The following is a 72,089-nucleotide window of genomic DNA, read 5'->3' as shown; positions in this document are numbered from 1 at the left end:
CACCTTCACAGAATGCAGCCATAGTCCTGCTGAAGGTGGCTCTTTTACTTAAAAATGCCCAGGGGGGTGACAGGTTCCCTTTAAATGTCTTGTGGTGTCCTTGCCTCATAAAGTCAAAGCTTTTTGGGGAGCATAAAGAGGACCTACAAAATAATAAGCTGGGGTTATTAATGATATGGATGTTTGGTAAATATGAACAAGATCCCTTAGGAGGCAGATTAATCAAGATTATTGCACACTCACTCTATGCCGGAATTGCTGAAGTGGAAGTTTGTGAATTCATTAAGAGGCGCACACCACTTAATGAATTCGGCTCCTCTTCCTGGGGGTGTGCGCCGAGCCAGAAATGCTACTCCAGTCAGAGTCTAGAATAGCATTTTTGTGTTGCAAAACACTGATCCTTTTGATGTATTTGAAGAGCTCAACCCACTGAGAAGGAGCTGATTTATAGTGGTGTAAAAACACCAACATTTTAAGATGCTCTTCCTTGCACAACAATTTTGTGACGTTTCAAAGCTTTTACGACAGTTTTCTGGAGAAAAGGCTTTGATTAATTGACCCCAGTGTTCTGGAATTATTACATCCAACCTCTACCACACAGAAAACCATTCTACTCTTATTTTATTTTAATGATAACTATAAAACACTTTTTCAACAAGGAGGAGCTTTACTCCGTAAAAGACAGCTGGACAGTATGACATCAAAAGACGCAGAAGGGAAATCTGGAACAAACAACATAGTAACATATGTTACAAGGTATGTATTATTAGGCTACAGAAAAGTGGTTATGTGAGTGAGGTTAGTCTTTATGAAATGTATTTGTCATGCTTGTCATTGTCCCTGGAGGGTATTTCCAAAATGTATAAAGGCATAAAGCTCCGCCAGTCCTGTAAGTTCCTTGAAAGGCTACAATTTTATGGTTTTAGTTCCAGTGTTCACCTAGTAGAATATTTTCTCATAACATTGTGTATATGGTGGGTTGTGTGTTATTCCAGGAAGTCTGTCTCATTCTGAATGTGTCGGTGATGTGTCAATAAATATGCTTTTCACGGTGCGAGAGGTGGATTCTGTCTGTTTTCCACGGCTCTTTTCACTTGGCATAACTAAAACCACATGTGCCTACATCTATATTTAACAGAGCTATATAAAAAGTTTTTTTCTGTGTATAAGAGCAAACCATAAACCAAATCACTAAAATAGGTCCTTGTAAGTCTTTTATATATATATTTTTACTACATGTTCTAAGGGCTAATTCAGTCCGATGTTCTCTAAAGTTATTAACAGACAGAAATCTATGTGTCTAAGATAGCTTTTAGCTAAATACGTATGGTGCCCACACTGAAGGGGTTCAATCATCAGGGTTGCTAAAAGTAGTTTACCATGTGTGCTCTTACAGGACTTTTTTTTAGGACCAGCCATCCTAGCACTTACCCTAAGAACAACCTGAACTATTTGCATATGGATTCAGCAAGGTGCATGAGCGACAAAATTAGATTCCATGTTGACTCTCAGTGTCTGGTGCAGATTTGTGGGAGAAATATGCTTTATTTTTCTGGTTGGATTGTTAACCCCTTTAAGAGTAAACACAAGTAGTGGACAACAACTTCTCCATCCCTATGTTACCCCCTTTTAAAATAACAATTGTACACCTGGTTTCCGTGTAAATCTCTGAAATACGTGATTTAGACACAACCACCGAGAGAAGATTCCCTATAATTAGGCAGATGGAAGCACTGTAGACGCTGTCTGGCCTATGATTCGATGGTGTCCGTCTTTTTAGGCATGCATAAAAGTGCGGTCTGCCACAGTTTTGTGAAGTTTTGAAAACAAGGATGATTTTTAAGTCCTCTTTTTGTGCTATTTCAGTGTTAGGATTTAGTGCTAGGGACCTGTAAATGTGGGGACCTTTGGCCCAGGTTACGGGCTCATGTACCTTGGCCAAAATATCAGCTAATACCTCACATTTTTTATGTGTTTTTTTGCACTTTTTATTCAGGGTGCAGTTGGGCCCATTTGGTCTTGTAAACTGCGGTGTCTGTTCACATGGCATGCATTTTGATAGCGCTGGGCAGCCCGCCTGATCTAAAAGAAGGGTGTCATTACTAGGCTGTTAACCTGGATGCTGTGCATTGCCATAATGTGAAAAGCGTCGCATACAAGTTTTTTATTGTGCATTAATATACCAGACAACCGCCCCCTCCATGTATTGGTAGGCTGTGAGCAGTTGTTTCATTGGTATTCTTGCACCTGTGTTGCCATCTTAATTATATGGGTCCACTGAATCCTGATAGTGCATTTGTCTGGAGGCCTGGACGGGTAAACCTCTCTACTTTTTTGCTGTTTTCTTGTATTCTTGGAGGATTTTTAAGTCCTCTTTATGTGCTATTTCAGTGAACTTTTGAAAACAAGGACTCCAGAGGCCAGACAGAGTCCAGAGTATCTGCTGCCTCATTATAGTGATTATATCCCTCAGGGGTTTCATCTGAATCCCGTCACTCAGAAATTTAGATGGAAACCCCGATGTAAGTGCTCAGCGTAGAGCGCAGAATAAATGTGATCCAAAATGTAAAATGTTCCCAATAAAAGCTTCAACTCCATAAGTCCACAAAAAAAGTGGTCACTCAGGTCCATCATCTGCTAACGGAAATAAAGGGGTTTCCACGTTACTGATAGCACAAATGTGGCACCCTTGCGGTTTCAGTCACCACAGGGTACTGAACTTCATCCAGAGGTGCGGTACTCAGCTCCCAGGTAAGGAAGGGGCATTGCCAGGAGTCAACTACTTACATCCAACATCAGATCTCTCAGGACCCGGGAGAGACTAGGTAGAGGGTGTGGGTGGAGGAAGTTAGAGGGGGAAGAGTCATAGTGTGGTAAGCCGAGGGCTATTAGACTAGAGGGATAGTCTAGCAGGGGGGGCTGAAGCTGATTAGAGCTTGTCCCCAGACTACAGAGAGAGAGAAGTGAAGAAGCAAGAGAGAAGGAAAGGCTCCAGTAGTGGAGCGGAAGAAGAGGTCTCAGGCGCACGGATAGTGAGAGATCCATCCGTGGGGCTCGTATCCACAGGTGTAGTCAGTAGAGGGACCAGGTCGCAGTTAGGGGGCCGGCCCACAACTAGTGGAGAAACTAAGAACTACCGGAAACCGGAGGCTGCAGTATTTGCAGGTGCTGCAGCCACATCCATACATATTCACTGAAAAGGCAGACACGTAGGATCCAGGGGTCTGACCTACGTCGCCCGACAAGATCCGAGTCTGCTGGCTTGGGACACTATATGAAGGCACAGGGCAGGAGAGGCGGTAGGCAGCGTAGTGAGACGGCCAGGAAAGGAACATCTAAGGGAGCCCTGGTAACCTGCACCCCAAGCTACCTGAGAGCTGTCTAGACCACTATCCCTGAGGACACAGCACCCCGGCTGGGAATTTTCCCATCTGAACTGTGAGCAAAACTTGTGAAGACTGTACATTGCTGTGTCCTCCACTTTATTGCTGCGTCACTTGCCCTGCACTACAATCACCATCATCACTATCACTTACACCATAATCTGCCCTGGGGAATAGCTCTGTCTGTGGAGAGCTGAACCAACTCTGCTGCATTAACATCTGCCCCAGTGGACTGAACCTGCAGCGTCGGCTAACACCTCACTTGCCGAATACCACATGTGGCATCACAAACTAATTCCATTTTAAATCATCCCCATAAACTTTAATTAACATTTCCATTGGACACCCAGGGCCACCGATCGGGTCACTGCTGCTGTGACACTGCCCCTTTAAGAATTGGCCTGACACCGACTACCCCACGGCCCTGGCAGGCGCTCCACAAAGACTCTGGAAGAATGAAATGGCTCCTCGCCCCCCAAAAGAAATTCAGCGAATTCTGTGCTTCAAAATCCTCATGCCCCCTCCCTTCTGAGACCCAGTGTGCATAAACCACCTATAGAATCTACATGTTTGGCAAGGGTATAATTTCCAAAATGGAGTCACTTGAGGAGGGATTTTGATCTTCTAGCACTTTGAAGCTTTGTGCATGACGTCCGCAAACTATTCTAGTGAAATCTGTGCGTCAGGAGGCAAATAGCGCTCCTTCCCTCCCGATTCTTGCCGTGCGGCTAATCAGTACTGTACAGCCACATATAGGGTATTCTACATTCAGTAGAAATTGTGTGACAAATTTTGGTTCTATTTTCACCCATTTGCTCTTTTTTTAAAATTGATTACATTTTGTACAAGTGTTTTAAAAAAAAACCAAGTGTGTGTAACTGAGCCTTTACAAATGTGAAATAGGTCTTCTATTTTAATCTTTCTTATGCAGTATAAGAGAAAAGATGATCAATATATTTTCATGTAACATTTCAGAAGATTTCAGTTTTCAAATTGTGTTCTTCAGAGGGTCATGTTATAAGGGGTTAGAGAAATGTTGATGCTATATTGCGTGTCTTTTCTCTTGTATTTATGCATATGTTATTAATACTGCTACACAACCATGTGTATTACCCTTAGCTATGTCGTCTTGGTACTACTACATCATCGGATGTATTACCTTTACTGTATTATATGTAATGTATATATTTATGCACTATTATGATAGGGAAAGTGCAGTTCATAGGTTTGGCCACTAGATGGGGGGGCATCCTAGTGCTCACAGTTTATAGTAGTGAATAGAGGTAGTACATGGTTAATTGTAGGAGGGGCTGCTCATGGCAAGTCATTGCACAGTTATAGAACAGGTTAAAGGACCAGAGGTGCCCGAAGAGTCCACATGGGCTATAGGCCTAGTACACTGCAGCAGTCACGAAACGTTCTAAGTGAGAAGCCCAGCCGACCACTGCATAGCACAATACAGCAGCGGATCAGTGCAGCTAGGGGCCAACAGTGGTTCCAGAATGTGGCAACTCTTCACTTGGGCAAAAACCCTTAGGACCGGGGTGGAACGGCAAGGGAAATCCACGAAAGCAGTGAGTACAGATAGTGAAGATGCGGTTCCAGCGCAGGGGACAGTACATCAGAACAGGTCGCTCTCTCAGAGGCTACTGACTGCAGGTACCAATGATCTTGAGTCAGAGGCGAAACAGACCAAGGGATGCTTTATCGTAGCGGAGCTAAATGGAGAGGAAACTGAGAAACCGTCAGGGACGGTCCATCCTGGGTCCATGTTGTGTAACCGTGAAGGAAGAGCAGGGAAAGACAAAGAGCCTTGCAATGTGAAACCTGTTGTAAACATTGTGCAGTCTTCGGAAGTGCTGTGTAACAAACCGAGTAAAGACGCTCTTGTTAAAGATAAGAAAGTCTGTGTCTCAAGGTACTGTCACACTTAGCGATGTACCAGCGATCCCGACCAGCGATATGACGCGGTCAGGATCGCTGGTACATCGCTAAGTGGTCGCTAGTGAGCTGCCACACAGGCAGATCTCACCAGCGACATCGCTGGAGACGGGGATCGCTACTTACCTGTAACACCAGACGATCCTGCGTCCTCCCGCCCGGCTCCACGCGTCGCTCGTCTCTCCACAGCAAGCGCCGCAGGAAGCAGACGACGAGAAACGGTCCAGGACGTTCTCGCGCGATCAGCGATAACCAGCGGGGGAGCGGGTCGGAGGTAAGTATCAGACACAGCGATATCGCTAGCAATATCGCTATAACGTCACAAGTTATAGCGATATTGCTAGCGATATCGCTTAGTGTGACATGCCCTTCAGTTAATGGGGATTTATCTAGGAACGGTCTCCCAAGGCAGAGGGAGGATCCTGAAGTAGCTGAAGCAGGAGACACAGGTATGCTGAATAGTGAATGTGATTTTTCTGTGAGGGGAGGCCAGAACACCAGAGCCCCAGCTACGACTACGGTCCTGGCTGAAACTTACAATGTCATAAAGTGCTAATTCAGATTATCATAACAGGTGTTGTCCAGCATGAAGAAAATGAATTAAAAGAATAGAAAACAAAGCAAAATATGCAATTGTCATCTCATTGATCCCTGATACTTCTACCCATTCTGAAGTCTCATGCTGATCTCTATTTCCTGGTGCCTCTTGAGACAAATGACTCAGCCAATCACTACCTGAGACAGGTCACAGCTGTGACCAGTGATTGGCTGAGCAGTCCTTTGTGTCAAGAGGGACCAGGAGGTAGTGATCAGTGGGATCCTGGAAAACATCCGAATGGGAATGCTGGGGGATCAGTTAGGCTGGTTTTACACTTGCCATGTTTTAGCTGGCCGATATTGTGGCCACAATGCTCCATAGGGCCGTATTTGCGGCCGTGAAAATATATCGAGCTTGCTCGATATTTTTCACGGCTTACGGACACAGCTGCAATTCATTTCAATGGTACCGCAAAAACAACGTTGGCTTGTTTTTGCGGTACACCGTATTTGCGGATCGCCATTTTTTTACGACAAGTGTAAAACCAGCCTTAGGTGAGTAATTTTTTTTTAAAATACCATTCTATTGTTTAATACAAAATTATCTCTGGACAGTCCCTTTAAATAAAGAAAAGCAGCTCTTTTACTGCCACATGATTTCCAGAGCTGAGAACCTTTGGTACAGGTGAATAGGTTGTGCGGTAAATACAGTCATTCAGTATTTGAAGTCAAAACACTTGCTTTCAGAAAAATAGCATGGGAAGCAGCTGGTCTGAGCCTGGACAGATATCAGGAGGATATGAATAACTCACTATCAGACAATTGGAACTTCCCTGAGTTATTAATTTTGAGAAAGTTCCGTGACACAAATTCTGTGATGCTTTTTGGCAGGAGTTTGTGTGTCTATTCTTGGCACTCAGAATTCATTATCCAGAGAGATAACCAAAAAACTGAAGGAATAACGTAGTACATTGTGATGCTGTATTCTGTTTTCGGCTATGTACATATGTTGAGTAATTGCAGCAAAAACCAGATAGTCGGCAGGAAAACGCAGTGTAAAATATGTGCGTTTTTACTTGAGTTTTTTTTATGCATTCATTTCAATGGGTGAAAAATATAGTGATGAGCAAACGTATTTTGGTAAGGTGGTATCGGAGCAGGCTCGTGTGCTGGCCGAGTGACTTCAGCGTGCTCGGAAAATGTTTGAGCCCCGCTCCTACATGTCTCGCTGCTGTTTGACAGCTGCAACACAGGCAAGGATTTCCTAAAAAAGCAATCCATGCATGTTTTGCGATCTTCAAACAGTCGTGGGACATGCAGGCGCGGGAATGCTAACATATTTTTTGAGCACGCCGAAGTCACTCGGCCAGCACACAAGCCTGCTCTGAGCATGTTGCTGGTGCTAATGGGAGCAGCTTGTGTGACCTACAACTATGGTATGCAGAATCTCCAGGTTAGCTTCCTATCAAGTACGGGACATCACTGGGCATCAATTACAAGGGAAGTCGCCAGCAGCAGATCATGATGATTTGCCCAGTTTTATTAATGTGCCAGACCATTCTTCTGAGAACCATTAATAATCCCATTCACGCGTGCCAAGGAGTGTAAGTGCATGTATTTCTTGTGTGGCGCTCATATTCTGCATTGAAAAATATTAAGATATTTTGTCTCTATTTTTTCAACATTATCATTATGCATATCATTAATGTGTCTATGGATCCTGAAACATAAGAAAAAATTGAAAAATAGAGTCAGCTCACCTGTTAGGCAGATATCCCAGAGTCCAGATCTCACACGGAAAGATGGTTGAGCAGCCGGTGTGGAGTCAAAAGAAAATCAGATGAAGTCCAGTGAAATTAAGCAAAAAACTGTGTCTTCAGTAGTAAAATTTAGCTTTTAATGAGCCATTTAAAAGAACAGAGACAGTAGACGATAGTGTTCCACCAATGATAATTTTGCACATAACAGCATGGTACACACAGTGCAGAGTTTGGGACCAACGCGTTTCAACTTACGTTTTAATCATGGTAACCAAAAAATATCACTAAATTAAAAAAAATTCTTATACCAATAAATATATTTACTGTATGTAAAAGCAAAAATAAACATATATATGGTATTGACGTATTTGGAACGACCCGGTCTATAAAACTGTCACATTAGTTAACCAGATCAATGAACACCATAAACATTTTTAATAAAAAGCGTGATAAAAAAACTGCTTTTCCATCATACTGTACCTAAAAAGTGGAATAAAACGCAATGAAAAAGTCGAATGTAAATAAAAATAATATAGCTGAAAACGTCATCTTAGGCTAGTTTCACACTTGCTTTTTTTTGCAGCGCGTTTTTCCCGCAAAAAAACGCATTGAAAAAACGCATACATAAGCATACAACTGCTGCGTTTTTTTCAAGCATTTTTATGAGCATGCATGAAAAAAACGCAGCGTTTTTATGCGTTTGTATGCGTTTTTAGCGCGTTTTTACCGCGTTTGCGTTTTTTTCCAACATTTTTAGGTGGCCCCTCACACTACCCAAACCATGACTTTACTAACCCTAACCCTGACCCTAACCCTAACCCTAACCCTGACCCTAACCCTAACCCTGACCCTAACCCTTAACCAAATCATACTTAACCCTAACCCAAACCCTAAACCCTAACTAACCCTAACCCTAACCCTAACCCTGACCCTAACCCTAACCCTGACCCTAACCCTGACCCTAACCCTAACCCTAACCCTAACCCTGACCCTAACCCTAACCCTAACCCTGACCCTAACCCTTAACAAAACCATACTTAACCCTAACCCTGACCCTGACCCTAACCCTAACCCTAACCCTAACCCTAACCCTAATCCTGACCCTAACCCTGACCCTAACCCTAACCCTAACCCTAACCCTGACCCTAACCCTTAACAAAACCATACTTAACCCTAATCCTGACCCTAACCCTGACCCTAATCCTTAACAAAACCATACTTAACCCTAACCCTAACCCTAACCCTGACCCTGACCCTAACCCTAACCCTAACCCTAACCCTTAACAAAACCATACTTAACCCTAATCCTGACCCTAACCCTGACCCTAATCCTTAACAAAACCATACTTAACCCTAACCCTGACCCTAACCCTAACCCTGACCCTAACCCTAACCCTAACCCTGACCCTAACCCTAACCCTAACCCTAACCCTGACCCTAACCCTTAACAAAACCATACTTAACCCTAATCCTGACCCTAACCCTGACCCTAACCCTTAACCAAACCATACTAAACCCTAACCCTGACCCAAAACCCAACCCTAACCCTGACCCTGACCCTAACCCTAACCCTAAACCCCCTTAACTAACCCTAACTCTAACTCAAACCCCTAAATTCCATGGTTAAAAAAAAAAAACGCATATGCAAAAAAACGCTTACATGAGCATGCCAGTGCGCACATATGCGCATCCATAGGCTATAATGGCCATTTTTAGCGCAAAACGTGCGCATATGTGCGCATGCGCTTTTTTGCAGGGCCAAAAAATGCAACATGATGCGTCTGGAAAATCCAATCGCACACCCCAAAAAAACGCAGCGCATGAAAATCGCATACATGCGCTTACAAGCGCGCAGGTATGCGCACCCATGTTAAAGATAGGGGAAAAAACGCATGCGCAGGTTAGCGTTTTTTTCCAGCGCTAAAAAACGCAAATGTGAAACCAGCCTTATTCCGCAAAAAAACAAGTTGCCAAACAGCTCCATCAGTGAAAAAATAAAAATGACATACCGCTCAGTCTAGAGCGATGCAAAAACAATTCTTTTTTCTATAAAAAATAGTTTTTGTTGTCTACAAGCGCCAAAACTTAAATAAATGATATACGTGGTATCACTGTAATTGTACTGATCCGAAGAATAAGGCTGCCTTATCAATTTTGCCACACGGCGAACGGCATTTAAAAAAAAACAAAAACAAACCGAAAACAATTCCTGAATTGTTTTTTGTTCATTTTGCCTCCCAAAAATTAGAAATTAAAGCAATAAAAAATGGCATATGCCAGAAAATGGCACCAATAAAAACGTCAGCTCATCCCGCAAAAAACAAGCCTTCACACGACTGTCAGCAGACAGCAACTTCTATATTGTATAAAAAGCATCTTTTAGTGTGTGACAGCAGACAAACATAAAAACCCGCTATAAATCTGGTATCGCTGGGGGCGTGGCATGGCAGGCGAGGAGTGAAGACGTGTTCAGGAGAGCTCCCATCCCCATACAGATAATCGACCCAAACAGCGCCCTTTACAAATGCCCTCTAATCCGATGCCTACCAGGAGGAGCAGGGGGACCATATCCGCCGGCCCCGCAGCACCCGACAGGACCTCTCAAAGTATCTCCCGCTACCTTACAGCAGCGGGTAGGAAGAAGGCCGCGGGCGCCATGACAGAGGAGGCGCGTGGAGTGCAGCGGGTCCCGCCGACAGCAGGAGACAGAGCACAAGAGGTGAGGGAGCGGCCTGGTGGGACAATGGAGCGTGGGGAGACCCCTCAGAGACCTACCTGTGTAAACGCTGAAGCCCCACGGATGAATAAGTGCTCTCCCCAGGATAAAATCATTGAGCCCCTGGAGGCCCGTCTCTCACAGGGGAACCCCGTAGATAAAGCAGGACAACCACGCTTCACAGATGCGGGGGGTGACCAGGGTGGGATGTCCACAGAACCCCCCACACCATACTCACGGGGAGACAGCGGTGCCCCCGCCCAGATATCAATCTTGACACCACTGGTGGATCTCCAGCATTAGGGGTCGCAGACCCCATGATAGGAGAACAGGAGGATAATACTGAATCACCTGCATATCAGGCTAGACAGCTGCCTGGTGCGGCTCCTCCACCTGCCCACTGAATAGATACATCCATAATATCACCATGTGGGACATTGGCGTCTCCGTTGACTGGGTACTCCGCAGCACTCATAGGAGCTGTTCTTAATTTACTATACAATAAACTAAAGGATATCCCGACTAAGCAGGATATGGAGCAGTACATTGCTCGGCTGGAATCATCCTATAAGGCTGAACTTTCTGTACTTAAAGATAGAAAAACAAAAATGGAAAGCGCACATAGGGTGTATTGTCTAGAAGAACCACAGTAGCAAGCAAGCCCAATCAGTTAGACTCACCTGCTGAAGTTGTGTGAGTCACAACAAACTGGGAATCACTCATAAAGTTCCGGTCGTCGCTGGTATCCCGCTGGTAGTAAATGAAACAAATCCAAAGTGGAAAAAAGAGCCGGGCTGAATAAACCGCGCTGACCAGAAAAAAACGCACCTTCGACAGTCCATATAATAAAAAACTTCTTCAATAAGCCTACGTGTTTCGTGGCAAAACCAGCCACTTCATCAGGGCATAAAAAACAATCACAAATTCAGGATATAAATACAATCACAAACTGTTTCAATACACCTTTCTTTGACATCATTTCCTGTGGAAACACCCATATATCATATAAAGCCATGTATATAAATAAAAAATGCTTAAATATTGTGATTAAAATCCAATAACATATCTGTCAATATCATGGAAATTTTATACACCAAAATAACAACAAATATATATGATAAAATAAAATGCAAAAAAATGAACTCGAACCCACCACTTCAGAACAACTCAAAAATGTAGTTTACGTGTCTTAGCCCACTGGACCACAACAAATCCACAAATCCCTTGAGATCCTCATATGTAACAAATAGCCCACTCATTTAATTATTTCACCAAAATATGTCTAAAAAAGGTCACTAATTTCATTTAAACCCATTGGTTGGAGTGTATTTAATTTATATATCCAATAAGTTTCCTTTCTTTTTAAATTTTGTATTCTATTCTGGGTATGTTCAGATACATGATCTGTGGGAAGCACCGTCAGAGACACAGAACCCTGATGGAACACTGCGCAGTGACGGGACAAACCATGTTTCATATAGCCCTTCCGAATGTTAAACCTATGGGAATTAATCCTCTTATGTAAAGGTTGAGATGTCCTACCTACATATTGCTTCCCACATTTGCATTGAATCAGATAGATGACAAAACTGGTGATACATGTCATCCTATATCTGATCCTAAATTCCCCACTCGGATAACTAAAGGAGTGAAATCTATCAGTAGAATCAATTACAGATCTACAACACTGACAACCTTTCCTGTTACATTGAAAAGCGCCTTTTTTCTCATGTAGTATACTACTGTTTAGTGAAATATCCCTTGAGGAGATAACACTTGGGGCTAAAATATTCTTAATGGTGGGAGCCCTCCTAAAAATCAACCCCGGCTTCTGATCCACCACCTTATTCAGAACTGGATCATTTAAAACAATTTTCCAGTGCTTTTCCAATATGCTACGAATCTGAGAATTCTGTACAGAAAAAGTGGTTATAAAATTTGCATCATAATTATCCACACCTCTATCAATCTTACAGGAATAAACTAAATCCTTCTGAGTCAAATTTTTTGCTGATTTGTATGCTCTTTTTATCAGTCTAGAAGGATAATTTTTTTCTTGAAATCTATTTAATAAAACTTTGCTCCCCTCCTCAAAGGTTATATTTGAGGAGCAATTTTTTCTAATCCTAGTATATTGATTGCGGGGAATATTATTAAGGCAAGGTTTATAATGGCCACTATTATAGTGAACATAGCGATTGGCATCAACCTTTTTAAAATAATTCCTAGTAAAAACCTTCCCAGAATTGTCTACATAAATAATGAGATCCAAAAAGAGTGTTAGAGCAAAGTTTTATTAAATAGATTTCAAGAAAAAAATTATCCTTCCAGACTGATAAAAAGAGCATACAAATCAGCAAAACATTTGACACAAAAGGATTTAGTTTATTCCTGTAAGATTGATAGAGGTGTGGATAATTATGATGCGAATTTTATAACCACTTTTTCTGTACAGAATTCTCAGATTCATAGCATATTGGAAAAGCACTGGAAAATTGTTTTAAATGATCCAGTTCTGAATAAGGTGGTGGATCAGAAGCTGGGGTTGATTTTTAGGAGGGCTCCCACCATTAAGAATATTTTAGCCCCAAGTGTTATCTCCTCAAGGGATATTTCACTAAACAGTAGTATACTACATGAGAAAAAAGGCGCTTTTCAATGTAACAGGAAAGGCTGTCAGTGTTGTAGATCTGTAATTGATTCTACTGATAGATTTCACTCCTTTAGTTATCCGAGTGGGAAGTTTAGGATCAGATATAGGATGACATGTAAGACCAGTTTTGTCATCTATCTGATTCAATGCAAATGTGGGAAGCAATATGTAGGTAGGACATCTCAACCTTTACATTAAGGCCCCGTCTCACTAAGCAATCTCGGTAGCGAGATCGCTGCTGAGTCACAACTTTTGTGACGTAACAGCGATCTCACCAGCGAGATTGCTATGTGTGACAGCGATCAGCGAGCGGCCCCCCTGCCGGTATCGCTGATCGCTGGAAGAAACCTCTGGACATTTCTTTGGTCGCTGGTCTCCCGCTGGCCAGCACGCATCGCTGCGTGTGACAGGCGGGAGACCAGCGATCAGGTTTAAAAAATAATTAAAAAAATAAAAAATATAGTTATTCTCACCTTCTGACGTCCCGTTCAGCCATCCTGCCTCTCTCCACGCTCCGGTCCCAGTGATCCTTTGCACAAATGACCGGGACACTTTGTTATCCCTCGAGACCGTGACATCTCGCGGTCATTCGTGCAAAGGATCACTGGGACCGGAGCGTGGAGAGAGGCAGGATGGCTGAACGGGACATCAGAAGGTGAGAATAACTATATTTTTTATTTTGATTCTATTGTTTACAGCGATGGCCAGCGATGCCGGGTGCTCGACATCGCTGTGCTGATCACTGGTGAAGCTGTCTGTGTGACAGCTCACCAGCGATCACATAGCGACTTACTAGCGATTCTGACACCTTGATGTCGGGATCGCTGGTAAGTCGCTTAGTGTGACGGGGCCTTAAGAGGATTAACATTCGGAAGGGATATATGAAACATATATAAATATAATATATAAATTAAATACACTCCAACCAATGGGTTTAAATGAAATTAGTGACCTTTTTTAGACATATTTTGGTGAAATAATTGAATGAGTGGGGTATTTGTTACATATGAGGATCTCAAGGGATATGTGGATTTGGTGTGGTCCGGTGGGCTAAGACACGGCAACTACATTTTTGAGTTGTTCTGAAGTGGTGGGTTCGAGTTAATTTTTTTGCATTTTATCTTACCATATATATTTTTTGTTATTTTGGTGTATAAAATTTCCATGATATTGATAGATTTGTTATTGGATTTTAATCACAATATTTAAGCATTTTTTATTTATATACATGGTTTTATATGATATATGGGTGTTTCCACAGGAAATGACGTCAAAGAAAGGTGTATTGAAACAGTTTGTGATTGTATTTATATCCTGAATTTGTGATTGTTTTTTATGCCCTGATGAAGTGGCTGGTTTTGCCACGAAACGCATAGGCTTATTAAAGAAGTATTTTATTATATGGACTGCCGAAGGTGCGTTTTTTTCTGGTCAGCGCGGTTTATTCAGCCCGGCTCTTTTTTCCACTTTGGATTTGTACTTAAAGATGACATCCAACAATGTGGCGAGAAAGTGGAATCCCATGATCAGCTTCTATCCTCCCTGAATGAAAGAATGGAGGCTCAGGAAAACGTCACAGCCGCCCAAGCTAGACAACTACAGACCATAATAGCAAAAAAATCTCATAAATGAGCTATTAAGCATCACAAGAGATCAAAATTGGAGTTTTTCAAGCTAAATAATTTATTTAGAATAATTAACAGAGCATAAATGCTAAGTGCAAGTTACAGCAGACATAAACACAATATAATTAGACCAGCACCTTGACAGTTAATAAAGGTTTTATCTGTATAAAACATGTAGTTTCTTTGCTTTCCTTTCACAAATAGAATGCATAGTAAACAGCAAACTCCCCATTTACATAATATGTATGCCCAGATAAGGTTTTGCATACAATAAGTGCCCAGAGTAAAATGCTGAATATAAAGTGCACAAGTGCCTTGTATCAATAAGCCTGGTGGGCGTTAAGTGTACACAGAGTAAAGACTGTCTATACAAATTCCAGAGTGGGATACAAGGGCTGCATTAGAAAGTAACAACTTACATGTGCTGTGTATGTCGCTGTAAAACCTGCCGCCCCTACGCGCGTTACGCCGCAGCTTCCTCAGGAGGCGTGGTTTACAAGTGCCCCGGATCTCGTTTATATAGTGCGGTCAACCAATAAATCGCTTTCCCTAATAAAGCATGTAAAATTCAGGACCTGTGCTGTAGCATCCACAGTGACGTCAATAGTATCCAGTTATAAACGTCCACAGCATTACCGGCGCATGCGCTGTTGAGTCCCCACTATAAACAGGGAGTCTATCATCAGCGCTCATCAGCATGAAAGCGGCTCGAGCTGCAAAACAGCCAGAGAATGCCACATACCAGACTGAGCAAGTCAGAAGGCTCCTAGGGAGGACAGAACTGGGCATGCGCTCAAGTGAGCACAAGAAAATAAAATAATTATGAAGAATAATAATCACTATTTAAAGTGATAACAAGTGTTGAAAGTGAGGGGATAAAGCATAATGATACTGAAATAATTATAGCGGTGTGTATAAACCATTAAAGTGAATATGCCTGACATAGAGTGCAAAAGCACACACATATGTGTCAATTATAAGCACACCATGCAAGCAAAGAATTTTTTTTAACAACTAGCATAATGTGTGTGCAGGACATGTGAAAGTGTATGTGCATCATATAACTATGACAGCTATATATCATGTCTCTGTTAAAAGCGAATCTACTGTACATAAAAATAACACATGGCATACAATACACACATCATATGTCATATATCAAAAAGTAATTGTACACACAATTATGTATAATGCATAATATATAGCACAAATACACAAAGAAAATTGTGAGAAAAAATAAGAAATGAGTGAAAAAAATATAAAAATAAAAAATAAAAAAATAAAATATTGTGAGAATCATGTGGGAATAGTGGATGAGGGCAGGTATATCTCGCCCAGATTCCTTTCCTATGTGGCCTAGTCTGGTCAGTATCGCACCTGCTTGCTAATGAATAATGGGAGGTGGATATAAAAGGATGCCAGGTGGTTGTGTGAGTGTCTCAGCCTGGGAACACAGAGAGCCTGTCTGTGTGAGAGACACACATGAGTGAGAGCAGTGCCCACTGCAACTGTGGTTTGGCTGGACGGGAGAAGCCCGCCAGTTGGTAGTTAGGTTGTACTTTGTTTAGTTAGTGCCGGACAGGCAAGGATTTGTTTTATGTTTTATTTCTTTATGCATTGCTTTCACCATTAATAAACCTGACCCAGTGTCAGTTATACCCGAATCCCAGCTCTGCGCCTGAGTTTCATGCTGAACGCACGTGACCTTTGACCCCGGCAAAGGCGATCCCGGAGTGTTTTATCACATTGTGGTGGAGAACGCGGGCATCACGTTGCAAGCATGAGCATGGAGGACGTGGTGAAAGCACTGGTACAGTCCACCGCTGTCCAGCAAGAAGCTAATCGGGAGATGATGGCCCAGCTGAAGGAGTTGGTGGACATGACAGCTACCGATCGTTCGCTTCTCCAGCAGGTGGCGTAGCGCCTGGCAAGCCTACATGAGGTTAACCTGGAAGCCGAGTCGAGAGTGATTCACGTGAGTCGGTACTGGCAGAAGATGACGACCGAAGATGACGTCGAGGCATACCTGACCACGTTTGAACGGACGGCGGTACGAGAAAAATGGCCGAAGGCACGATGGGCCGGCCTGATTGCCCCGTTTCTTTCCGGTGAGGCCCAAAAGGCTTATTATGACTTAGAGCCTGAAGCTGCGCAGGACTTTGACAAACTGAAAGCCGAGATCTTGGCCCGGCTGGGAGTGACGACCGCTGTCCGTGCACAGAGAGTGCATCAATGGACTTATCAGCCGGATAAACCACCGCGGTCACAGATGTTCGACCTGATCCACGTGACGAAGAAGTGGCTACAACCCAAGGTGCTGACAGCGCCAGAGTTAATCCAGAGAGTCGTCATGGACAAGTACCTGAGAGCTCTACCGCCAGCCCTGAGGAAGTGGGTAAGCCATGGAAATCCTACAACGGCAGATCAACTGGTGGATCTGGTTGAACGTTACTCCGTGGCGGAAGGACTCCGAGACGACGTTACCCCACCTCGTTCTTCATCATCTCCACGTGGAACCGGTAAGACTGTTCCAGGGAGTAGGGGAGATGGAAAAATCCCTAAGACAGTGGGGGAGGAAAATGGGACTGCCCGCACTGCGAGGCCGAGAGTAACGAACTATGGTCTAAGCAAGGGGCCCATTAGGTGTTTCCGCTGCCAAGAGATGGGACATATTGCTGCAAACTGTCCGGTCACTACTGAACCCATGCAGTGCGACGTCACAGACTCTAAAAACCGCATGTCTATGGTTGCACGGGTAGTGAGTGTGAATGCTGGTCAAAAGGATGCGGAAAAACACTTGTGTGATTTAACTGTTGATGGCAAAAATGTGGTGGCATTGTTAGACTCTGGAAGTGTGGTGACTCTGGTGAAGGCCAGTCTGGTGTCAGCCCCGACTGGACCATCGGACAAATTTTCTGTAACGTGTGTGCATGGAGACACCTGTTCGTACCTCACCACGGTCATATGCATTACTACTTCCTATGGGTCTGTGCAACATAAAGTGGGACTCGTCCCGGCGTTATTGCATGATGTTATCCTGGGCCGGGATTTTCCCCACTTCTGGCAATTGTGGGAGAATCAGTTGATGCCCTTGGGTAATCGTGTACATGATTCTTCTCCCAGGGAGGGTGGGGGTCCCGAACCCCTGGAAGAGGTCTCCCCGGAAGACTCGGGGGAAGAGTCTGCGGGAAATGACCTGCAGTTCCCGTTTTCAGTCATGGCGGGTGATACGGAGGAGACCGGGGAAGAGGAGGAGGCCGACAGCCGTCCACCTCCCCGTTTGACGGATTTAGAAGTTCAGAAAGATGACTTCCAAAGCGAGCAAATAAAGGATCCTACCCTTTCTCAGGCTAGGACAAATGTAAAAGTGATAAACGGGGTACCCGTAGAACCTGGCTCTAGGCTGGCATATCCTTACATGGTTCTGGAGAATGATTTACTCTATCAGATAGAGAAAAAGGGGGAAGGTACGGTGCAACTATTAGTCGTGCCAAAACCCTACCGGCGGCAGGTGCTGGACCTGGCCCACGGACATGTGATGGGATGTCACCTGGGAGTCCAGAAAACCACCGAAAGGATATTACACTGTTTTGTTTGGCCAGGCATGCATCACGATATTCGTGTATATTTTGAGTCTTGTCCTGACTGCCAAGCCTCTGCACCTAAGCCCCGGTTCTGTAGCCCTTTGGTACCCCTACCTATTATTGAAGTCCCGTTTGAGAGGATTGGGATGGATTTAGTTGGACCCCTTCCACGGTCTGCACGTGGACACCAACATATCCTGGTCATCTTGGATTATGCCACTCGTTACCCGGAGGCTATCCCTTTGCGTAACACGGCCACCAAGACGATTGCCAAGGAACTGGTGCATGTGTTTAGTCGGGTCGGTATACCAAAACAGATACTCACCGACCAGGGGACCCCCTTTATGTCCAGGGTAATGAAGGAGCTCTGCCGATTGTTACAAATCGAACCGTTACGCACATCCGTGTATCATCCTCAAACAGACGGGTTGGTCAACGGTTCAATAAAACTCTGAAGCAGATGCTGAGAAAGGTGATAAACAAGGATGGGAAGAACTGGGACTATTTACTTCCGTATTTGCTTTTTGCCATCAGGGAAGTACTCCAATCTTCCACGGGATTCTCGCCTTTCGAGTTATTGTACGCCCGACGTCCTCGCGGACTGTTAGACGTTGCAAAAGAAACCTGGGAGGGTCAGGTCACTCCGTTTAAAACGGTGATAGATCACGTCACACAAATGCAGGACCGTATTGCGGCTGTTATGCCTATAGTCAAAGAACACATGATGCAGGCTCAAGGAGCCCAAAAAAGAATCTATGATAGGGGCGCCAAGATCCGTACGTTTGCACCCGGAGATAGGGTGTTGATCCTGGTCCCCACGGTGGACAGTAAGTTCCTGGCAAAGTGGCAGGGCCCCTTTGAGATTAAGGAAAGAGTTGGTGAAGTAAACTACAAAGTATACCAGGCAGGTAAGCGGAAACCTGAACAGATTTATCATGTAAATCTGATAAAACCCTGGAAAGATCGGTCTGCCTTGTCAGCGGAGCTGGCCCGTCCCGTCTGCTCGCATACCGTACCGGAGGTACGGGTTGCAGAGACTCTCTCGGAGCGGCAAAAGACTGAGGTCAGGCAGTTTCTACTTCACAACCAAAAGTTTTTCTCAGAAAAACCCGGGCAGACGCTAATGAAACATGACATCGTAACAGAACCTGGTGTCACTGTTCACGTAAAGCCCTACCGGATCCCGGAAGCGCGCCGTGAAGCCGTTTCCCGAGAAGTGAAGGCAATGTTAGAGTTAGGTGTCATTGAGGAATCGCACAGTGCTTGGTCCAGCCCGATTGTGCTAATTCCTAAACCGGACGGCACCATCCGGTTCTGCAATGACTTCAGGAAACTGAATGCGGTCTCAAAATTTGATGCCTACCCTATGCCCCGGGTCGACGAGTTAATAGATCGGTTAGGAAAAGCCCGGTATATTACGACCCTAGACCTAACAAAGGGGTATTGGCAGATCCCTCTGGCGGAGGCTGCCAGAGAAAAGACGGCATTTGCTACCCCAGAAGGTCTATTTCAGTATGTGTATATGCCGTTTGGACTGCACGGAGCACCGGCGACCTTCCAGAGACTGATGGATCGAGTCCTGAGGCCACATAGGCAGTACGCTTCGGCCTATTTGGACGACATTGTCATTTACAGCTTGGACTGGGAGAACCCCAAGAAATGTCACATCAGGCTAGAAGAAGCCCGATATTTGGGGTATGTAATTGGGAGGGGTGTTGTTAAACCCCAGGTTGATAAGATTCAGGCGGTTCAGGACTGGCCACAACCTGTCAACAAGAAGCAGGTGCAAGCCTTCCTGGGGATCGCCGGCTATTATCGCCGGTTCATACCCAATTTTGCAGCCATCGCTACCCCCCTGACAGATCTTACAAAAGGGAAAGACTCCGTCATGATTAAATGGAGTTTAGCGGCTGAAGAAGCCTTCCATAGCCTAAAACGGGCACTTTGCTCTCAGCCCGTACTGGTGACTCCGGACTTCCGCAGCGAGTTTGTGGTACAAACGGATGCCTCTGATACCGGTATCGGGGCAGTACTCTCACAAGTGAGGGACGGAGTGGAACACCCAGTCCTCTATCTCAGCAGGAAGCTGAATAAACACGAGCAAAGGTATGCAGTCGTAGAAAAAGAGTGCCTCGCCATTAAGTGGGCTCTAGAGGCCCTCAAATATTACCTGGTGGGCCGAAAGTTCAGGCTGATCACGGACCATGCCACTCTCAAGTGGATGCACTTGAACAAGGAACGGAATAGCCGGGTGACCCGGTGGTTCCTTGCCCTGCAGGCCTACACTTTTACGGTGGAGCACCGCCCAGGGGTACAGATGGGAAATGCAGATGCCCTGTCCCGAGTGCACTGTTTGGCGGGTGTCATTGCTCGACCGGAGAGGTCTGAGCAGAGGGGGGGATATGTGAGAATCATGTGGGAATAGTGGATGAGGGCAGGTATATCTCGCCCAGATTCCTTTCCTATGTGGCCTAGTCTGGTCAGTATCGCACCTGCTTGCTAATAATGGGAGGTGGATATAAAAGGATGCCAGGTGGTTGTGTGAGTGTCTCAGCCTGGGAACACAGAGAGCCTGTCTGTGTGAGAGACACACGTGAGTGAGAGCAGTGCCCACTGCAACTGTGGTTTGGCTGGACGGGAGAAGCCCGCCAGTTGGTAGTTAGGTTGTACTTTGTTTAGTTAGTGCCGGACAGGCAAGGATTTGTTTTATGTTTTATTTCTTTATGCATTGCTTTCACCATTAATAAACCTGACCCAGTGTCAGTTATACCCGAATCCCAGCTCTGCGCCTGAGTTTCATGCTGAACGCACGTGACCTTTGACCCCAGCAAAGGTGATCCCGGAGTGTTTTATCACAATATGAATAAAATAAACAAATGAAAAAAGAGAAAATGAATAAAAATGTGACCAAATAATAAGAAATATTGAAGACCCAATGGGTACGGAAAGAGCCGTAGATTTCTTGTGAGAGGAGTGTTTCTTCATAAAATCTTGAAATGCCCTCAACAATAAATTCCATGCCAGATCATATATTGCGATGTGAAGATAGAGAACTGGAGTATAAGCACAGGAAAAAATAATTAAAAACAGAAAACTAAAACCAAGACTAAAAAGATACCCATACAATTTTTACAGAAAGGACCCAAAACCATTACTCTCATTCAATCCCACAGGGACCATAGTGTTGAGTCTGTAAATCCATCGACTCTCCACTTGTGATAACACTCGAAACAGATCACCACCTCTCATACCTAAGGATACCTGATCTATTGCAAACATTTTCAAACCTTTAACTTCAGAATTATGGAAAGCTCTAAAGTGCCTTGGAAGCGTCTTGAGTTGATTTTCATCCTTGGCCTCTTTAGCTTTTTCTATATCACGAACATGTTCACAAACTCTTATTCTGAATTCTCTTGTGGTCATTCCAATATAAATCTTACCACATGGACAACTTGCAAAATAGATCACTCCTTTTGAGGAGCAGGTTAGGCATTTTCTGATAGAAAATGTCTTAAGCCCCCGTTACACACTGCGATATCGCTAGCAATATTGCTGTAAAGTCACCGATTTTGTGACGTTGCAGCGATATTGCTAGCGATATCGCTGCATGTGATACTTACCTCCGACCGGCTCCCCCGCTGGTTATCGCTGATCACGCGAGAAGCTGCTGGACCATTCCTCGTCGGCCACTTCCTGCGGCGCTTCCTGTGGCGTCGACGAGCGACGCGTGGAGCCGGGCGGGAGGACGCAGGATCGCCGCGTCTGACAGGTAAGTAGCAACCCCCGTCCCCAGCGATGTCGCTGGTGAGATCTGCCTGTTTGGCAGCTCACCAGCGACCACCTAGTGATGCACCAGCGATCCTGACCGCATCATATCGCTGGTCGGGATCGCTGGTGCATCGCTAGGTGTAACGGTACCCTTAGTGTGATCTGAGTTGCAAAAGTTGTTCGTCTTAATCGTATTTGCACATGCTTTGCAACTACGACAAGGATAAAATCCTTTGATATCACCAAAGATACCTTTTTGTACTTTTTCTTTTGGAGCTAAGTAACTCTGTTCCAGCATATCAGATAAGTTCCTAGATCTCTTTGCTGTAATACAAGGTCTATCTGGTAGAGTTTTTTTAAAAATTGGATCAGTATGTAATACATGCCAATGTGAATTAATGATGTTTGTAAAATTACTCCATTGCTCATTGAATGGAGTAATCAACCTCACTTGATTGTTCCCTAAATTTTTAATTTTTTTATTGTATAGAAGTTGATCCCTAGGCATGTGCTGAACCTTATTATAGGCATTGCGAATTGACCTATGCCCATAACCTCTTTCACGAAATCTTGTATATAAATCCGCTGCTTGTTTTTGGTACGTTTGTTCAGACGAACAAATCCTCTTAGCTCGAAGGTATTGTCCCATAGGGATTGAACGAATTGTCGATTTTAAATGGGACGAACCCGCATGCAAAATTGAATTTGTTGCAGTCAGCTTTCTAAATATATCAGTAGATATAGACCCATCATCATTCTTCAAGATATCAATATCCAAAAAATTGACCCTTTGCCCATATGAATAAGTGAGATTTATATTCAAATTGTTGTTATTTAAAGTTGACATCAAAGTTTTCAACTCATCAATTGAGCCATCCCAGACGAACATGATGTCGTCAATAAATCTCATCAAATTATGGACTTTCTCTATACCAGACACCGGAGAACACTGAAAAATTTCCCTCCCCCAAAATCCCAAAAATAAGTTAGCGTATGCAGGAGTACACGCTGCCCCCATAGCTGTACCCTGTGTTTGTAAAAAAAACCTTGATCTTTAAAAATAAAGCAATTGTGAGTTAAAATAAATTTTAATAAATTCAAAATCAAAGTAACCAAGGGGGGATCTAAATTACTATTCTGTAAAAACCACGAGACAGCCTCAAGTCCCTGGTCATGACGGATGGAGGTATATAGAGCCTCAACATCCGCTGTGACCAGGAAGAAAGAGAACGTCTCTTTGGACAGACCTCTCTGCCATTTCTGGGATACATTATCTCCGACGCTGGACTGAGGATGGACCCCGAAAAGTTGTCTGCCATTCTCAAATGGCCTCACCCCGTCGGAATAAGGGCGATACGATTTCTCAGATTCGCCAATTATTACCGGCAATTCATCTCTCACTTTTCTGCAATCACAAGACCTATTTCTGCTCTCACCCGTAAAGGGACTACTCCCAAAGATTGGCCTCCGGAGGCTGAAGAGGCCTTTCTGACCCTAAAACGGGCTTTCTCCACGGCTCCGGTCCTCCATTGCCCGGAGAGCAACCGACCTTTTGTGCTTGAGGTGGATGCTTTCTCGACAGGTGCCGGGGCAGTATTGTCCCAGAGATCTGCCTCCGGTCGTCTGCACCCTTGTGGCTTCTTCTCGAAGGCCTTTTCTCCATCCGAGTGTAACTACTCGAACGGCGACCGGGAGCTTCTGGCCATCAAGTTGGCCTTGGAGGAGTGGCGTCACCTCCTGGAGGGAGCTGTCCATCCCTTTGTCATCTTCTCGGATCACAAGAATCTAGCCTATCTCCAGTCTGCCCAGAGACTCAACCCTCGTCAGGCCAGATGGTCCTTATTTTTCACCCGATTTGACTTCGAGCTCCGTTTCCGTCCTGGCAACAAAAATACCAAAGCCGACGCTCTGTCCAGGGTCTTCCAGCCACACGAAACCACAGAGGAACCCTCACATATCATTGACCCCACTAGGATCATCACAGTGGCTCCGGTGAACTGGCTTGCTCCTCCTCCTGGCAAAACGCTTGTGCCTGAGAACCTCAAGCAAAAAGTCCTCCTATGGGGGCACTCCTCCAAACTGGCCAGCCATGCCGGGACTAAGAAGACCCTGGATCTTATCGCGCATCACTACTGGTGGCCCACCCTTGCCAAGATGTACTTGATTTTGTGGCTTCTTGTCCATCCTGTGCAAAAAGCAAAGTGACACGAAGACCTCCGTCTGGCTTGTTGCTGCCATTGCCTGTCCCTGCGGTCCCTTGGGAAAACATCGCCATGGATTTCATCACCGACCTACCCTATTCTTCTGGCTGCACAGTCATCTTGGTGGTGGTGGATCGTTTTTCCAAGATGGCCCACTTCGCCCCTGTGCCCGGTCTCCCCTCGGCTCTGGAGCTGGCCAAAATCTTCATCCACCAGATCTTCAGACTCCATGGTCTGCCTCAATGCGTTTTTTCTGACCGAGGAGTTCAGTTCACCTCCAAATTCTGGCGATCACTTAGTAAGCTCATGAACGTTTCCCTTGTCTTCTCCTCGGCCTACCATCCACAGTCCAACGGGCAGGTGGAGCGTACCAACCAGATGTTGACTGGGTACCTACGTCATTTCTCCAACGCCCACCAGAACGATTGGGTTGACTTACTTCCCTGGGCGGAGTTCGCTTACAGCAACCATGCTGGCGAGTCCTCGGCCAAGTCTGTTTTTCATTGTGTTCAGCAGACATTCTGGTGTTCCCCTTCCGATAACCCCTGCCTCCGAGGTACCCGCGGCTAACGCTTTGTCCTCCGAATTTTCCAAGATTTGGGCCGAGACCAACACGTCACTCAAGAGGTCCGTTGATCGGATGAAGAATTATGCCGACAAGAAGAGATTGGATCCTCCACCCTATCATGTCGGGGAAAAGGTCTGGCTCTCGTCCAAATTCATCTGGTTGAAACTACCCGCCTACAAGTTGGGGCCACGCTATATCGGTCCGTTTGAAATTCTTGGACTTATCAACGAAGTCGCCTACAAATTGAGGTTGGCTGCTTCGCTCCGGGTCCCGAACACCTTCCACGTCTCTCTCCTGAAACCTGTGGTGCTGAATCGCTTCCATTTCTTGCCTGATTCCGGTTCTCAGACGGTGGGTGCCGATGATGTCTTTGAAGTGGAGGACATTATCGCCATGAAAAAGGTTAGAGGTAGGACATTTTTTCTTGTTGACTGGAAGGGCTTTGGTCCTGAGGAGAGATCCTGGGAGCCTCGGGAGAATATCAATGCTCCCCATATCCTCAAGAGATTTCTTGCTAATCTCCGGGGAGGGCGGCTTAGGGGAGGGGGTACTGTCACGCCATCTCTGCATACTCACCCGGCCATCGCTCCCATGCCGCAGCCCCTCGCCGTCCGACAGCCACAGTGGTCACCTCTGACAGGCGCGCGGCCGACAGCGTTTCTGCATGCAATACGCATGTGCCATAGGCCGCGGCCGCGCCTCCCTTCTGCTTCTTGTGATCCAGCTATGCCCTGACCCAGAAGCACCTCCTGACCAATGGCAAACCAGACAGGGGCATATCAGGCCGCTTCCCCCTGAGGGAGGCGCCTGATCGTTGTGTTTCCTAGCACACTGGGCCTCGCTTCTTTGTGTGCTCTCTGCAGTCTCACAGTCCCATTCTCGTGTGCTCCCTGCAGCAGCCTCGCAGTCCTGCTATCCGTGTCCCCTGCTGTATTCCATCCCACTCCAGTCCTGCCTCCAGTGTTCCTGTTCCATCTGGCTCCAGTCCTTCCCTCCTACTCCAGTCCTGCTTCCGGTGTTCCTGTTCCATCCTGCTCCAGTCCTTCCTTCCTACTCTAATCCTGTCTCCTGTGTTCCTGCTCCTGCCATCCCTCCACGTTCCAGTCTAGTCTTACTCCGCTCCTGTCTTCTGTGTTCCAGCTCTGTCCTGTCATCTACACTTCAGTCCCACACTCCTACTTCAGTCCATCCTGAGCCGCCCCTCTCGGTACCGGCTACCGTGGTACTCGAACCCCCACGGCCCAGAGGGTGCACTCTTGGAGATTCCGGCTCCAGACCAGCCACGCTAACAGGACGTCGATGTCAAAACGATGCATGCGGACACATCTGCATACATCCGCATGGCCTGCGTACCCAATGTTAAAGATAGGTACGCAGGCCGCATGGAGACGTAGGTGGACCTGAACGGAGGTTGTGCGGCAGTGGATGGAGCTTCACAGAGGAACTACGCAGCCCTCCGCAGCTCTGACATCTGCAAATCTGAACCTAGCCTTAGATGGAGATAACTCTCATGGGACACAACTATAATGCAGATAACTCAGTTTCCCATGTTACAGGATTGCAGTGTATCAGTAAAAATTGGCTATGGCATCTGATTATTTTTTTTGTAACCATGGACTTGAATGGGCACAGTCAAGAGAAAAATCTCTCCATCACCATTGTAAAACATAACAAAAACATTCATCTGAGACATCTGTGGCGCCCCTGAGGCTCGGTCGCCACAGAGATACTGCACCTTCTCCTAAGGTGTGGTACCCCACCATCTAGGTAAGGTTGGAGCTCCAAACCACACTCCACACCCGCACCCCACACACAGGATAGTTCAGCAGGGATCCATCCATGCTTTATGCTGGTAAGGTAGCAGAGCACCTTTCGTGGTCCCTGGCTTCGTAACACGAGATGTGCTGGGAGGTGGGTGGAGTTAGATATATAAAAGAAGGGGAAAGTGTAGGATTTCAGGTCAGTCCGTCAGGTCAGTCTGACAGGAGGTCAGAGGAGAAGGAGTCACTCGGAGAGGAGTGAGAATCCCTGGAAGAAGGGATGGAGGAAGGAGTGCTGCAGCTGCCCCAGTGATCTGGGCCAGCCGGCACGGGAAAGGAGAGAAGGAGAAGGACGTAGACCTGTAACAGCAGTTTCCATAAGAAAGAAGGATAAAGTACAGAACGAAGGAGAAGGGAACAGAGAGGATGTGGGTTAGAGAGAGAGAACCCAGCCTATAGGTTCTAGCGCAAGACCGGGGCCCGGTCCCCGAGGTTGTACGAACACTTATGGTTCTGCAGCAGACACCGGTGGAGTAGTGGGCCGCTAACGCACTACTCCCATCATAGACTTGGGACACAACAGCAACACGGATAGAGAACCGGGACCTCGGAGTGGAGGATCCCTGATCAGGCTACAGCTGTCTGTCATACAAGTAAGGGTCTAAGGAACTCGGGACAAGAGGCACTTGAGAGTAACTTAGGACTGGAGTACTTCACACTTAAAGGCGCGATAGAGGAGATGTTCAGGAAGGTACATGTTGGCGGAGTGTTGGAAGGGAGCATTCCAACTTGCCTGGAGGTTGACTGAGTCTCTGACCCGGAGGACACAGTGCAGAGGCAGGCACCTGGGTGCGCTACAGACTGTGAGTAAAGCCTTGGAACTACAAGCTCTGGTGTCCTCCATTCACTCTGCGCCAACACGCTCAGCACTGCTACATCTGGGTACCAGCGTCTACACTGCCCTGGGACTACAACTCCACCTGTGGGGAGCTACACCATCTTTGCTGCACACACCATCAGTCCCAGAGGATCTGCAAGCAGCATCGGCTTAACACCTCACTTGCCGAACACCACAGGTGGCGTCACGAACTATTCACATAAATCACTACAACAATCACCCCATTATTGGGCGCCCAGGGCCACGGACCGGGTCACCGCCACCGCAGCACATCTCCCCTGACACCGGCCCGGTGCCGAGTACCCCACTGCCCTGTGAGGGCGACCCACATCCTACAGTTTATATAAGGGCTCATACTTGCGAGAGACTCACACGATTCTCGTGCGAGTCTCTCGCATGAAAACCTGGCACTGCCGCCTACACTCGGACCTGAGCGTGCGGCTGCATAGAAATACATGTAGCCGCATGCTCCGGTCCGAGAGCCGGTGGCAGTGCTGGGTTTTCATGCAAGAGACTCGCACGAGAATCTTGCGAGTCTCTCGCAAGTGCGTATGAACCCTAAAGTGCAGATCCTTGTTTGTAAGGAACTTGGATATGTTTAAAAATGTGGTACGAATCTAGAATAAGGGATTCTCTACATTACAATCGTAGCATCAGCCAAGTGAATACATTGACAAAAATGCACAAAAAGTTTAAACTCTTTCTGACATATGACGTACTATCCCGTCTATGTGACCTGGGCCTTAATGCCCATGGACGGGATAGTACGTCATAAGCGATCAGCCTCGCCCACGGGGGAGAGCGCGGCTGATCGTGACCGGGTGTCAGCTGATTCTCACAGATGACACCCAGCAGTAAGTGCCAGGAGCGCTCCAGATGTAACAGACTAGATTAACCCCCTGCCCAGAATATACCCGGGCTTAAAGTTGCCTAGGCCAGTTTATACCCCGGGTATTCTTGGCGGGGAGTTAATCTGGCCTGTTACAGCGGCTTCCACTATGTTAACCCATTGTGCCCTCAGTGAGATGTACCGTCCCTGACCACAAGCACTTGTCCACGTGTTTGTGGTTAGGTGGACTTTCCAAGTAACTGCATTGTGGAGGGCACGGGTAATGTTGTGGGGCACGTGCCTGTGTAATGCCGGGACGGCACACCAGGACAAATATTCCCGGATGTTCGTGCCCTCAGGGTGATACTCGACTCTGCCCTCTCTTTCAAGCTAAGATCCAAGCCCTTGCCTCCTCTTGCCCATTACAAGTCAAAAACATTTCCTGGATCCGTACATTCCAAGAAAATTTAAAAATGTTTGTGCACGCCCTCTTGATCTCCTGCCTCGACTATTTCAACCTTATACTCTCTAGCCTCCCCTCTAGCACTCTTGCACCACTAAAATCTATCCAAAACTCTGCTGCCAGAGTAATCCAACTTTCCCTCTATTATTCCACAGCCTCTCCTCTCTACCGTGTCCTTCACTGCCTTCCTATTGCCCATAGGCTACAGTTCAAAACCCTAAATATGACATACAAAGCCTTCCACAACCTGTCTCCTCCATGCATAATTTATCATCCTGGAAGAAGAACCATTGGGGGTTCCACTAATACTAGACCATCGGGGGTTCCACTAATACTAGACCATCGGGAGCTCCACTAATACTATAACATCGGGGGCTCCACTAATACTAGACCATTGGAGGCTCCACTAATACTAGACCATAGGGGTTCCACTAATACTAGACCATAGGGGTTCCACTAATACTAGACCATCGGGGTTCCACTAATATTAGACCATCGGGGGCTCCATTAATACTAGACCATCGGGGGTTCCACTAATACTAGACCATCAAGGGCTCCACTAATACTAGACCATCAGGGGCTCCACTAATACTATAACATTGGGGGCTCCACTAATACTAGACCATCGGAGGCTCCACTAATACTAGACCATCTGGGGTTCCACTAATACTAGACCATCGGGGGCTCCACTAATACTAGATCATCGGGGGCTCCACTAATACTAGACCATCGGGGGCTCCACTAATACTAGACAATCGGGGGCTCCACTAATACTAGACCATTGGAGGCTCCACCAATACAAGACCATCGGGGGTTCCACTAATACTAGACCATTGGGGGTTCCACTAATACTAGACCATCGGGGGCTCCACTAATACTAGACCATCGGGGGCTCCACTAATACTAGACCATCGGGGGCTCCACTAATACTAGACCATCGGGGGTTCCACTAATACTAGACCATCGGGGGCTCCACTAATACTAGACCATTGGAGGCTCCACTAATACTAGACCATAGCGGTTCCACTAATACTAGACGATCGGGGGTTCCACTAATACTAAACCATCGGGAGCTCCACTAATACTATAACATCGGGGGCTCCACTAATACTAGACCATTGGAGGCTCCACTAATACTAGACCATAGGAGTTCCACTAATACTAGACCATCGGGGGTTCCACTAATACTAGACCATTGGGGGCTCCATTAATACTAGACCTTCGGGGGTTCCACTAATACTAGACCATCAAGGGCTCCACTAATACTAGACCATCCGGGGCTCCCTCTAATACTATAACATCGGGGGCTCCACTAATACTAGACCATCGGAGGCTCCACTAATACTAGACCATCGGGGGCTCCACTAATACTAGACCATCGGGGGCTCCACTAATACTATAACATCGGGGGCTCCACTAATACTAGACCATAGCGATTCCACTAATACTAGACCATCGGGGGCTCCACTAATACTAGACCATCAGGGTTTCCACTAATACTAGACCATCGGGGGTTCCACTAATACTAGACCATCGGGGGTTCCACTAATACTAGACCATCGGGGGTTCCACTAATACTAGACCATCGGGGGCTCCACTAATACTAGACCATCGGGGGCTCCACTAATACTAGACCATCGGGGGCTCCACTAATACTAGACCATCGGGGGCTCCACTAATACTATAACATCGGGGGCTCCACTAATACTAGACCATTGGAGGCTCCACTAATACTAGACCATAGCGGTTCCACTAATACTAGACCATCGGGGGTTCCACTAATACTAGACCATCGGGAGCTCCACTAATACTATAACATCGGGGGCTCCACTAATACTAGACCATTGGAGGCTCCACTAATACTAGACCATAGGAGTTCCACTAATACTAGACCATCGGGGGTTCCACTAATACTAGACCATTGGGGGCTCCATTAATACTAGACCTTCGGGGGTTCCACTAATACTAGACCATCAAGGGCTCCACTAATACTAGACCATCCGGGGCTCCCTCTAATACTATAACATCGGGGGCTCCACTAATACTAGACCATCGGAGGCTCCACTAATACTAGACCATCGGGGGCTCCACTAATACTAGACCATCGGGGGCTCCACTAATACTAGACCATCGGGGGCTCCACTAATACTATAACATCGGGGGCTCCACTAATACTAGACCATTGGAGGCTCCACTAATACTAGACCATAGCGGTTCCACTAATACTAGACCATCGGGGGTTCCACTAATACTAGACCATCGGGAGCTCCACTAATACTATAACATCGGGGGCTCCACTAATACTAGACCATTGGAGGCTCCACTAATACTAGACCATAGGAGTTCCACTAATACTAGACCATCGGGGGTTCCACTAATACTAGACCATTGGGGGCTCCATTAATACTAGACCTTCGGGGGTTCCACTAATACTAGACCATCGGGGGCTCCACTAATACTAGACCATCCGGGGCTCCCTCTAATACTATAACATCGGGGGCTCCACTAATACTAGACCATCGGAGGCTCCACTAATACTAGACCATCGGGGGCTCCACTAATACTAGACCATCGGGGGCTCCACTAATACTATAACATCGGGGGCTCCACTAATACTAGACCATAGCGGTTCCACTAATACTAGACCATCGGGGGCTCCACTAATACTAGACCATCGGGGATTCCACTAATACTAGACCATCGGGGGCTCTACTAATACTAGACCATCGGGGGTTCCACTAATACTAGACCATCGGGGGTTCCACTAATACTAGACCATCGGGGGTTCCACTAATACTAGACCATCGGGGGCTCCACTAATACTAGACCATCGGGGGCTCCACTAATACTAGACCATCGGGGGCTCCACTAATACTAGACCATCGGGGGCTCCACTAATACTAGACCATCGGGGGCTCCACTAATACTAGACCATCGGGGACTCCACTAATACTAGACCATTGGAGGCTCCACTAATACTAGACCATAGCGGTTCCAAAAATACTAGACCATCGGGGGCTCCACTAATACTAGACCATCGGGGTTTCCACTAATACTAGACCATCGGGGGCTCTACTAATACTAGACCATCAGGGGTTCCACTAATACTAGACCATCGGGGGTTCCACTAATACTAGACCATCGGGGGCCCCACTAATACTAGACCATTGGAGGCTCCACTAATACTAGACCATCGGGGGTTCCACTAATACTAGACCATCGGGGGCTCCACTAATACTAGACCATCGGGGGCTCCACCAATACTAGACCATTGGAGGCTTTCAATGAAATTTCAGATGAAATTTTCTGTTGCTTTTAATGACCTGGAAAACCCCTTGGAGCATTCACAATATTTTAATCGTACATTCTATAAAATTGGATCCCTTTAGATTCTGCTCACCGCCTGAGTGATGTGGCCACTAGATGTTATTATGTGACATCGGCAAGGCCATCTTTAGCCACGGATACATGGTTTACTCCTTAGAAGTTGGCGGCTTATTGGTGGATAACAATATATTGCTTATGTCCCAGAAATCCTTCTTGTATGTGACACGCCCCGGAGGCCATGGGGTACTCTGTGTCGGGCCCGTTGATTTAAATGGGAGATGTCACAGCGGCAGTGACCCGGTCTGTGGCCTCAGGCAGTCAATGTAAAAGGGGTAGAGTGATGGGGACAAAGTTATTGTGATGATTCGTGATGCCACCTGTGGTTTCTGGTCAGTTTGACCAGCGCTGCAGGGTTGCTTCTCTGGGACAGATGTTGTGGTGCAGCAATGATGTTGAAGCTCCCCACAGCTGGAGATATAGTCCCAGGGCAGTAGTAATAAGTGTTGAGGGAGAGGGTGCAGTGTTAGGCACAGAGATGTAGCAGTGCTGAGTGGGTTGGCGCAGGAATAAGTGGAGGACACAAGGGCTTGCAGTTCCAATGGCTTTACTCACAGTCTGGTGCACACAGATGCCCGCTTCAGTGCCGTGTCCTCCAGGGCAGGGGTTCAGCCAACTCCCAAGCAAGCTAAAGTACACCGTTCCAACACTCCGCCAACATGTGCTTCAGGGACCGCCTACTATCAGGTCCCGGCTCACACACATTGCTATTGTGCCCCCGAGTCTTAGTTGGGAATAAAGTGGTGACAGCTTCTATTCCTCCGGTTTCTGCTGCAGGATCATCAGTATCCATACAACCTCGGAGACAGGACTCCGGACCCTGTGCTTTAGCTTAAGGAAGGGCTCTGCTCTCACCCATGTCCTCAATTCTCTTCTCCCCACGTTCTGTACTAATCTATCTTCATTCTGGAGAATCAGGCTTTCTCTTGCTCTTTCCCGTACTGTGGCGACCCCAGGGCGCCACAGTGGCATTACCTTCCTTCTAGGGAGTGTGATGTCATGCTTTTGGAAGCAATAAAGGGTCTCTCTGTCAGGCAAATACAACACACAGCACAGTTCCCACTCCAGGCCAGCAGAGGGAGCTCTGAACCAAAACTGGGGGAAGAGCTGGTCTCAGGGGGCCAAGAAGGGGAAGTTTAGTTAGTTCGTGTGAGGAGTGCGAAGTGTGTGGACAAGAGGAGAAGTGCTGGAGGATTGAGCAGAGTTCAGGCTCACTTCTAGCGTGGCGCATGGTTCCGGGGTCCGGTCCCCGAGGCTGTTTGTGAAACTGATGTTCCTGCAGCAGAAACCGGAGGAATAGGAAGCTGTAAATGCTCTGTTCCCACATAAAATTAGGAGGTACAACAGCAACGTGTGAGCCAGAAGAAGGAGGCTACAGCTGTCTGCCATACGAGGGGGTTCTAAATGAGAGCAAGAGGAACTTCAGTGTAACTCAGTACTGCATGTACCTCAGATAAGCGCTAGAAAGGAGACTACACAACTCATCTGCATAGAGAGATTCCTGAGTTGCTTCCAGACTGGCCAACTCCTGTTCCATCTGTAATCTGGATCCTGGACTGCACTTGCAAAGCAAAGTAAAGGTAAAGGAAACTGCACCCTGTTGTGTCATTGCCTTCTTCCTGCAACCCCTTCAGCACTGCTACATCTCTGTGCCTAACACTGCACTCTCTTCCTCAACACCTATTCTCACTGCCCTGGGACTACAGCTCTACCTGTGGGGAGCTATTACATCTTGCTGCCTTATACCATCTGTCCCAGGGCATCTGCCTGCAGCGTCGGCTTAACCCCTTCAATGCCGAGCACCACAGGTGGCGTCTCATATCATCCACTTATAAACTTTAACCAGCCACGCTTAACCACTTTTACATGGACGCCCAGAGCCACGGACCGGGTCACCGCTACTGTGACACTTCCCTCTGAGATACCGGCCCAGTACCCCACTGCCCTGGCAGGCGATCCATGTGCCAACAGCTCCGACTCACAACAGTCTACTGCAGCACTTGCTTCCACTCCATCCCTCTCTCGGGATCTTCTCTCTCTCTCACTGACCCTTTCCTAACATTCTCCCGCTCTCTTGTGCAGTCTAAGCTCCACCCACTTCCCCAGCACCCTTCATGAACCAAAGCAGCTGGCTTACAGGGTGCTCTGCTATTCTAAAGTGTCTGTGCTGGGTGCAGGTGTTGGAGTGTGGTCAGGTGTCTCCACCTTACCTGGATATTGGGGTACCACACCTCAGAAGGAGGTGCAGTACCTCTGTGGCGACTGAACCCTCAGGGGCACCACATATGTACCAGGGTATCCGCCTTGTAGGTATAGGTTTGCCTTTTTTAACATGATAGATTCCCTTTAAATTATACAAAATGTATAAATGTAATTAGGAATTGTATACTGGTGGCCCTCTGGGGCCGTGTAACTGCAGCATTACTGCAACCCTAAACTGTTGTAGACGTGTAACTACGTGAACCTGTCACTCATGTGGGAGCTGTAGACCTAAAGCTGGCCATAAACTTATGATGGCAAATGGACCACTGCTCATTCTGCCGTCAGTGATCTCTCCCTTAACCACCTACACACTCCTCTGACACAAGTCGGGTCCTTTAAATTTCAACACCTCGACCTTTTTCTCTTCCCTGACATCACATTTTGTCAGGATCAAACAAAAGTAATCAAATGCGTATTTAGGCCTTAAAGGGGTATTCCCATTTCCAAGATTCTATCCCAATAAACAGGGTGGGCCATTTATATGGATACATCTAAATTAAATGGGAAGAGGGTCATATGACACATCAAACTTATTGAGAATTTCACAAGAAAAACAATGGTGCATCCATAAAAATGGCCCACCCAGGTGTATCCATATAAATGGCCCACCCTGTATTATCAAATGCCCCTATTAGAAATATAGTATAGTTCTTCTTATTTGCCATGTCTCTTTCCTCATGTGCAGGGCATTGCTGTAGCCTAGGTATCCATGGTTACAACCACTAGCAACTAGATAAGTGCCACTATATGAGTGGCCGTAACCATGGATGCCTAAGGAAAGGGACATACAGTAGCATCTCAGGAGAACTATACTACCTTTCTAATTGGAGGTATTTGATATTATTATTATTAGACCTACTACATATTGGGGTAGGATCTTGAAGATGGGAATACCCTTTTTTTTAAGGCTTTCCTCACGTGCCCCCCCCTAAATAAATGCCTGTCGCATACAATATAGTTGCACTAAAAAGCTTAATCTGGTCCGATTTTTTGGCTAGTAGTCCGCAGTCTTTTATGCCAAGGGCTCAATCACATTTGCATATTTTAGATTCGTTTTCATTTTTTTTAAATTTGGCAGTAGATGTTGATGATTTAATTTACATGTCACTTGCAAAAAGAGAAGAAAAAGTGACCTGTAAATATATATTTTACTTTTTCTTTATTTTTTTTTTCTAAAATGCCCAGCATGTGGCAACAGCTCGGTATTGGTACCATTTTTACCACATAGACGTTTATTTAAGAAAAAACAAAAAAAAGATTTTTAATTAGTTTAAGCATGCATTTTTTTTGTTTTTTTTTCATTTGCTTTTCTGCAAAATTGGTTAATGCTTTAACCAAAAACGAAACTACTAGATGAAAAATGGACAACGCTGAGCAAAAGGGTTACAATATGGGGAGAAATGTGGGGGGGGGGAAATACTGCATTCGACAACACATGCCTGATCCATATTGTCAAGTGTGAGAGTAAAGCCTCAAGACATAGACAGTAGTCCCTGTGGGAACGTCCTGCTTAACCATTGTGCTGCCATATGGTGCTCTATAAATGGTATCCAAAAAAAATATGGATGCCATGAAAAAATCCTCCATATGAGACCTAGAGGTGCAGAATTGGCTCTAGTTTGGCTATGATTATACAACGCTTTGCTTGTATGGAGCCATAATACAGTCATGTGCACAACACCGTACTATCTAATATATAAAGCTCAATGTGGGAGTGTATGTACTGTATGTATGTATGTCCGGGATTGGCATCCGCACCGTCGCAGCTACAGCCATAAAATTTGGCACATTCAAGCAAAAAAGGAAGCACACTGTAGCGCCAAACCATGCAAACATGAAAAATGAATAATGAATTGCATTACTCCATTAGAAATATGAAAAATTGAGAACGTTTAGTGCATAAAATGGCCAAGTTTATGCGCTAAACTTTCTCAATTTTAACCCTGCGCGTTCCAATTCACCAAACAATTTTACACCTATCTACAAAATGGGGAAAAAGTGTATGTATGTATTGGCATCTGCACCATCGTAGCTACAGCCATAAAATTTAGCATAGTCACACGCCTGGGCACAGAGGGTGTCATAGGCTATGTTGTGAGGCGAAATTTTAACTCCGCGCGTTCCAATTCACCAAACAATTTTGCCCCTATCTGCATAATGGGGAAATAGTGAAAGGAAAAGTGTTGGAGGCAAATTGACAGCTGCCAGATGTGAACAAGGGGGACTTAAAGAATGAGAGCGATGGCGCCAAACAGTATATACCGTACAGTTGCTAAGGTGGGGCCCTGACATGGGATACTCACCACACACGGGGATATGAACACACACACAAAATGCACCACACACTACCACGTGCTCAAAACACATATACCACCCTCAGCACACATTTCACCACACATAAACCAACCTCGCCACATAAAAGTCCAAACACAAAAGTCGCCACTCAAAACTCGCCACGCTGTCCCAGAGCTGTTTAAAAGATGAAAAATGAGCTGTGATTGGTTGCTATCAGCAACAGTTTTCTTTGTAGACAGTTGTGGTAACTGAGGCCTATTATTCTTATCATTTCTATGGTGTTATCGTCCGTCTGTAAAGCTGGAAATAACACAATTTATTACCGTGCTAACACAGACCACCCTCTGACACAGACTGCAGGGGGAGCCCAGTATCACACAGGATAGGATTAGATACAAAGCTCAGCATTCAGTATCACACAGGATAGGATTAGATACACAGCTCAGCAGTCAGTATCACACAGGAGAGGATTAGACACATGGCTCAGCAGTCAGTATCACACAAGATAGGATTAGATACACAGCTCAGCAGTCAGTATCACACAGGAGAGGATTAGACACACGGCTCCGCAGTCACTATCACACAGGATAGGATTAGATACACAGCTCAGCAGTCAGTATCACACAGGATAGGATTAGATACACAGCTCAGCAGTCAGTATCACACAGGATAGGATTAGATACACAGCTCAGCAATCAGTATCACACATGATAGGATTAGATACACGGCTCAGCAAGCAGTATTACACAGGATAGGATTAGATACACAGCTCAGCAGTCAGTATCACACAGGATGGGATTAGATACACAGCTCAGCAGTCAGTATCACACAGGATAGGAATAGATACACGGCTCAGCAGGCAGTATCACACAGGATAGGATTAGATACGCAGCTCAGCACACAATATCACACAGAATAGTATTAGATACACGGCTCAGTAGACAGTATCACACAGAATAGGATTAGATACACGGCTCAGCAGTCAGTATCACACAGGATAGGATTAGATACACAGCTCAGCAGTCAGTATCACACAGGAGAGGATTAGACACATGGCTCAGCAGGCAGTATCACACAGGATAGGATTAGATACACAGCTCAGCAGTCAGTATCACACAGTTAGATACACTTTCTGGAGTCAGTATCACAGGATAGGAATAGATACACGGCTCAGCAGACAGAATCACACAGGATAGGATTAGATACGCAGCTCAGCACACAGTATCACACAGAATAGTATTAGATACACAGCTCAGCAGACAGTATCACACAGAATAGGATTAGATATGTGGCGCCCCTGAGGCTCGGTTGCCACAGAGGTACTGCACCTCCTCCTGAGGTGTGGTACCCCACCATCCAGGTAAGGTGGGAAGCTCCTGACCACACTCCAACACCTGCACCCCACACCACAAAGTAGTGTAGCAAAGCACCTTCGGCGGCTCCCTGCTTGGAGTATAGCAAAGCACCCATTGGTGGCTCCCTGCTTGGAATACGAAATGTGCTGGGAGGTGGGTGGAGTTGAGTTTACATTAAAAGAGCGAGAAGAGTTTAGGATTCAGCAGTTAGTTAGTAGTCAGTCATTCAGTCATAGTCATTCAGTCAGTCACACAAGAAATAGACATAGAAGGAAAACCTGATTGTTCCATAGAAAGAAAGGATTAGTACGGAATGTGAGGAGTAAAAGACAGAACAGAGGACGTGGGTTAGAGAAGAACCCTGCCTAGGAGTTCTAAGCGCAAGGCCGGGGCCCGGTCCCCGAGGTTGTATGGATACTAATGATCCTGCAGCAGACACCGGAGGAATAGAAGTTAGCAATACTTTATTCCCACATCAGACTTGGTGGCACAACAGCAACATTGATAGTGAGCTGGGACTAGGAAGCAAGAAGTCCCCGAAGCAGGCTACAGCTGTCTGCCGTACAAGGAAAGTTCATAAGAACATCGGACAGGAGGAACTCCAGTGTAACTCAGTACTGGGAGTACTTCATTTATAGGTGATATAAGAGGAGACGTTCAGAAAGGCACATGTTGGCGGAGTGTTGGAAAGGAGTATTCCACCTGGCCTGGAGGTTGACTGAGTCCCTGACCTGGAGGACACGGCACGGAGGCAGGCACCTGTTTGCACAATAGACTGTGAGTAAAGCTTTGGAACTACATGCCCTGGTGTCCTCCACTTATTCCTGCGCCAACACACCCGGCACTGCTACATCTTGGTGCCCAACACCGCCTGACCTACATCTCCCCATGGCCTCCACATCTACACTGCCCTGGGACTACAGCTTCACCTGTGGGGAGCTTTTACATCTTTGCTGCATCATACCATCAGTCCCAGAGGATCTGCATGCAGCATCGGCTTAACACCTCCTTGCCAATCACCACAGGTGGCGTCACAAACTATTCATTTAATCAACTACAATCCACCACTCAATCTCCCTTTTACTTGGGCGCCCAGGGCCACGGACCGGGTCACCGCTGCTGTGACACCTTTCCCCTTGAGTGACCGGCCCGGTACCGATTACCCCACAGCCCTGGGAGGGCGACCCAGATACACGGCTCAGCAGTTAGTATCACACAGGATAGGATTAGATGCACGGTTTTTATGTGCAATATAATCATTATAATTTGTTATAACTAACCACAGTTGGTTACTATGCCCAGGCAACACCGGGCTCTTCAGCTAGTATAATATAAACGCCAGCAAATCTAATAAATGGATAATTAGATACTCGTGTCCATGGGATTAGCTCAGTATTGTAGCTTCATTGATGTAAAATGGGATAAGCTGCAATAAAAAGTGCCGTCCTATGAACAATGTCTCGGTTTCTTCACACCAATTGCTGTTTTGCACATCGGCAGCAAATAAAATGTTCTTACCACTGACAATTGGTTTAAGTCTGGGATCACACATGCGAGAAACTCGGATGAATCTCGCATGTTAATACCAGGCATTGCCGCCTGCACTCGGGAGCGGAGCGTGCGGCTGCATAGCAATTTGTGATCCTGGCCTAATTTGAAAACTCCCACATCAGGTGTCTGACAGGTTCACTGCCAAGAGGGTTTCTGGGGATTCAAATCAGCAATAATTTCTTTAATGGGAAAAATAGGTATGCATTTATTTTTTGTATTTCTGAATACTCCATTTATTATCAACATTGTGAAGGTTTCTTTGTTTTTTTTTTGTTTTTTTGTGAAGTTGCCTTTTTCATATTTTACTTTATGCAAATAAATTTTGGTTTGAATTCTTGCTGCAAGGTGGTTTGTATTCTTGTGTTACCTGGCATTAAAATTCTGGTAGTGTCTATTATAAAAATGAATCCCTATCGTATAGCTATCAATGTAGTGTTGGGAGTAAGCAATGCCACAGGAGATAGGGGTTGTGACAAGAGTTGAGCGAATTTTGCAAAATTTGGTTCGGATTACGATCGCCGGCGAATATTGTATTTGCAGTATTCACCAAACGTCAATGGGTCTAGAGTTGAGCGAATATGTTCGGGACTGATCGTCAAACATAAATTCTGCACGAATAGAGTACAAAAAAGCCATGAATATGGCAAACTCGGATTTGAGGATGGTTTCATATTCTCCAGTTGTAATGCTACACTAGATGGAAAAAGCTGACCATACACATTGGGTAGCCGTGTGCTGAATGTTCGGCCAAAGGCTATCACTCCCGACTCCACATACTTGTGAGTGCTGGGGATTTTGAGATTCTCTCCTGTTATGAATGAGTCACCGGAGGAGGAGAAAACAAAAATACAAGCTAAGTCCAGAAAACTGGAGAGGTTGGTAGCTATCGGATTGCAGACCCCTGATCCTATACACCACAACTAACAGTAGCCGCGGGGGGTTCCTACGGTGCCCTAGACCCCTCGTCACAGCCGGAGAACTACATAAGCCTAAAGTAGGAAATCTAAACTGCCCCAGAGCTGACCCCAAAGCAATAGACAGCCCCCAACATGTATTGTCGGTGAAAAACAGATGAAAACACAAACACAGACAGAAAGACAGGCTGAGCAAATGATGGGGCCCAACTAATTAGTTAGGACAGGACAGAAAAGATGCTGGCTGCAATCCGCAAAAAACCCTACCAAAAATGTCCCAACCGTCTGATAGGGAGAAAGGCCCTGAAGTCGCTAGACTTCAAAATCACTATATCAGCACTCGGGTATATTCTGAAAACAGAGCAAAGAGATCAACTGATCAGAGACAAAAATGGAATTCAGCCAGTCCCAACCAGGACTGGCTGAATACAAACACTAAGGGAACCAGACAAAATCTCATGGAATATTAGCAGGGCAAAAACTTAGCTTTTAGTAGACAGGAACAAAACTGGATGCAAAAGCTCAGAGCAGAAAGGATCACCAGCAGCCCTGCAGGGCGTCGGCTGCCTTATATCCACTCAGAAATTCCAGGTGTCCAATCACACTCCGCCTGTTCAGATGACAGGTTCTTCCCATCCCAATCAATTTCACTACCTCTCTTCACCAGCAGAGGGAGTTCATCAGACATCAAAGGTGAAGGGGAGAATGAACTCACAACAATCTCCCCTGAGAACAAAAGTATCAGGCATTGCCACTCCACCTGCCCGGTCCTTCTCTCTCCTATCGGGGAAGAGCCGGGAGGTGCCCCTACACAGCAGATGGCTGAGCGATCCTCCCAAAATCTGTGGCTTTGACCGGCTTTCAACTAACGTGTATTGGGGCTGTTATTGTGACTGTCCCAAAAAAGGTAATGGTAAACTGTACCTCCCTTCTAATGGGATGGGGTCCCATTACCTCTATGTAGCCCACCTGTAATTGGAAAGTAACAGTTCGGTGCTCATATTCTGCTACATGTGTAAGCTATTAAAATGAGCCTTTATTAGATTTTAATAACTTCATTATTCACTATTTTGAAGTCTTTTGGGTCCTGATTTATTAAGCTGATTTCAGCAGAATTCTGGTGAAGTTGCACAAAAATATTGCAACATCTGGAGTTTACTTTACAAGCCAGCTATGCCAATATGGACAGGGCATGGCTGCACCCACCTACATAAAGAGTCTGACTGGGGTACATTGACGGCACCAGAATTGGGTGCACTCCAGCAATCCTCTTCTTAAACTGGCCTGCACAGCACAGTCTTAATGATTCGTGCCTTCTATTTCATTATTAAAAAAAAAAATTGCATATAATTATTTTTTTTTCCCCAAGCCAAATCTAACCGCTATTATTTCAGTTGCCAATACTTGCAGCAGGTCTTTGAAACCAAAATTGGCCAAGATATAAAAGTACATGCGAATAATTGCACTATGCTGGACTATGGATACACAAACACTGTATGTTTCCAGTTAATGATCTTCACTTGTAGGCTTTCCGTGAATGCTTTATATGTGTATCAATTTTTTTTATTAAAGTTGTGGATCATTTGAATCTTCTCTTTTGTTTGCTGCAATGTAGCAATAAAACTGTTTGGGTATGACACTTGCACACCGCAAATACTGCAGCCATAGGAGACTAGAGACGCACAGACCACAATCTCCTATATTGTGTCTGCCTCAGCTGTGGACTGTGTATTCCCCATGGGGTGTCCAGTTCAACGCTGCGGGGGAGTCAGGTGCCATTTTATTGTAGTCCAGAACTGTGCTCTTGGCTACAATTTACACCCCCATATCAACAGCTCACGTAGCTGTCGGTGACAGGAGGTCTGCGCAGTGGTTGTGAGATGTGGTGAGCACAGATCAGGAGCCTGACGCTGTACTAATATCAGGCTATTGAGCAGCTCGGTGGCCTGGGATTAGTCGTACAATGTCAGGCTGCCGACCTGTACTCACTTCAGTATTCAGAGTTCATCATCACGTTGCTGTGCTCTGAACACTGACTCATCTCTGCTCAGTCAGTGTAAAGCCTCATTCAGATGTCCCTACATTATACATCTGAGTGAGGCTTTACACTGAGCACAGCCATGTATCTAGTCCCATCATGTGTGACGGTCTGCTGAGCCATGTATCTCATGCGGTCACTGAAACGGTGAGCAGCGCAGCTTCAACTAACAGAATCGGTGCTAACGACCGACCTCTGTGTCACTGTCCACTTGTCAATATCACTTTGCCGCCACTAACAAAATGGCTCCTATGCTTCATCCTGCCTTATCCTTTGGCAAACATCTAGAAGGCGAGGAGTGACGTCTCACACATGGAGCAGATCCCACCAATGTGTACTGCATACAAAAACGCTTGGAGTAAAGACATCCACCAAGAAGAATAGTTAAAATAATTTTATTCTCAAAGATTCATAGTATAGACAAAAAATACATAAAGACGGGTCACATGATTAAAGAGCTCCATATGATGAAGAATTCAGGTGCAGAAAAAACACACATGCAGCAATACTACGAGCAAATGGAGTAAAAAGTGTGTATAATGGATATACAGAGATAGATAAAGTGCAAATGCTTCAAGTCTTTCTTTCAAATATCCAAAAAATCCCACAAAGTGACCCCCTCACAGTAATAAACCGTCACAGCATAGTAGCTCAAAATCTTAGTTTGGAGGCCACATATTGAAAACCTGTTCAAAAAAGCTTACCCATAGCTGATTAGTACGCTACACGTAAGCTTTTTTGAACAGGTTTTCAATATGTGGCCTCCAAACTAAGATTTTGAGCTACTATGCTGTGACGGTTTATTACTGTGAGGGGGTCACTTTGTGGGATTTTTTGGATATTTGAAAGAAAGACTTGAAGCATTTGCACTTTATCTATCTCTGTATATCCATTATACACACTTTTTACTCCATTTGCTCTTAGTATTGCTGCATGTGTGTTTTTTCTGCACCTAAATTCTTCATCATATGGAGCTCTTTAATCATGTGACCCATCTTTATGTATTTTTTGTCTATACTATGAATCTTTGAAAATAAAATTATTTTAACTATTCTCCTTGGTGGATGTCTTTACTCCAAGCGTTTTTGTATACAAGGTATTGGGAGTTATTCCACAGCTAGTGCATGTTATGGGGTGGTCACCATGGGTCAGGGCCACCTGTAATCATATGTTCACTGCCCTTGAAATCTTGTTTGCCAATGTGTACTGCAGTTGCACTATTTCACATTACATTAAATTTTTATGGCAAATATCAGCAGTTGCCCCCCACTCCCTCCAGTTTTTCAAGTTGAAAATATGAACAAAAATTGCTATTTTATACCATTAAAAAATATACGTTTTTGCATTTTTTTTTCCAATTGTTGAGAAAAAATGGGCACATCTAATATATAAAGCTCAAAGTGTGTGTGTATGTATGTATGTATGTGTGTATGTATGTGTGTATGTCCAGGATAGGCATCCGCACCGTCGCAGCTACAGCCACAAAATTTGGCACAGTCACACATCTGGACCCCGAGAGCGTCCTAAGCTATGTTGTGAGGTGAAATTTTAATCCCGCGCGTTCCAATTCACCAAACAATTTTGCCCCTATCTACATACTGGGGGAAAAAGTGTGTGCTGTTGTGAGTTCATTTTCCCCTTCATTACTGAGGCCCGAGGAACTCCCTCTTCTGGTAAAGAAAGGTAGTGAGCCTGATTATCAAACACCTGAGGCTGATGATGATGACTGGCTGAGTGGAGTTACGGACTGGATATAAGGCTGCCGATGCCCTTCTGCCCTGCGGGTGATTTCTCTGTGGGATCCTTGGAGACCAGTCTGAATTCCTACTCCTCTAAAGCTAAGTTTGCTGCTCGGCCTTTTGCTTTTGTGCTTTGACTTTGTTTTTCTGGATTTCTGCCATTCCCTGCTGGGGTGTGCTGAATTCATTTAGCTCTGTCTTCTGAAAATACCTGAGTGCTGATTTAGTTTTTGAAGCCTAGCTGCTTCAGGGCCTTTTTCATATCAGCTTGTTGGCTTATTTCTTTGATAGGGTTTTGGCAGATTGCAGACAGCAGCCTTCCTGTCCTTTCCTATCTAGGTAGTTTTGGGCCCCGTCTTTGCTCAGTCTATCTTTCTGTCTGTGTTAGTGTTTTCATCTTGCTTCACCGTCATTATATGTTGGGGGCTGCCTATTGCTTTGGGGTCTGCTCTGGGGCAGTTTAGATTTCCCCTTTCTTTCTTTAGGCCTATGTAATTCTCCGGCTGTGATCGAGGGGTCTAGGGCATAGTAGGAACCCCCCACGGCTACTGCTAGTTGTGTTGATAGGTTCAGGGGTCTGCAATCTGATAGTTGCCAACTTCTCTGGTTTTCTGGACTTAGCTTGTATTTCTGCTTTTGCCTCCTACGGTGACTCATTCATAACAGTGTGCGTGTCAAGCCCCGCCCCTCAATATGATGTCATAATGCCCCTATTTGCATACTGGGGAAACAGTGTGTGCGTATCAAGCCCTGCCCCTCATTATGATGTCACAATGGTTGCCATGGTGACGCTGATGTCATCATAGCTTGCAAACTCTGCCGCCGCTCATTATGATGTCATAATGGTTGACTTTGGGATGGAGGATGTGTGATGGGTATATGGGCACAGGCCTGTGGGATGGTGGATATGTATGACGGGTATATGGGCACGGGACTATGGGATGGAGGATATGTATGACGGGTATATGGGCACGGGACTATGGGATTGAGGATGTGTGATGGGTATATGGGCACGGGACTATGGGATGGAGGATGTGTGACGGGTATATGGGCACGGGACTATGGGATCGACGATATGTATGATGGGTATATGGGCACGGGCCTATGGGATGGAGGATGTGTGATGGGTATATGGGCACTGGACTATGGGATGGAGGATATGTATGACGGGTATATGGGCACGGGACTATGGGACGGCGAATATGTATGATGGGTATATGGGCACTCGACTATGGGATGGCGAATATGTATGATGGGTATATGGGCATGGGACTATGGGATGGACGATGTGTATGATGTATATGGGCATGGGACTATGCAATGAAGGATGTGTGATGGGTATATGGGCACTCGACTATGGGATGGCGAATATGTATGATGGGTATATGGGCATGGGACTATGGGATGGAGGATGTGTGATGGGTGTATGGGCATGGGACTATGGGATGGAGGATGTGTGATGGGTATATGGGCACTGGACTATGAGATGAAGGATGTGTGATGGGTATATGGGCATGGGACTATAGGATGGAGGATATGTATGATGGGTATATGGGCACGGGCCTATGGGATGGAGGATGTGTGATGGGTATATGGGCACGGGCCTATGGGATGGAGGATATGTATGATGGGTATATGGGCATGGGTCTATGGGATTTTGGATATGAATGATGGGTATATGGACACAGGACTATGGGATGGAGGATATGTATGATGGGTATATGGGCATTGGACTATGAGATGAAGGATGTGTGATGGGTATATGGGCACTCGACTATGGGATGGCGAATATGTATGATGGGTATATGGGCATGGGACTATGGGATGGAGAATATGTATGATGGGTATATGGGCATGGGACTATGGGATGGAGGATGTGTGATGGGTATATGGGCACTCGACTATGGGATGGAGGATATGTATGATGGGTATATGGGCACGGGCCTATGGGATGGTGGATATGTATGATGGGTATATGGGCACGGGACTATGGGATGGAGGATAATTATTTGTTATAACTAACCACAGTTAGTTACTATGCCCGGGCAGCGCCGGGCTCTTCAGCTAGTTCCCTTTAAATCTGCCAGATCCATTTATCATCTACTGTAGATTATAAAGGGACTGTTGCTGATTAAATGTAGCCATTAAAATGAACTGTTATGCTCTGACTGGAACTAATTGTTTTTTGTTCTGGCTCTGACCGCCGTGAAGCCTAAATGCCTATAGGTCCACTCTGATTGTCACGCGGGATCAGGAAAAAACGTTATTTTTTTAATAAACCAATCGGTTCATGTTTTGTACTCCGTTAAGTGAATAAGGTAAAGCAAAGTTCTATGATCAACCTCCGACCCTTCCTTCTGATGTCTGCTCCTTCTGACAGGGATATATTCTCAAGGTCCATACAAGAACATGTCATAACTATTATAGGCATAGTGTGTTTTTTTAACCTATGCATTGTCTTAAGCGTTCTGGGTTGACAAATAACCTGAATAAATGTTCGGCACTCCTCACTAAGGAATTTGGCAGGAGATAGCAGTAATTACATATACTACTACTACTACTTTTTTAAGCTATTTGACTATGGAGCCAGCCTGGTATGTATCTCGACCCATGCACCAGACCACAGACTATATAAAAGTTATTTTTTAGCATCTCCATTTGGACTACAAGCAGTGAGCTGAATCCATTTTTATTCCTTCTTTTTGATGGCTATAACTTAATTACTTAATCAAAGTTCACATTGTGTCTTTGTCTACGGTTGGGGGCTTGCAGCTGAAGCCCTAGAAAAGCGTTTTCCGATGTTTGTGTTAATGGAGCCATCTACTATATAATAATTCTATCTGTCTGTCTGTTTGCAACGGAAATCCCGCATCGCTGATTGGTCGCGCCCAACCGGCCGCGACCAATCAGCGACAGGCAGAGTCCGGCCGCAAATTGGCGCGGAATTCTAACGACGCACGCCACTGCTACCATCGGGAGATCTGCGGCGTTAGCCTCTTATCTCCCGACGGTTGCCTTGGGTCATCTCCTGCCACACGGATTGGCCGCAATCAGCGATATTGGCGTGGAATTTAAAGGGGATCTGTCACCCCATTTTTGGCCTATCAGCTGCAGCCACTGCCATCAGGGGCTTATCTACAGCATTCTGTAATACTGTAGATAAGCCCCCGATGAAACCTGAAAGATAAGAAAAAAGAGTTAGCTTATACTCACCCCGGCGTTCGGTCCGGTCTGATGGGTGTTGCTGTCCCATCCGACACCTCCCATCTTCATATGATGACTCCCTCCTCCTTGCTTCTCCCTCAGTTCCTGCGCACGCGTACTTTATTGCCCCTGTTTAGGGCAGAGCAGAGTACTGCAGTGCTCAGGCGCCTGACCTCTCTGATCTTTCCCGGCGCCAAGGCACTGCAGTACTTTACTCTGCCCTCAACAGGGCAGATAAAGTGCAGGAGCCGAGGGAGAAGCAAGGAGGAAGACATCATTGTATGAAGATGGGAGGCGCCGGACAGCGACGAACCACCGCCCCCGCCTTCCGTGAGTATAATCTAACGTGTTTTTCTTATTTTTCAGGTTACATCGGGGGATTATCTACAGCATTACAGAATGCTGCAGATAAGCCCCTGATTGCGGTGGCCCCTGCTTATGGGGCAAAAATGGGGTGACTTATTCCCTTTAAATAAACTACATACATATTCTAGAATACCCGATGTGTTAGAATCGGGCCACCATCTTGTTGATTATAATGAAGTAGATGGAGTCATTGTGTGCTCTATAAGTCATAATTTTTGGCCTCGTATGCCTTTTTGAGGCAGACACCAAGATGGCGTCTTGGTGCCTGCCTCAAATAGGCATATAATAATGCTAACATAGAACACTGACTCTGCCTGCATCATTATATTCAATGTTCCTGTTGGTGCGAACATCTGAATCCCATTCTATGGGGCTTCAGACACAAATACCGACAGGGCCACTGATCATAGTCCAATGTGAACAGTCTGAGAGGCACGGCACCGTATAGGGAATGTGTGTCTGAGTGCAGAGCCCCCATAGATAGGTTAAGCTATAAAGGAACTTTGGGCAGTGCTTCCCCCCTCCCACTACTTCTCAGGTGATGCCATATATTAGGACGCCCACTGACCAACGGGAAAAAGGGGAAGGGGTGTCCGGCCACACCCTCAGGGGTTAAATTCTTGTGCTGGGCCGGAGAATTCCTCTTCCTCCCCTGGCTGACCATTCAAAGTTTTGTCCCACCCTCTCTCCCTTATAAATTCGCAATTGTGCTGTGCGGCTATTGTATATAATGTTTATTTAAAAAAAAAAAAAAATTTTGGACAATGTTTCATTACTTGCATGATTTTGTTGTATTCAATGTCACAGCGGTAGTATTGGGGGCAAAGGTTCGTAACCTCTCATCAGCTTCCTTACCCACTGTCAGTTATGGGGGGCTTTCGGCTCTGAGTCCGTTGAGAATTTGTATTTGCCTCTCTCGGTTTAGAATTCAATAAACTGTGACCGACCTGTTCAACCCATCCAGGCCTTTTTGTTGTTTCGTTATTATGGGATTGGTGGGAGGCGGGGAGGCACCGTTTACGTCATACGGGTCTCTGCAGTCTAAGCAGGACTGTCTTAGGATGCCCAAGTCCTACTAGTTAATGAATGTCTCTAGAACCCTTTATAAGGGAATAATTGTCACAGCTAGATGATGACCAGGTCACAACATCTCCCACATCGGCAAGTATGTAGTCAGTAAAGGGAAACCTGTCAACTCGTTTTTCAGCTATAAGCTGCGGCCACTGCCTTTCTACAGCATTCTAGAATGCTGTTATAGAATCATAGAATCATAGAATCATAGAATCATAGAATCGTAGAGTTGGAAGGGACCTCCTGGGCCATCTGGTCCAACCCCCTGCTCAAAGCAGGATTCGCTAAATCATCCCAGTCAGATGTCTGTCCAGCCTCTGTTTGAAGACTTCCATTGAAGGAGAACTCACCACTTCTCGTGGCAGCCTGTTCCACTCATTGATCACTCTAACTGTCAAAAAGTTTTTTCTAATATCTAATCTGTGTCTCCTCCCATTCAGTTTCATCCCATTGCTTCTAGTCTTTCCTTGTGCAAATGAGAATAAAGTTGATCCTTCTACAATGTGACAGCCCTTTAGATATTTGTAGACAGCTATTAAGTCTCCTCTCAGTCTTCTCTTTTGCAAACTAAACATTCCCAAATCCTGCAACCTTTCCTCATAAGACAGGGTTTGCAGACCGGTCACCATTCTGGTCGCTCTTTTCTGAACTTGCTCCAGTTTGTTGATGTCTTTTTTAAAATGTGGTGCCCAAAACTGGACACAATATTCCAGATGAGGTCTGACCAAAGAGGAGTAGAGGGAAATAATGACTTCACGTGATCTAGACTGTATGCTTCTGTTAATACATCCTAGAATTGCATTTGCCTTTTTTGCTGCTGCATCACACTGTTGACTCATATTCAGTCTGTGATCTATTAGTATACCCAAGTCTTTTTCACATGTACTGTCACTTAGCCCTATTCCTCCCATTCTATATATGCTTTTTCCATTTTTATTGCCCAGATGTAGTACTTTGCATTTCTCCCTGTTAAAAACCATTCTGTTAGTTGCTGCCCACTTCTCCAGTTTATTTAAATCTTTTTGAATCCTCTCTCTCTCTTCTCTAGTATTAGCTATCCCTCCTAGCTTTGTGTCATCAGCAAATTTAATCAGTTTACCCTCAATTCCTTCATCTAAATCGTTGATAAAGATGTTGAACAATACAGGGCCCAGGACAGAGCCCTGTGGTACCCCACTTGAGACATTCTTCCAACTGGATGTGCAGCCATTTACGACCACTCTTTGGGTCCGATCACTAAGCCAGTTATGAATCCACCTAACAGTTGCCTTGTCCATTCCATACTTAATCATTTTTTCAATAAGGATTGTATGAGAGACTTTGTCAAATGCTTTGCTGAAGTCAAGATATACTATATCTACAGCATTTCCTTGATCCACCCAATCAGTGATACCGTCATAGAAGGAAATTAAGTTAGTCTGACATGACTTATTAGTTACAAACCCATGCTGACTCTGTTTAATCACTTCATTCTTATCCAGGTATTGACATACATGTTGTTTAATAATTTGTTCAAAGATCTTTCCTGGTATAGAAGTCAGACTCACCGGCCTATAGTTACCTGGGTCCACCTTCTTCCCCTTTTTGAAGATAGGAACAACATTTGCTCTTCTCCAGTCTTCTGGCACTTCTCCTGTTCTCCAAGAATTTTCAAAGATTATAGAGAGGGGTTCAAAAATTTCTTCTGCTATCTCCTTCAGTACTCTGGGGTGTAATTCATCTGGACCTGGAGACTTGAATTCATTTAGGCTAGCTAAGTGTTTCCTCACTATCTTTCTGTTTATAGATATCCTGGATTCTTCTATTCCCTTAATAGGACAGTGAATAACAGTTGATGTTATATTTCCTTTCTGAGAGAAAACAGATGCAAAATAGGAATTTAAAAGTTCAGCCTTCTCAACATCCTGTCTTACCATTTCATCATTTTCATCCTGTAAAAATCCTATGGCATCTTTGACTTTTCTTTTACTTTTGACATATCCCCAAAATCCTTTATTATTGCTTTTGACATCTCTTGCAAGCCTCAATTCATTTTCAGCTTTAGATAATCTGATTTGTGCCCTGCAGGTTCTGCAGACAGCATTATATTCTTCTTTAGATATGCCTCCCTCTTTCCATTTTATAAACATTTTTTTCTTCCTTTTTAGCATGTGCTTAAGTTCTGTGTTCATCCATCCTGGTTTCCTTAACTGCTTCCTATTCTTCCCTCTTTTCGGAATTGTTAACAACTGTGCTTTGAGAATTTCATTTTTCAAGATTTCCCATCCTTCCTGGACATTTTTGTCTTTAAGGACATTTTTCCTGGACATAAGATAAGCCCTGAAAGGCAGTGGCCGCAGCTTATAGCTGAAAAGCGAGGTGACAGGTTGCCTTTATCAATGTAAGCCTATGGAGCATCAGAACAAGGCCCCATAGGCTAGCATTATAGAAGAGACTTCTCGCTCTCACCGAGAGCATAGAGTGAGCCGAAGAGTCTGGAGAGCGATGAAAGGCGATTCCGACAGCTAAATAGGAAAGGGTTATTTACAGTTAGAGCAGTCACACTGTGGAATGCCGACCACAAGAACTAGTAATAGCAGACACTACAACAGCTTTTAAGAAGGGCTGGATGATTTCCTCAATACACATAACATTGTGGGTTATATTTAATTTAGTGACAAAATGGACAATTGGTGGAGAAAGGTTAAACTTGATGGACCTAAGTCTTTTTTCAACCTATGTATGTAACTATGTATCTATGACATCACATAAAAGTGGAGCTGGACAAAGCTTGATCTCAGAGAAGACGGCCGTAGGGAAGTATATTACCCCACCACATTACAGTACATACACGTTTAGTGAAAAAAACAAAACTTCATGAGGATTCTTCAAACATGTACGACGTACAGTATTGGTATGCCATATATTTCAGAAATATTCTATTACAAAGGAATATTAATTAATTCAGAATTTTTATTTCATTTTTTTAAATTAGGAATTCCCTATCAGTATGTCTTTGGAGTGTGGGAGGAAACCGGAGTACCCAGAGGAAACCCACGCAAACACTGGGAGAACATACAAACTCCTTGCAGATGTTTTCCTTAGTGACATTTAAACCCAGGATCCCAGTGCTGCAAAGCAACAGTGCTAACCACTGAGCCACCGTGCTGCCCAAGTACAGCTTTGATGATGGACTTGCTGTACTAGATGTATATGGTGCCCTAATCAAAGATTGGACAAATGCATCTACTGATGCTGCGAGCGGCCCTAGATAATCCACGCCGACAGGATGATATAATCCGGCGGAAGATGGACCCTAGGAGAAGAGATATAAAACTAATGTAAGTAATGGGACTCCATATTAGAGGACACTGCTTTGGTGTCATTATGGCAGGACGGTAGAGAAATCTTATCCGTGCAGAGGAACAGGATCATTGTCACTCATCATACATGTGACAATCCCACCACTGACAGATAACATCTTCTCCACATGAATTATTCTCACTGGCCAACATCAAACAACATAGGCCTTATTATCACACTTACGTCTTCTAGGTTCTCGCTCTTCTACTATTTTGGCATTTTGCTCTTCTAGCAAATCAGCAATAGAGAAAAAACATAAAACATAACTTTTAATAACTGGTGTAAAAGCTACCAAAGATAGTAGTGCAAGTAAAACACTAGATCAAATGCCACAAATCATAATGGGGGTAACTGTATAAGTCTCTGTAACAGATTACTACCAATATATACATGTGGCTATTCCAAGTCCAAAATTTTGAGAGATTGGACTAAAAAGATACTTGGACTTAACCAGTGCAAAAAAGGCCAAGTAAAAAATGAACAGTTTCCTTATCAGAGGAACTAAAGAGACCTCTACCCTGTAAAGGTTATCAAGGAATATGCCTATTCATGTATATAACAAAGAAACAAAGACATCATAATAATAAGACCATCAACATAATGTGAAAAGGAAAGATCTCACCACATGAAGATGGAGGATGTCCAGGATCAGATGTCCCATCAGAGTCATATCAGGTCAAGAAGAAAAGGGGGTTCACCCTATACAAGCCCTGTTTGAGCTACAAATACTGACACCCATGACTCCCGCCCTAACAAGGGCAGTCCACATCTAATCCCTATAAACTATAGCCCTACAAAGTCCCTGTGCATCCTGACGCGTTTCGTCACTTAATGACTCTTCAGGGGACCTATTAGCACAAATTGGGCATCATCACAGAGTATACAGGCTGCCTCCTAAAATGAATATGGAGTGAGGCAGACTGATGAGGAGGGCACTTAAATAGACTGCCAATCAAATAGAACACGTCCACCTGAGATGACTTGGAACGCACGCCGTCCACCATTACCCCTTGTGGGACGCAAGCACATGATGAGTGTGTTAATAAGAAACGCCCACCTCCTATACCAAACAATAGTGTGTAAGAGCCGGCGTATCCCGCGGCAAAGGCCGCCCTATTTCCGGTTGCGTCATACAGCCCAAAAGCAAAATGGCCGCCGCACTTCCGGTCATGCGCACTCATCGGTGCCAGCAAGAAAAATGGCCGCCGCACTTCCGGTCATGCGCACTCATGTTTAAGCAGTGCCAGCAGGGCGGAAGTAAAACATGCGACAAAGGTCGCAATACTGCTAGAAGGCAATAACGGCATGCGCACTTCAATCAGTCCATGAGCCGATATTAAACAGGCGGATAGACAGATTATGCATCTCTAAAAGGCCTCAACCACAAAAATGATTGCGAAAAATAGTACCCAACAATCTAAATCATGGGATGGATATTATCCCAATCAGAAGGCCTCATGAGAGCATTACCAGAATCAAAATAAAACAAAGGTGGAAAATAACAAAAATTCAAACTCAGAATATAAAGGTAGCAAACACATATATAAAAAAGGGGTATTTTACAGTATATACAAATGAAATAAAAAACACATATCAAACCCTAGATATAGCAGCCAAAATTAAGTTGATCATTAAGCCCTCTTGGGGTCATGGTGTTCAAACAAAAGATCCACTTAGTCTCTTTTTGTAGAATGATGCGATCCCAATTACCACCCCTAGGTGGTTTTTTTACCCTTTCAATCCCCAGAAATTGGATGGAATTAACATTCCCTCCTTGACACTGATTAATGTGGCGTGAAATAGGGGTATCTATCTTATGAATAATGTCTCCAATATGTTCCCCAATCCTACGTTTGAATTCTCTAATGGTTTTACCCACATACTCTTTGCCACATATACATGTGGCCTTATAAATGACTCCCTTGCTGCTACAATTAATAAATTCCCTAATTTGATATGATGGAACTATTACCACCTACACTTACAGGACACCCACGGCTACTAACTCTTTGTTGAGGTGGGACAGCAGTCACCCTATACATCTTAAACGTGGAGTACCTAAGGGTCAATACCTCAGGATACGTAGAAATTGCTCTACAGATGAATCTTTTGAGAGACAGGCAAGAGAACTCAGAGACAGATTTTTGGATAGGGGTTATCCTCTTGATGTTTTGAAACGTGCCTATAAACATGCTAAGGGTAAAAACAGAATGGAACTCCTTAAACCCAGACCCAGAGTTGAAAATAAAGGTGAAATGAGGTTGATTACCACTTTTGATAATGGAGCAAGTGATGTACGTGCTATCCTGGCCAAACATTGGCCTGTGTTACTAATTAGTGTTGAGCATTCCGATACCGCAAGTATCGGGTATCGGCCGATACTTGCTGTATCGGAATTCCGATACCGACTTCCGATATTTTTTCAATATCGGAATTCGGCATCGGAATCGGAAGTTCAGTTGATTGACGGCCTGACGTCATCATGATGCGCGGTGTGTGCGCATCATGATGCGCCGTCATTTCGGGCCTTCCGGGGGTCTCTGCCGGCCTGCCGGGGGGCTGTGCCGGCCTGCCGGGGGGCTGTGTGGACTGCCCGGGGTCTCTGCCGGCCTGCCGGGGGGCTGTGCCGGCCTGCCGGGGGGCTGTGCACCCTGTGGGGGTCTGTACCGGCCTGCCGGGGGGCTGTGCCGGCCTGCCGGGGGGCTGTGCTGATGTCCGGGGGTCTGTGCAAGCATCGTCCGATGGGACTACAAGTCCCATCGGGCGATGCCTGCTACCATGACAGTGATTGACACATTAGCCAATGATGGGACAGTAGTAGTCCCATCATCCGGCTAATGTGTTAAATGTTAAAAAAAAAAAAAAAAAAAAAAAAAATACTACATACATACTACATGCTACATACATACTACATATATACTACATACATACTACATACATACTACATACATACTACATGCATGCTACATACATACTACATATATACTACATACATACTACATACATACTGCATGCTACATACATACTACATACATACTACATACATACTACATGCATGCTACATATATACTACATGCTACATACATACCACATACATACTACATGCATGCTACATATATACTACATGCATGCTACATACATACTACATATATACTACATGCATGCTACATACATACTACATGCTACATGCATGCTACATACATACTACATACATGCTACATATATACTACATACATACTACATATATACTACATGCATGCTACATATATACTACATACATACTACATATATACTACATGCATGCTACATATATACTACATACATACTACATATATACTACATACATGCTACATATATACTACATACATACTACATATATACTACATACATGCTACATACATACTACATACATACTACATATATACTACATGCATGCTACATATATACTACATGCTACATACATACCACATACATACTACATACATGCTACATATATACTACATGCATGCTACATACATACTACATATATACTACATGCATGCTACATACATACTACATGCTACATGCATGCTACATACATACTACATACATACTACATGCTACATACATACCACATATATACTACATACATACAATACATTCATACAATACATACATAGACATACAGTACATATAACATAGAGTAACATACTTACCAATACTTGTCACATTGTTCCCCGAAGCCATTGTCTTTCCGGAATAAATATTAACATAACAAACCACAAAAATACTCACCCACGATCCGAAGCAGTCCACGAGTGTGTCCCACGACGATCTTGGGTAGAGAACTGCAGCATCAGATGATGCTGCCGTTCTCTACGGGCTGCAGGAATCCAATGACGGAAGGTAGGTATCCTTCCGCACTGTATTCCTCCGCCACTTAAAAAAAAAAAAGTCCCTAGTCTCACTTTATGCCATTGCTGTGTGGGAAATTCCCACACAGCAATGGCATAAAGTGAGACTAGGGACTTTTTTTTTTTTTAAGTGGCGGAGGAATACAGTGCGGAAGGATACCTACCTTCCGTCATTGGATTCCTGCAGCCCGTAGAGAACGGCAGCATCAGCTGATGCTGCAGTTCTCTACCCAAGATCGTCGTGGGACACACTCGTGGACTGCTTCGGATCGTGGGTGAGTATTTTTGTGGTTTGTTATGTTAATATTTATTCCGTAGACGACAATGGCTTCGGGGAACAATGTGACAAGTATTGGTAAGTATGTTACTCTATGTTATATGTACTGTATGTCTATGTATGTATTGTATGAATGTATTGTATGTATGTAGTATATATGTGGTATGTATGTAGCATGTAGTATGTATGTAGCATGCATGTAGCATGTAGTATGTATGTAGCATGCATGTAGTATATATGTAGTATGTATGTAGCATGCATGTAGTATATATGTAGCATGCATGTAGTATGTATGTGGTATGTATGTAGTATATATGTAGTATGTATGTAGTATATATGTAGCATGTATGTAGTATGTATGTAGCATGCATGTAGCATGTAGTATGTATGTAGCATGCATGTAGTATATATGTAGTATGTATGTAGCATGCATGTAGTATATATGTAGTATGTATGTAGTATATATGTAGCATGTATGTAGTATATATGTAGCATGCATGTAGCATGTAGTATGTATGTAGCATGCATGTAGTATATATGTAGTATGTATGTAGCATGCATGTAGTATATATGTAGCATGCATGTAGTATATATGTAGTATGTATGTAGTATATATGTAGCATGTATGTAGTATGTATGTAGCATGCATGTAGCATGTAGTATGTATGTAGCATGCATGTAGCATGTAGTATGTATGTAGCATGCATGTAGTATATATGTAGTATGTATGTAGCATGCATGTAGTATATATGTAGTATGTATCATGTAGTATGTATGTAGCATGCATGTAGTATATATGTAGCATGCATGTAGTATATATGTAGTATGTATGTTGCATGTAGTATGAATGTAGCATGTATGTAGTATGTAGTATGAATGTAGCATGTATGTAGTATGTAGTATGAATGTAGCATGTAATTTTTTTTTTTTTTTTTTTTTTTACATTTAACACATTAGCCGGATGATGGGACTACTACTGTCCCATCATTGGCTAATGTGTCAATCACTGTCATGGTAGCAGGCATCGCCAGATGGGACTTGTAGTCCCATCAGACGATGCCTGCACAGACCCCCGGAGCCTGCACAGACCACCGGCAGGCCGGCACAGCCCCCCGGCAGGCCGGCACAGCCCCCCGGCAGGCCGGCACAGCCCCCCGGAGCCTGCACAGACCACCGGCAGGCCGGCACAGACCACCGGAGCCTGCACAGACCCCCTGGCAGGCCGGCACAGCCTCCCGGCAGGCCGGCACAGCCCCCCGGAGCCTGCACAGACCACCGGCAGGCCGGCACAGACCACCGGAGCCTGCACAGACCCCCTGGCAGGCCGGCACAGCCCCCCGAAAGGCCCGTACAGACCCCAGAGAGGCTGTACAAGGGCAGGAAAGGGTTTTTCTTATTCCGATACCGGAAGTCCCATAGACTTGAATGGGACTTCCGGTATCGGAATCGGCGATACCGATACTTTTTTTAAAGATCGGCCGATACCATCCGATACGATACTTTGAAGTATCGGATGGTATCGCTCAACTCTATTACTAATGGATAAGGATGTTGGAGGAGAACTTTCGACACGACCTCTAATCACGTACAAGAAAGGCCGTTCATTGAAGAATCGGCTGGTCAACAGTCATTTCACCAGACCTTCCCGTACAACTTGGTTGTCCACCAATGTGAATGGTTGTTTTAGATGTGGCCACTGCGTTGCTTGTTCCCACATTTCCCCTGGTGCTGGCTTTGTCAGTAATGTTACAGGACAGTCATATCAAATTAGGGAATTTATTAATTGTAGCAGCAAGGGAGTCATTTATAAGGCCACATGTATATGTGGCAAAGAGTATGTGGGTAAAACCATTAGAGAATTCAAACGTAGGCTTGGGGAACATATTGGAGACATTATTCATAAGAGAGATACCCCTATTTCACGCCACATTAATCAGTGTCAAGGAGGGAATGTTAATTCCATCCAATTTCTGGGGATTGAAAGGGTAAAAAAAACACCTAGGGGTGGTAATTGGGATCGCATCATTCTACAAAAAGAGACTAAGTGGATCTTTTGTTTGAACACCATGACCCCAAGAGGGCTTAATGATCAACTTAATTTTGGCTGCTATATCTAGGGTTTGATATGTGTGTTTTTTATTTCCTTTGTATATACTGTAAAATTCCCCTTTTTTATATATGTGTTTGCTACCTTTATATTCTGAGTTTGAATTTTTGTTATTTTCCACCTTTGTTTTATTTTGATTCTGGTAATGCTCTCATGAGGCCTTCTGATTGGGATAATATCCATCCCATGATTTAGATTGTTGGGTACTATTTTTCGCAATCATTTTTGTGGTTGAGGCCTTTTAGAGATGCATAATCTGTCTATCCGCCTGTTTAATATCGGCTCATGGACTGATTGAAGTGCGCATGCCGTTATTGCCTTCTAGCAGTATTGCGACCTTTGTCGCATGTTTTACTTCCGCCCTGCTGGCACTGCTTAAACATGAGTGCGCATGACCGGAAGTGCGGCGGCCATTTTTCTTGCTGGCACCGATGAGTGCGCATGACCGGAAGTGCGGCGGCCATTTTGCTTTTGGGCTGTATCATAGAATCATAGAATCATAGAATCGTAGAGTTGGAAGGGACCTCCTGGGCCATCTGGTCCAACCCCCTGCTCAAAGCAGGATTCGCTAAATCATCCCAGTCAGATGTCTGTCCAGCCTCTGTTTGAAGACTTCCATTGAAGGAGAACTCACCACTTCTCGTGGCAGCCTGTTCCACTCATTGATCACTCTGTCAAAAAGTTTTTTCTAATATCTAATCTGTGCCTCCTCCCATTCAGTTTCATCCCATTGCTTCTAGTCTTTCCTCGTGCAAATGAGAATAAAGTTGATCCTTCTAAAATGTGACAGCCCTTTAGATATTCGTAGACAGCTATTAAGTCTCCTCTCAGTCTTCTCTTTTGCAAACTAAACATTCCCAAATCCTGCAACCTTTCCTCATAAGACAGGGTTTGCAGACCGGTCACCATTCTGGTCGCTCTTTTCTGAACTTGCTCCATGACGCAACCGGAAATAGGGCGGCCTTTGCCGCGGGATACGCTGGCTCTTACACACTATTGTTTGGTATAGGAGGTGGGCGTTTCTTATTAACACACTCATCATGTGCTTGCGTCCCACAAGGGGTAATGGTGGACGGCGTGCGTTCCAAGTCATCTCAGGTGGACGTGTTCTATTTGATTGGCAGTCTATTTAAATGCCCTCCTCATCAGTCTGCCTCACTCCATATTCATTTTAGGAGGCAGCCTGTATACTCTGTGATGATGCCCAATTTGTGCTAATAGGTCCCCTGAAGAGTCATTAAGTGACGAAACGCGTCGGGATGCACAGGGACTTTGTAGGGCTATGGTTTATAGGGATTAGATGTGGACTGCCCTTGTTAGGGCGGGAGTCATGAGTGTCAGTATTTGTAGCTCAAACAGGGCTTGTATAGGGTGAACCCCCTTTTCTTCTTGACCTGATATGACTCTGATGGGACATCTGATCCTGGACATCCTTCATCTTCATGTGGTGAGATCTTTCCTTTTCACATTATGTTGATGGTCTTATTATTATGATGTCTTTGTTATATACATGAATAGGCATATTCCATGATAACCTTTACAGGGTAGAGGTCTCTTTAGTTCCTCTGATAAGGAAACTGTTCATTTTTTACTTGGCCTTTTTTGCACTGGTTAAGTCCAAGTATCTTTTTAGTCCAATCTCTCAAAATTTTGGACTTGGAATAGCCACATGTATATATTGGTATTAATCTGTTACAGAGACTTATACAGTTACCCCCATTATAATTTGTGGCATTTGATCTAGTGTTTTACTTGCACTACTATCTTTGGTAGCTTTTACACCAGTTATTAAAAGTTATGTTTTATGTTTTTTCTCTATTGCTGATTTGCTACTCTGTATCGTGAGAATTTGTGGGTATTCAATCCACTTTTGTGCTGTATTTCCATTTTGCTCTTCTACCAGTTTTATTGCAGAGTTATTTTTCTTCTCAACTAGAAATTCATATAAAAAGTGAAAAAACAAGTCAATGATCATTGTCAGTCATCATACATGTGACAATCGTACCCACTGGGAGTTAACATCTCCTCCTCGTGACTAATTCTCAATCGCCGACATCAGACAACATAGACCTTATTGTCACACTTACCTCTTCTAGGTTCTGTCTCTGGGACTATTTCTGGGTCTTGATCTTCTCCCAGTCTTAGTGCAGATGTATTTATTGTCTCAACTGGAAATTCATGTAAAAAAGTAAGAAAAAAAAGTCAATGATCATTGTTAGTCATAAATGTGAAAATCCCACCATTGACATATAGTGATGAGCGAGTGTGCTCGTTACTGGAGTTTTCCGAGCATGCTCGGGTGTTCTCCACATGTATTCAGGTTCTCTAGCAGTCTCAAATCATGCAGCTGCAGGGACTAAAACTTGATTTCTGAGCACGCCCAAACTACTCAGAGAACACCCGAGCATGTTCGGAAAACTCGAGTAAAGAGCACACTCACTTATCACTACATATAATATATCCTCCTCATGAATTATTCTCAGTTGCCGACATCAGACAACATAGACCTTATTGTCACACTTACCTCTACTAGGTTCTGTCTCTGCAACTATTTCTGGGTCTTGTTCTTCTCCCAGTTTTAATGCAGATGTATTTTTGGCCTCAACTGGAAATTCATATATAAAAGTAAGTAAAACAAGTCAATGATTATTGTCAGTCATAGATGTGAAAATCCCACCATTGACATATAGTGATGAGCGAGTGTGTTCATTACTCGAGTTTTCCGAGCATTTTGAGGGTGCTCATGAATTAAGTTTTAGTCCCCGCAGCTGCATGATTTGCAGCTTCTAGACAGCCTGAATACATGTGGGGATTGCCTGTTATTTCGGAAATCCTCACATGAATTCAGGCTGTCTAGCAGTCTCAAATCATGCAGCTGTGGGGACTAAAGTTGATTTCCGAGCACGCCGAAACTACTCAGAGAACACCCAAGCATGTTCAGAAAACTCGAGTAAAGAGCACATTCGCTTATCACTACATATAATATCTCCTCCTTGTGAATTATTCTCAGTCGCCGACATCAGACCACATAGACCTTATTGTCACACTTACCTCTGCTAGGCTCTGTCTCTGCAACTATTTCTGGGTCTTGTTCTTCTCCCAGTTTTAATGCAGAGGTATTTTTGGTCTCATCTTGAAATTCATATAAAAAAAGTAAGAAAAAAAAGTCAGTGATCATTGTCAGTCATAGATGTGAAAATCCCACCATTGACATATAATATATCAGACAACAAAGACCTTATTGTCACACTTACCTCTGCTCGGTTCTGTCTCTGGGACTATTTTTGGGTCTTGATCTTCTCCCAGTTTTAATGCAGATGTATTTATTGTCTCAACTGGAAAATTATACAAAAAAGTAAGAAAAACAAGTCAATGATCATTGTCAGTCATAGATGTGAAAATCCCACCATTGACATATAATATATCCTCCTCCTCAATTATTCTCAGTCTCTTACATTAGACAACATAGACCTTATTGTCACACTTACCTCTGCTAGGCTCTGTCTCTGCGACTATGTCTGGGTCTTGATCTTCTCCCAGTTTTAATGCAGAGGTATTTTTGATCTCATCTTGAAATTCATATAAAAAAAGTAAGAAAAAAAAGTCAGTGATCATTGTCAGTCATAGATGTGAAAATCCCACCATTGACATATAATATATCAGACAACAAAGACCTTATTGTCACACTTACCTCTGCTCGGTTCTGTCTCTGGGACTATTTTTGGGTCTTGATCTTCTCCCAGTTTTAATGCAGATATATTTATTGTCTCAACTGGAAATTCATGTAAAAAAGTAACATATAATATATCCTCCTTGTGAATTATTCTCAGTCGCCGACATCAGACCACATAGACCTTATTGTCACACTTACCTCTGCTAGGTTCTGTCTTTACTACTATTTCTGGTTTTTGCTCTTCCAGTTTTAGTGTAGATGTATTTTTCGTATCAACTGGAAAATCATACAAAAAATTAAGAAAAACAAGTCAATGATAAACTCCTATAAGATTAGAGTCATATCTTTATGGTTGCTGATTCCGGATTGCTATGAGCGCAACCCTGTGGTCGGCGTTCATAGCACACCTATAATTCTGCTACATAGAGGTGATCTATGCATCTCCTCTATGTAGCAGAGGCGATCGATTTATGGCAGTTTCTAGCCTCCTATGGAGGCTATTGAAGCATGCCAAGATAAAAAAAATGTTTTTAAAAATATTAAAAAATGTAAAAAAGCAAAAGTTTAAATCACCCCTCTTTCGCCCCATTCAAAATTAAAGAATAAAAAAATTCAAACCTACAAATATTTGGTATTGCTGTGTTCAGAATCGCCCGATGTATCAATAAACAAAAGGATTAACCCTATCGCTAAATGGCTGAGCGAGAAAACAAATCGAAACGCCATAATTAAGTTTGTTTTGGTCGCCGCGATGTTGCATTAACATGAAATAACAGGCGATCAAAAGAACGTATCTGCCTAAAAGTGTTATCATTAAAAACGTCAGCTCAGCACGCAAAAACTAAATCCTCACCCAACCAGAGATCCCAAAAAGTAGAGACGCTACGGGTCTCAGAAAAGGGCGCAATTTATTTTTTTTTGCAAAGTTTGGAATTTTTTTTCACCACTTAGATAAAAAGAACCTAGACATGTTTGGTGTCTATGAACTCGTAATGACTTGTAGAATCAAAGTCACAGGTCAGTTTTAGCATTTAGTGAACCTAGCAAAAAAGTCAATCAAAATTAAGTGTGGGATTGCATTTATTTTGCAATTTTACTGTACTTGGAATTTTTTTCCTGTTTTCTGTTACACGACATGGTAAAACCAAAGGTATTGTTCAAAAGTACAACTCGTCCCACAAAAAATAAGCCCTCACATGGCCATATTGACCTAAAAATAAAAAAACTTATGGCTCTGGAAAGAAGGGGAAAGAAAAACAAAAGCGCAAAAACGCAAAATCTAAACAAAGGTTCGGGGGTTAAGGGGTTAAAACATCTGTGGCACATTCAGGCTGTGGGCCCACGTAGCATTTTAAAACGCTCACTAAAAACCGCACTCCTTCCCAGAAATCGCGCGTTTTTTTACCGCGCGATTTCACTGCGATTTTACCGCGATTATGATCGCGATTTTGCCGCGATTTTCGCGTGCGATATTCAAGCACTTTCCAAGCGATTTGAGGCATCGCTTGGAAAGTGATTGACAGGTTGGTCACACTCGTCAAACATAGTGTTTGACAAGTGTGACCAGGTTTTTACTATTGAGGCCGCCTATGCGGCATCAATAGTAAAAGATAGGATGTTAAAAATGCTAAAAAAAATAAAAAAATCGGGGTATATTTACCTTCCGGCGTCCCGCGCTGCATTCCCGGGCCTCAGCGTTCCCAGTAATGCCTTGCGAGACCTGTGATGACGTAGTCTCGCGTTGCTATAGCGATCTCGCGAGACCGCTAGAGTCACGCGAGACTACGTCATTACAGGGCCTTGCCGCAAGGCATTACTGGGAACGCTAGGCCGGGAATGCAGCGCGGGACATCGGAAGGTAAATATACCCCGATTTTTTATTATTTTTTTTACAGGGGTATGGTACCCAGGGCCTGGAGGACAGTCTCCTCTCCTCCACACCGTGGGTACCAACCGCACATGAGACGCTTAACTTCCCGCATGGTGGGCATAGCCACATGCGGGAAGTCAGCGATTCCCATGCATTCCAATGGGTGCGGAATCGCGGCAATTCTTTGCGATTCCGCACAAAAGAATGAGCATGCTGCGATTTTTTCCGTGATGTGATTCCGCCGCGGAAAAAAGTGCAGCATTAGCACAGCATGTGCGGAATGCCATAGGAATGCATGGGGGGCATTCTGTACACGATTTTTAAGCGTTTTTGCAGCGTTTTCGCGCCGAAAATCGCGGCAAAGACGCTTAAAAATCGCTACGTGGGCACATAGCCTAAGGGTATATATAAGGTTAGTTTGGGGCCTGATTGAGCCATGGGCTGAGTATTCGTGATCAGTATCAGGCACCAGACTGTATGGCCCCTTATACCTTTAATGCGCAGCACATAAAAGTGAGAATTTTATACAGTAAAGTGTTGGATTGTTGATTATTTTAAAGGCACAAAAAAGCAGTGATTTTCTGAGTCCTCATGTAACATTTACATTACACCTTATGATCAGTGGCGACAACAAGATGTCCTATAGACCTGCACATACCTGGCAATATGGGAGAGGGTGACTTGTTGTTTTCAGTAGTGAAGCACTGATTATCACCATCATTTCCAGTTGGAGAAGATTCTTTCTGCCTGTTTAGTAGAAGAAAAATAAATAAATTACAAGTGAAAGCAATGAAAATTAAAAAGACTCCTTTTTTATGGGCAATTAGGACACTTGGTCAAAATGAAGGGTATACCTTGCACAGGACTGCCTTCTGTCAGCAAGAATGAAGAATAACTAGTAATAAAGGGCTTTAATGAAATGGAAATGAAAGGCTGGTCATAATGATCAACTGTTATCACCAGCGTTATCACAAGCCAGACCCTACAGTGATGATCAATCATGGGATGGTGGATTCTGTATTTAGTATTGTGTCATATGCGTCTTGTATTTGGTATTCTGAAGATATGTCAGTACTATACCCTATAATAATTTACTCACACATCTGAGTGTTTTGTGCTGTTCTCTAGAGAGCAATCTGGAGATGGCTCATGATCTTCATCTCTCATCATCCTGGTATTGGGGTCATATAGCTAAAATACACAGAGTAAAATTAAATATATATATATAGTATTTTCATACTATTTTAGTTATAGTTTTGTGGATTTACTGATCATATACTTACCTTAGAAAGTCTTAGAGAAGATGATACATAGTTTAGACTTTCTGGCCAATCACTGACCTCCTCATCTGAATCCATATATTTGGGTCTCTCAATGCCAGCTACAAAGTACAAGTATTATCAGAGATTATTAATATAATCACAGACAGTCACCATGTTATTACTAATAATGATGGGAACATATTGTCACATAAAATGAAAGACAAGACAAATGGCAACTTTAACCAGATGACGTCTCATTCTACTTACTGGGAAAGTAGCGGGTGTCCTCCTCTGATGTAATATCTGGCCTTAACGTTGGCATATTTTGAAGGTTCTCAAAGTCTAACTCACTCAGGAATGGATGACTCTTGATTTCATTTGCTCCTCCTGGAAATGGAAGACAAGAAAAAAGTGATCCAGACAATGTTAGGAAGACTGTACATTTTAAGTTAATCTAAACTGAAGATATAGCAGATCCAAAATATACTGTAAGTCATGAAATGAAGAATGGGGAATGGACAAGAAGATAATGCAGAGACCTCAGTGTTTATCCTCATGGAAATGATCTACTTGTCAGGTCACAGAGGAGCTATAAGTCATTATTAATACTACTATATATATTACCTGTCCTGAGTCTATGTGTTGGATCTTTTATGAGTAGCTGAGTAATGATGCTTTGAGCTTTGGGATGAAGAGCACACTTTTGAAATTTCAAAGTGATGTCATCTGTTATATAAAAAGTAAATATTACAGAAAAGAAAGTCTCTACATTTACTATCATTTAAAAAAACTCATCAAAAGCAACAAGTAACTAAACCAAAGAATGAACATAACAACTGAACCAAATTACTGTGGCATCACACAGCATTCAGAATATTTTACTTACCCGTGGTGATACTGTTGAAAATATCACTTTTGTATCTTCCTTTAAATGGCACATTGCCGGTAAGAAATTCATACATGATGATCCCTAGTGACCACCAGTCAATAGGCCTTCCGTAGCCCTCCCCTAAGATGACTTCTGGGGCTATATAATGCAAGGTGCCAGTCATCTGAAAACCAACAGAACCATGAGAAGATGATCAATGAAAATAACTGTGACAAATAATATCAGTGGAAAAGTTTTCTATGTGAGAAAATATCAGAGAAGCAGAAATAGATCAGATCTGTAAAGAATAAGTTTTTTATGTATAGCTAACCCCATCAGCAGGAAACTCTCTGGTGATGTCGATAGTTTGAGCCTTGTAAATGTCTGATGTTGGTCTCATGAGTCCGAGTTTTGAAATCCCAAAATCGGTGACTTTGATATATCCAGTTCATGATATCATGAGGCTGTAAAAGAAAAGATATTGTCAGCCCTAAGTAATAACCCATAGACTGTGTACCAAACTACAACTGTCTCTCCCTTTAATATACTGCAGCGCTCACTTACTTTCCAGTATAACAAAAAGACACGTCACTCCGATAATTCGATAAGGGGTGCTCAGAACAGGATACCAGTCCCAATAAATCATATAAGAAAAAATTCCGGCACTCCCAAATGCAAAAAGAAGTTCCTTTTTATTTTTCACAGCTTAATAATCCACATGATGTACATTCAATAACGTTTCGGTCTCTATAATGGACCTTCTTCAGACTGAAAGTGACACAATGAAAGAAAAAAGAAAACAAAAAATACATAAATAAAATAAATAAAACAAAGCTGGTTCTCAAAACGCCTATCAAAATACAAATACTATCAATGAAGACTAGATCTGCACAGGAAACCAGATTATATAAGAGTGAATCATATGCGCATCATATTTATCTAGTGGTCACAAAAATAAGAACACATAGTAATCATATACAAATTTCAGAGAGGTAAAGTATCCCATATGAGACAACACCAAAAATATCATACAGCATAATATAGAGAAATACAAATACAGATGGAACTCCCAATGCACGGGTTACTGAAGAGATCTTCCATATAGCTATCAAATCGTCATTTAGCTAATATCATTAACGAAAGCAAGTGAAAAAATGCCCAAAAGACTGACATCAGAGATCTTGAAAAAAAAAAAAAAAAAAAAAAAAAAAAAAAAGGGGAAAGGGATAAATAGCTAGTAGAGCAGAAATACTCAATGACCTAGTATATGTCTAACAACTTGAATAATATTATTAAGGTTCAAAGTGACCCAATAAGTCACAATCATGTTGGTTAATCTAAATAGACTCCACTGCTTCAAAAAACAGAGGCTGAACAGTCCAACTGACATCCATAAACGCAGAAAAAGTGCAAAAAAAGTAATGCAATAGTGCTTACCATGTGGAGCTGTGAGGATCGTCACGTGCAGGAAAACATGCGCTGTCAGTTGTATGCTGCCATAAGAAAAAGTGCGCTACTGGCGGTTGTATGCCGCCGGGATATATACCCGATGGGAGTGCGCGCGCATGCGCACTGGTGTAAACTCACAACTGGGGAGAGGCCGAGAGTGAGGGGTGAAACGCTCCATGGAGCGCAAACCGGAAGTGCGTCATAGAGACTGCCCGCGACCGGAAGTAGTGGAACGCAGTATAGATGAAGCGATATATTCAATGGTGACTCATTCCTTCAATGTGGCTAATCCCTCAATGCAGTGACACTAGGTAGAAAGAAACAAATGCGCGTTATATGGCAGCAATTTATATGTTGCGTAATGTACAATGTTAATAAGAGAAAATAAGGAAAATTAATTTATTATCATGCTCAAACAAAAAGAAAAATAGGGAAAAGGGGAACAAAGAAAAAATATAAAGTAAAAATATGCATAAAACTAGAAAAAAATTAGAAAATAACTACATAAAAAATGTATTTTTGTTTTCTTTTTTCTTTCATTGTGTCACTTTCAGTCTGAAGAAGGTCCATTATAGAGACCGAAACGTTATTGAATGTACATCATGTGGATTATTAAGCTGTGAAAAATAAAAAGGAACTTCTTTTTGCATTTGGGAGTGCCGGATTTTTTTCTTATATGATTTATTGGGACTGGTATCCTGTTCTGAGCACCCCTTATCGAATTATCGGAGTGACGTGTCTTTTTGTTATACTGTAGTTGACCATACACACGGGCACCCGCTACTACTGGTTTTTCGAAGAAAAATTATTTTTGTGAGATGTCTGCCAATAGTTTCTCATTCAATGAGACAGAAGTAGCTGACATAGTCTCACAGGTTACTACATCAAGTGAATTTTTACAAATTCCTGGAAGTGAATTCAAGACGCGAGACCTTGAGAGGGAATCTCGACATCTTATAGGTCTGGAGTTACATAGCGCAACTATAGCAGAGTATATTCGAACACAGCGAATACCAAGAGGCCTTAGGGTATCACTGCGACCCACTCTGTTTCAGAATAATACTGACTTCTGTGAAAAATTTGAACGGATTTTGAATAAATGCTCATTGGATTTGATGGCCTTGACTCTTGAACATCTGAACAAGGATATAAAGAGTGGACAAGAGAAGGTTGTTAATATTGAAAGACAACTTAAGGATACACTATCGAAGGAAGAATTTGATAATATTGCTAGCCGTACCAAGGAGAGTCTAGAAACATTTAGACAAGAGACTGAGAAGCGTAAACGCCAGAAGTTTATTCGTGATACACAAGATTACCTACAAAAAAGAGTCTATAGATGGCAGGGCTCTACCGGCTCTTCTCGTCCGAACTATCGCAATTACAGATTTACAGACGGCTCCTCAGCCTCAAGCTCGGACAACGAGAAAACAGGCACAGGCAAATCTTCTTTTTTAGGCCAAGACAGGAGATACAATCTAAGAAGAGGACGAGGAGGGGTGGCCAGTGCCACAGACACCAATCGCCACATAGTGAGCACGAGACAGGTAACATAACAAATCTGGTTGTGAATATTTCTTCTAAATCTCTAGATCCCTCACAAATAGCTTTATTACAAAAAGGACTGTCTTTTTGTCCTACATATAAATTTAACACCTTCCAGTTAGATCTAGATCTACAAAGGTTCTATAGGAACCTGAGGCTAAAGGCTCATTTTGGTACACAGTTACCCACTCCATCTAGGGGATTAGAATATGTTAAAACACCGGTAAACATTACTGATTTGGGCCTTAGACTACAGAGTACCTTTAATCCACCTAGAACAAGTCCACTGGTCGAAACTTTTATTTCCCTAATAGAGAAGGAAGTTTTATTATATACTAAACAGATCACCAAGGGTGAATTGAGTTTCCGCTCTAATTTGAATCAGACAGAACGGGATGCCTTACAAGCCCTAATCCATGATCATGATATAATTATCAAACCAGCGGATAAGGGGGGAGCCACGGTCGTTATGGACCGCTCAGCTTATCGCAACGAGATTTTATTACAACTTATGAATAGGGAGGTTTATTTACCACTACCTCATAATCCCACAAGATCTATTCGGGATAAAGTTGAGGAGATATTGACACGTGCATTGGGGGAAGGTACGATCGATAAGAAGACGAGAGATTTTCTATCTAAGATAGAGCCGATTATTCCTGTTTTCTACACACTCCCAAAGATACACAAAAGGCTTTATAATCCCCCAGGTAGACCGATAGTCGCATCAACTGACTCCATTTTATCCCCTTTGTCCCAACTTCTAGAGAGAACACTTACTCCATTAGTTAAGGATACTCCCTCTTTTATTTTGGACACTGGGGCGTTTCTGGAGATTATAAAGAGTTTTGGTCAATTACCAGAAGGCACCTTATTGGTGACCTTTGATGTTAACAGCTTGTATACTTCTATTCAACATGAGAAGGGAATGAGAGCAACTAAACTTCTATTAGAGAGGTCTACAATTGAGCCTAATGCCATTAATTTTTTGATGGATTTATTGAGAATGGTACTGACAGAGAATTTTTTTCTTTTTGAAGATTCTTTTTATCTTCAGATACAGGGGACAGCTATGGGGTCGCATATGGCACCCCCCTATGCCAACTGCTTCATGGCTCAGTTTGAGTCAGAATTCATATATCCACATGACAACTACCAATCTCACTATTGCATTACTTTTTTTGCACTTTTTCTGCGTTTATGGATGTCAGTTGGACTGTTCAGCCTCTGTTTTTTGAAGCAGTGGAGTCTATTTAGATTAACCAACATGATTGTGACTTATTGGGTCACTTTGAACCTTAATAATATTATTCAAGTTGTTAGACATATACTAGGTCATTGAGTATTTCTGCTCTACTAGCTATTTATCCCTTTCCCCTTTTTTTTTTTTTTTTTTTTTCAAGATCTCTGATGTCAGTCTTTTGGGCATTTTTTCACTTGCTTTCGTTAATGATATTAGCTAAATGACGATTTGATAGCTATATGGAAGATCTCTTCAGTAACCCGTGCATTGGGAGTTCCATCTGTATTTGTATTTCTCTATATTATGCTGTATGATATTTTTGGTGTTGTCTCATATGGGATACTTTACCTCTCTGAAATTTGTATATGATTACTATGTGTTCTTATTTTTGTGACCACTAGATAAATATGATGCGCATATGATTCACTCTTATATAATCTGGTTTCCTGTGCAGATCTAGTCTTCATTGATAGTATTTGTATTTTGATAGGCGTTTTGAGAACCAGCTTTGTTTTATTTATTTTATTTATGTATTTTTTGTTTTCTTTTTTCTTTCATTGTGTCACTTTCAGTCTGAAGAAGGTCCATTATAGAGACCGAAACGTTATTGAATGTACATCATGTGGATTATTAAGCTGTGAAAAATAAAAAGGAACTTCTTTTTGCATTTGGGAGTGCCGGATTTTTTTCTTATATCACTTACTTTCCAGGCTTCAGGTCTCGGTGAACCACACCATAGCTGTGCAGATATTCCACAGCAACAACCGTTTCTGCAAGGTACCTGCGGGCCAAGGCGAGGGATAAATGACCATATAACTTTAAGAGACTGCCACAGTCTCCTCCTAGAGCAGAAAGCAAATATGACAGGTGAGGGTTTGTTACAATGTAAATTACACATGATGAGTGTGAATGAGAAATAAGCTGAGACATTGGGGCAGGGAGTCAATCATAGAGATACACTGTGTGATGTAGAGCGTATACTGTATACTGCAGAGTAATCCTATACAAAAAGAGAGCTGAGATCTGCCCCCTGCTGGTAAACTCTTACATTGCACTGTCAATCTCTGACAGCGGCATTTACAGCAGGTGACCTGGAGGCGAGCTGCTCTAAGCACTCATCACCCCATTCCATGTCAGTGGTTTGCTATGGCTGCTGAGTGTCTGCGGAAGACTACTATCCTTGCCACTATGGTACTTCTGTGAAGGTCAGTGTGTAGCTTGGCATCATAGTGGACCAAGATTTTCACCATATTCTGCAATGCCCATATTGCAGTACATAGTAATTGCGATTATATAATCACAAGTTCAGGTCCCTTATGGAGACTAAAAAATAAAATAACAAAAATATTTGGGGAAAGAAAATTTAATATAAAAATCACTTTTTCTCCATTCAAAATAAATAATAAAAAAACAAATAAACTCAGATGGAATTGCAGTGTTTTTGTTGCCCCAACATCAGAAAAAAATGCAATAAGAAGCAATGAAAATTATCTGTCAGAAAGATGTAACTCTCCTAAACTGTTCTTATGAGCATGTAGAATAATGAAATATAAATACATTGGTAGCTTTATATGTTTAAGCAGAAATGGGCTGATTATAGATACAATGGATATGTCTTACCTGCTTCAAAGTCCATGACCATACACAGATGTTGTTTAGCTGGGAAGGAACAAAGCGTGGAGACAACAAAGGGAC

The 72,089-nt window shown here is 43.9% G+C and overlaps 1 protein-coding gene across 1 annotated transcript; it reads right to left on the bottom strand.

Moving 5' to 3' along the window:
• Window positions 1-12,232: 12,232 nt before the first annotated feature.
• On the bottom strand, window positions 12,233-66,251 carry LOC141083616 (microtubule-associated serine/threonine-protein kinase 3-like). The gene is made up of 6 exons (XM_073567966.1): window positions 66,233-66,251; window positions 65,914-66,015; window positions 65,557-65,676; window positions 65,311-65,408; window positions 21,451-21,634; window positions 12,233-12,249 (listed from the first exon to the last, which is right to left on the bottom strand). Exons 1-6 carry the CDS (start codon window positions 66,249-66,251, stop codon window positions 12,233-12,235), a joined length of 540 nt encoding a protein of 179 aa, XP_073424067.1.
• Between the last annotated feature and the right edge of the window lie 5,838 nt (window positions 66,252-72,089).

Source organism: Dendrobates tinctorius, unplaced genomic scaffold (genome assembly GCF_039654945.1).
Source record: "Dendrobates tinctorius isolate UK_male_01 unplaced genomic scaffold, ASM3965494v1 ptg000005l, whole genome shotgun sequence".
Taxonomy (NCBI): domain Eukaryota; kingdom Metazoa; phylum Chordata; class Amphibia; order Anura; family Dendrobatidae; genus Dendrobates; species Dendrobates tinctorius.
The sequence above is the reverse complement of the archived record's forward strand: the minus strand, read 5'-3'. Positions and strand labels throughout refer to the sequence as shown.

Bases quoted from the DNA above. Each gene is read 5' to 3' on its own strand.
- LOC141083616 (XM_073567966.1), bottom strand. The intron at 65,409-65,556 runs GTAAGTAGAATG...TGTACTTTGTAG, and splicing joins GGACACCCGCTACTTTCCCA to CTGGCATTGAGAGACCCAAA. The intron at 21,635-65,310 runs GTAAGTATATGA...CCATGTGGTAAG, and splicing joins CTTCTCTAAGACTTTCTAAG to ATTTATATTGGAATGACCAC.